Source organism: Hypoxylon fragiforme, assembly GCF_022984875.1.
Source record: "Hypoxylon fragiforme strain CBS 206.31 chromosome Unknown GGS25scaffold_10, whole genome shotgun sequence".
Taxonomy (NCBI): domain Eukaryota; kingdom Fungi; phylum Ascomycota; class Sordariomycetes; order Xylariales; family Hypoxylaceae; genus Hypoxylon; species Hypoxylon fragiforme.
In genome coordinates, this window is record NW_026054765.1 from 561,017 (window position 1) to 619,656 (window position 58,640).

General features: G+C 46.9%; 17 protein-coding genes and 1 non-coding gene across 18 annotated transcripts; 10 read left to right on the forward strand and 8 right to left on the reverse strand.

The window, feature by feature from the left end:
* Positions 1-361: 361 nt before the first annotated feature.
* On the forward strand, positions 362-3,542 carry GGS25DRAFT_526026 (uncharacterized protein; the record flags this gene model as incomplete). Its single annotated transcript, XM_049264907.1, has 2 exons — positions 362-3,157; positions 3,216-3,542. The coding sequence occupies 2 exons, from the start codon at positions 362-364 to the stop codon at positions 3,540-3,542; spliced, it is 3,123 nt and encodes a 1,040-aa protein (XP_049112066.1).
* A 1,508-nt stretch (positions 3,543-5,050) lies between these two features.
* GGS25DRAFT_509558 (uncharacterized protein) lies at positions 5,051-7,125 on the reverse strand. Its single transcript, XM_049262572.1, has 2 exons — positions 6,799-7,125; positions 5,051-6,685 (listed from the first exon to the last, which is right to left on the reverse strand). Exon 2 carries the CDS (start codon positions 6,384-6,386, stop codon positions 5,340-5,342), a length of 1,047 nt encoding a protein of 348 aa, XP_049112067.1. The 5' UTR covers positions 6,387-6,685; positions 6,799-7,125; the 3' UTR covers positions 5,051-5,339.
* A 1,888-nt stretch (positions 7,126-9,013) lies between these two features.
* GGS25DRAFT_527983 (RTA1 like protein-domain-containing protein) lies at positions 9,014-10,458 on the reverse strand (the record flags this gene model as incomplete). The annotated part of the gene is made up of 3 exons (XM_049265136.1): positions 9,014-10,073; positions 10,135-10,281; positions 10,340-10,458. 3 exons carry the CDS (start codon positions 10,456-10,458, stop codon positions 9,290-9,292), a joined length of 1,050 nt encoding a protein of 349 aa, XP_049112068.1. The 3' UTR covers positions 9,014-9,289.
* Positions 10,459-11,243: 785 nt separating this feature from the next.
* On the forward strand, positions 11,244-15,148 carry GGS25DRAFT_516066 (formamidase; the record flags this gene model as incomplete). Its single annotated transcript, XM_049263153.1, has 11 exons — positions 11,244-11,367; positions 11,436-11,542; positions 11,614-11,786; positions 11,857-12,589; positions 13,348-13,413; positions 13,474-13,492; positions 13,549-13,606; positions 13,716-14,241; positions 14,329-14,425; positions 14,535-14,777; positions 14,853-15,148. The coding sequence occupies 11 exons, from the start codon at positions 11,244-11,246 to the stop codon at positions 15,146-15,148; spliced, it is 2,442 nt and encodes an 813-aa protein (XP_049112069.1).
* An 804-nt stretch (positions 15,149-15,952) lies between these two features.
* On the forward strand, positions 15,953-19,044 carry GGS25DRAFT_509576 (inheritance of peroxisomes protein 1-domain-containing protein). The gene is made up of 3 exons (XM_049262573.1): positions 15,953-16,055; positions 16,198-16,731; positions 16,823-19,044. Exons 2-3 carry the CDS (start codon positions 16,443-16,445, stop codon positions 18,631-18,633), a joined length of 2,100 nt encoding a protein of 699 aa, XP_049112070.1. The 5' UTR covers positions 15,953-16,055; positions 16,198-16,442; the 3' UTR covers positions 18,634-19,044.
* A 45-nt stretch (positions 19,045-19,089) lies between these two features.
* Positions 19,090-21,232, reverse strand: GGS25DRAFT_509577 (OTU-domain-containing protein). Its single transcript, XM_049262574.1, has 2 exons — positions 20,344-21,232; positions 19,090-20,257 (listed from the first exon to the last, which is right to left on the reverse strand). Exons 1-2 carry the CDS (start codon positions 20,702-20,704, stop codon positions 19,599-19,601), a joined length of 1,020 nt encoding a protein of 339 aa, XP_049112071.1. The 5' UTR covers positions 20,705-21,232; the 3' UTR covers positions 19,090-19,598.
* Positions 21,233-21,956: 724 nt separating this feature from the next.
* Positions 21,957-23,531, forward strand: GGS25DRAFT_516069 (MFS general substrate transporter; the record flags this gene model as incomplete). Its single annotated transcript, XM_049263154.1, has 5 exons — positions 21,957-22,075; positions 22,137-22,547; positions 22,603-22,650; positions 22,728-23,203; positions 23,269-23,531. The coding sequence occupies 5 exons, from the start codon at positions 21,957-21,959 to the stop codon at positions 23,529-23,531; spliced, it is 1,317 nt and encodes a 438-aa protein (XP_049112072.1).
* A 535-nt stretch (positions 23,532-24,066) lies between these two features.
* GGS25DRAFT_509592 (uncharacterized protein) lies at positions 24,067-28,482 on the forward strand. Its single transcript, XM_049262575.1, has 5 exons — positions 24,067-24,698; positions 24,765-24,867; positions 24,928-25,768; positions 25,837-26,396; positions 26,855-28,482. Exons 1-5 carry the CDS (start codon positions 24,319-24,321, stop codon positions 27,926-27,928), a joined length of 2,958 nt encoding a protein of 985 aa, XP_049112073.1. The 5' UTR covers positions 24,067-24,318; the 3' UTR covers positions 27,929-28,482.
* Positions 28,483-29,096: 614 nt separating this feature from the next.
* On the reverse strand, positions 29,097-32,979 carry GGS25DRAFT_77046 (ARM repeat-containing protein). Its single transcript, XM_049266008.1, has 7 exons — positions 32,707-32,979; positions 32,397-32,616; positions 29,861-32,249; positions 29,674-29,804; positions 29,537-29,618; positions 29,407-29,484; positions 29,097-29,347 (listed from the first exon to the last, which is right to left on the reverse strand). Exons 1-7 carry the CDS (start codon positions 32,887-32,889, stop codon positions 29,137-29,139), a joined length of 3,294 nt encoding a protein of 1,097 aa, XP_049112074.1. The 5' UTR covers positions 32,890-32,979; the 3' UTR covers positions 29,097-29,136.
* Positions 32,980-34,564: 1,585 nt separating this feature from the next.
* Positions 34,565-37,316, forward strand: GGS25DRAFT_509598 (uncharacterized protein). Its single transcript, XM_049262576.1, has 4 exons — positions 34,565-34,803; positions 34,888-35,451; positions 35,519-35,985; positions 36,045-37,316. The coding sequence occupies exons 2-4, from the start codon at positions 35,086-35,088 to the stop codon at positions 36,679-36,681; spliced, it is 1,470 nt and encodes a 489-aa protein (XP_049112075.1). The 5' UTR covers positions 34,565-34,803; positions 34,888-35,085; the 3' UTR covers positions 36,682-37,316.
* Positions 37,317-37,595: 279 nt separating this feature from the next.
* On the forward strand, positions 37,596-37,698 carry GGS25DRAFT_t113. Its single transcript has one exon. It is a non-coding gene; the product is annotated as a tRNA-Ser (tRNA).
* Positions 37,699-37,763: 65 nt separating this feature from the next.
* Positions 37,764-38,399, reverse strand: GGS25DRAFT_509602 (ribosome-assembly protein 3-domain-containing protein). Its single transcript, XM_049262577.1, has one exon. It carries the CDS (start codon positions 38,260-38,262, stop codon positions 38,035-38,037), a length of 228 nt encoding a protein of 75 aa, XP_049112076.1. The 5' UTR covers positions 38,263-38,399; the 3' UTR covers positions 37,764-38,034.
* A 173-nt stretch (positions 38,400-38,572) lies between these two features.
* Positions 38,573-40,180, forward strand: GGS25DRAFT_509604 (putative actin-binding protein Fragmin). The gene has a single exon (XM_049262578.1). It carries the CDS (start codon positions 38,891-38,893, stop codon positions 40,052-40,054), a length of 1,164 nt encoding a protein of 387 aa, XP_049112077.1. The 5' UTR covers positions 38,573-38,890; the 3' UTR covers positions 40,055-40,180.
* Positions 40,181-40,416: 236 nt separating this feature from the next.
* On the forward strand, positions 40,417-42,643 carry GGS25DRAFT_77307 (aminotransferase class I and II). Its single transcript, XM_049266009.1, has 4 exons — positions 40,417-41,037; positions 41,114-41,627; positions 41,703-42,194; positions 42,272-42,643. The coding sequence occupies exons 1-4, from the start codon at positions 40,706-40,708 to the stop codon at positions 42,485-42,487; spliced, it is 1,554 nt and encodes a 517-aa protein (XP_049112078.1). The 5' UTR covers positions 40,417-40,705; the 3' UTR covers positions 42,488-42,643.
* Positions 42,644-42,885: 242 nt separating this feature from the next.
* GGS25DRAFT_509623 (glycoside hydrolase superfamily) lies at positions 42,886-45,141 on the forward strand. The gene is made up of 2 exons (XM_049262579.1): positions 42,886-43,674; positions 43,725-45,141. Exons 1-2 carry the CDS (start codon positions 43,611-43,613, stop codon positions 44,921-44,923), a joined length of 1,263 nt encoding a protein of 420 aa, XP_049112079.1. The 5' UTR covers positions 42,886-43,610; the 3' UTR covers positions 44,924-45,141.
* A 617-nt stretch (positions 45,142-45,758) lies between these two features.
* GGS25DRAFT_509626 (uncharacterized protein) lies at positions 45,759-46,919 on the reverse strand. Its single transcript, XM_049262580.1, has 2 exons — positions 46,344-46,919; positions 45,759-46,264 (listed from the first exon to the last, which is right to left on the reverse strand). The coding sequence occupies exons 1-2, from the start codon at positions 46,515-46,517 to the stop codon at positions 45,944-45,946; spliced, it is 495 nt and encodes a 164-aa protein (XP_049112080.1). The 5' UTR covers positions 46,518-46,919; the 3' UTR covers positions 45,759-45,943.
* Positions 46,920-47,325: 406 nt separating this feature from the next.
* Positions 47,326-49,521, reverse strand: GGS25DRAFT_77377 (general substrate transporter). Its single transcript, XM_049266010.1, has 4 exons — positions 48,959-49,521; positions 48,431-48,885; positions 48,116-48,366; positions 47,326-48,030 (listed from the first exon to the last, which is right to left on the reverse strand). The coding sequence occupies exons 1-4, from the start codon at positions 49,408-49,410 to the stop codon at positions 47,560-47,562; spliced, it is 1,629 nt and encodes a 542-aa protein (XP_049112081.1). The 5' UTR covers positions 49,411-49,521; the 3' UTR covers positions 47,326-47,559.
* A 1,712-nt stretch (positions 49,522-51,233) lies between these two features.
* Positions 51,234-57,763, reverse strand: GGS25DRAFT_509634 (glycosyltransferase family 48 protein). The gene is made up of 4 exons (XM_049262581.1): positions 57,650-57,763; positions 57,334-57,569; positions 52,007-57,277; positions 51,234-51,939 (listed from the first exon to the last, which is right to left on the reverse strand). Exons 2-4 carry the CDS (start codon positions 57,534-57,536, stop codon positions 51,582-51,584), a joined length of 5,832 nt encoding a protein of 1,943 aa, XP_049112082.1. The 5' UTR covers positions 57,537-57,569; positions 57,650-57,763; the 3' UTR covers positions 51,234-51,581.
* Between the last annotated feature and the right edge of the window lie 877 nt (positions 57,764-58,640).

Genomic DNA, 58,640 nt, shown 5'->3' on the forward strand with positions numbered 1-58,640 from the left:
CCTACCACGTGTTTTAACCTCTATATTTGTACATCGAGCTATCTGAGATATCCCGCCCTAACGAGATCCATTTTCATGGGTGTTGAAATCTAACCGCCTGCTCTGAATATCGTCCTATGAAACAACTTGCGGGTCGAGCTCTAATGTAACCTCGAGTCTTGCTAATTCCATTGTCCATCTACGCCTTTGCACATGATAGGTGCTGATAGCCTTATCATATCGCTCATCCCTCTCACCTACCGCGTAACCGAACCGAAGCTGCTTCCTATACACAGGCTGATAACCATAATACGGTTTGTGCTAAGTGGTCTCGCAGCCTCCAAATATCGGTGACACCACTAAGGCGACCGATGTGACTGAAATGGATAACTTCTTCGGCAATCAGCTCTCCCAGGAGGAGCTGCAACGCCGCCATGCACAGCAGCGTAACCAGCGACGGCAGGCTAACGGCTCCATAAACCAGTCAGCCCGCCAGCCCCAATACTGCCCTGTCACGGTCGCGAATCCGGACTCTTCCCTAGTGGGCGCCGACTCCCTTGATGATATCATTCGAAACAATTCCCAGGAGCTTCATAGACGACGGAGCCTACCTCAGCAATTTCCCGGTCAAATGTCACAAACAGAACCTGATCGGAGAATGTCTATGATGGAATTCGGTAATAATGATAATGATTTTCGAGACTATCAATTTGGCGGTATGCCGAACACTTCTACCGACGCCATGAATACTGGGTTTCCTTCTTTAAACACAAACATAACCCTCCCAGGCACTTCGGCTACCTTCTCTTCGCCCACTATGCTCGCTGATGATTTCTCGGCGCTCTCTCCAGACATGGTAGGGAACATGATTGCCTTCTCGAACATGAATATGGGCCAAATAGGCACTGACCATGCCATGGGTTTGTTCACGCCAGCCGCAGCAATGCCGGGCACCTATTCATCAAACCCTATGGATGGATTGTCAACCGATTTTAGCATGGATTTGTCCACTGAAAATAACACTATGGGCGGTGTTCCAAATGAGCATGGTACCGGCATGTCTGTGGATACGGGCGAGGACAGTATAATGAGCACTTCTCCGCAGTTCTCTACACAAAACCACCATAATCAACCGCAGACGAATCTCAGTGTAGATACTACCATGAATGGATTCCAGCCCAGCATCTCACCCCAATCCTCCGCGCAGGTTCCTTCCCAGGCTCTCATATCGACTACGCCTTCCTACGAGTCCCCCATGGAAACTACAACGGAAACGACCCCAGAAAGTACCGCTGCATCCCAGCCTGTTGTCCCTACTGATTCTGTCATTAATTCTCAACCCTCAAAGGAGAAAACTATCTATTCAAAAAGTGGGTTCGATATGCTAAAGGCTCTTTGGCTTGTGGCTACAAGGAAGAGTCCCCAAGTTAACCTTGGTGCTGTCGACATGTCTTGTGCCTTCGTCGTTTGTGATGTTACGATGAATGACTGTCCTATTATATACGTTTCGGATAACTTCCAGAATCTGACCGGATATAGCCAACACGAAATTGTTGGTCAGAATTGTCGGTTTCTTCAGGCGCCTGATGGTAAAGTAGAAGCGGGCACGAAGCGGGAGTTTGTCGACAACGGAGCTGTCTACAACTTGAAGCAGAAAATTGCAGAAGGCAAAGAAGTTCAACAAAGCCTTATCAACTACCGAAAGGGGGGGAAACCTTTCTTGAATCTACTAACGATGATTCCTATACCGTGGGATACATCAGAGGTTAGATATATTATTGGGTTTCAAATCGACCTTGTGGAATGTCCCGATGCCATTGCCTCTCATCAGGGCCCAGGTACGATGAAGGTCAATTATAAACATAGTGACATCGGTCAGTACATCTGGACACCGCCGGCATCGAGTCAGTGGGAACCAGAAAATGGGCAAACATTAGGCGTCGACGATGTATCAACATTGTTGCAACAATTCAACCCAAAAGGGTCAGTCTCCGACTGGCATCGGCAATCTTGGGATAAAATGCTCCTGGAAAATGCTGATGATGTTGTCCACGTATTATCACTAAAAGGATTGTTTCTATACTTATCGCCATCCTGTAAACGCATACTCGAATACGACGCTGTAGAGCTAGTTGGGAATTCCATCTCGTCTATATCTCATCCCTCTGACATTGTACCCGTTACCCGCGAGCTCAAGGATGCCACCGCGGGTGGTTCGGTAAATATAGTATTCCGCATTCGAAGGAAGCAAAGTGGATATACCTGGTTTGAAAGCCATGGCTCGCTGTTTGTTGAACAAGGGAAAGGTCGAAAGTGTATAATTCTCGTTGGACGGAAGCGCCCCGTCTTCGCACTCAGCCGGCGTGAATTGGAGTTGAATGGTGGTATAGGTGATAGCGAGTTGTGGACAAAGCTTTCCACGTCTGGAATGTTCCTATTTGTGTCTGCTAACGTTCGATCTCTTTTGGATTTGCAGCCGGAAAATCTTGTGGGGACAAGCATCCAAGAGTTAATGCGGAAAGAATCACGGGCCGAGTTTGGTCGATCTATAGAGAAAGCAAGAAGAGGGCGTATAGTCACTTGCAAGCATGAGGTACAGAATCGTCGTGGTCAGGTCCTACAGGCACATACCATCATGTATCCAGGCGATGCCTCCGAGGGACAGAAGCCAACCTTCTTGCTGGCCCAGACGAAATTAGTCAAAGCGTCCTCCCGAGCAATCGGGCCAACTGCATCCTCCTTATCTAGCAGACAAGGGCTCACAAGTCATTCGCCCAACGATCCGAAGACGATTTCCGGATTCACCGTATTACAAGACAATCAAGTGTTAGATGAGCAGCGTCCTGGAGTCGTATCCGCTGCTGCAGGTGGTGGCATGGCCCCCGGTAACCAGGACAGAGCTCTCGCCTCGGATGATAATATATTCGACGAGCTCAAGACGACAAGGTGTACTAGCTGGCAGTATGAGCTGAGACAAATGGAGAAGGTAAACCGGGTATTAGCCGAGGAACTACACGGTCTTTTGTCGAACAAGAAGAAACGCAAACGTAGAAAGGGGGTTGGAAATTTTGTTCGAGATTGTGCCAACTGCCACACCCGCAACACACCCGAGTGGAGAAGAGGTCCTAGTGGCCAAAGAGACCTGTGTAACAGCTGCGGCCTTAGGTGGGCAAAGCAGGTTAGTCCTTCTTTAATGCCAGTCTGTATTGTGCTCTTCAGCTAATCACACATGGTAGACGGGCAGGGTCTCTCCACGAAATTCCTCTCGGGGTGGCAATGGTGATGCGGCAAGCAAGAAGTCCAACTCGCCTGTACATTCATCCCCATTACAGCGAGAAGTCCCGACAGGTGAGATCCATGAGCAACCTTCCGAAACCGATACCAACACCACGGTAAATCAGTCATCCGTCCCTAGTGTGACCCCTGGCCCCGGCAGCGCCAGCACGACACCGACCGGTTCCAAAGCGTTTTCAATGCCCCCTCCGAGCCAACCACTCCTTGAGGGTGGCGTGATTGGTAGTGAAATGACCGCTATTCAAGAAGAACGAGAAGTAAGCATGTAGGATGTGCGGTTTTAGTGGCCTAAACTTGCCTTCTTCAACCTGGTTTCTTTTTCTTTGCCCGTTCGAATTGAGATTGTGCAGAGATACCTTTTCTCTTTCATATTCTATTCTACCATTTCTTTTTGCTTTTGCTTTCCTTTCTTACATTGAGGCGCCCTAGCAGCAAAACTCGATTCTCTAAAAATCTGATAGAAAGATATGAAGGCTTTCTGTCCTCAATGGGCTATTGGAAGTGGGCTGTACACATATACGCGGCGTCGTGGATCTTGCGGTCGGTTATTTCTTGCCAACATTATTTTAGTTCGATATGTTATACAGCTAGAGTGGACAGTTGCTTGAGAGGGAACGAGGATGAGGACGGACTATGGAGGAAGCGAGAACCTGACCTGGTGGTGGAGTATGGCTATGTCAACTAAGGATCAGAGACCATATCGGTGAAATGGGAGTGGAGCAGGACTAGGCTTCCGTTTCGCCCTTTCGATACGTTGGTTTGCTAGTTGGCTGAGTGTTTTGTTATGCTATGTTGAAACGACGTACACGAACATGAACGCTACTTGACGGACGAGAACTGATTTGATCGTTATATTAGGCAATATGGCTTTGAGGCATTCCTAGGTTAGAGATAGTTTAAAGAAAAACTACTCCTCTCCTTGTTGAGTGGTCTATTAATGATGTCTTGTGATGTATTGCCCCAACTCTTGAATATCGAAAATCCTTTCATCCTATTGACTGACTACCTAGCCTATTACCTGAGAATTTTCATAGGCCAATATATACGTAATTACCTAGGTTAGTATCTAACCTACTGGCAAGCAGGTACCTGTGTACTTGACTGCAGAAACAACGTGTTCTATCTATGGGCACATGCACGCATAATATATATGGCATACCGGGTAACTGTCTGAGCGCTGGGGTGTTGGCTAGATAGGCCTGCTGAGATTGAAAGCCCAGAAGTGTGACAACAGGATAGGGGGGGTTCTATGCTGTGCCGTAACAAAGCATGGCAGCATTGTAGAATCTAGTATGCAACAATTCTGCCCCTACGTAGCACAGGAACCATTACAGTGACACGTTCCTTGAAGTTGCAAAGGGAACAAAAGATAGATTTAGTGAGTTGTCGGATGGGACGTTACTATACAGTAGCGTTGGGTTTTGAAATCTTATCTAAGATTGCCCCTTGCTCGTAGGTCCATCAACTGGCGTGCTTGCCGTGTACTTAATATTCTCTGTGACAAATACACAAGTAGGTATGCTACTGTTGTAGTTGCTGTAACTAGCAGTACAAGGCAAATAAAATAAAATAAAAAGAGAAGAAACAAAAGAGGGGCGAGGGGAGTTAGTTTGTTGATATCATTAGGGTCGACCTGGTGGTTCGTAAATTATACCAATCGATATGTATCACTTATACTCTAGTGTTCTGCACACCTACGTAGGTAGATAGAGTGGTTATAGCTTATCCTTTAGCCATTCATCTCTCCTCCATCCCCCCCCCCCCCCCCCCCCCCCCCTTTTTTTTTTTCTAATAACATCTCCAATGACCTTGTCCTAACTCTACCTATAACCTTTGGGAATATCCTCCGCATAATGCCTCTGCATGGCCCTGTTAAAACAATATCCTAAACGCCTAATAATATGCATGCCTCTATATTATCACCTCTTGACTAGTGACATAGCTATCGCTCGACCGCTACACGTAATATAACTCGAAGGGACAATTCGGTCTATGGCATAGACCGTACTCTGGAGGGTTCCTAATGCTTCGAAGAGTGAAACCCATGCACATCGAATAGTGCGCTATCACCTTTCTAACCATAATTCTTCTGACCTTGTTGTCAAGGACCTGTGGAGCGGCTGGCTAAAGCCCTGGGTTGGGCTTCCCACATCGGATATTGGTGATACCAAGACATGGTAATTCGAAGCATAGTCGTTATCGTCGTCGGGCTCTATTGCTGAGGGTGGCTCTATGTTTGCGAGTAGCGTGGCTTCTGCGGTACTCATCGTCCCTGCATCATCCGAAGCCTCCAAGTCTCGTGGCCACCAACTTTCGACCGACTCTCGCTGCCCCTGATACCACCATTGGTGTTCGAACCCATTATCTACCGTCATCATAGCTGTAGATAGTGATTCGAGTTCCCGAACCCTTTCGGGATCCTCCGTGCGAGGTTGCTCTGTAGAAATTGGCACTGATGGAACGGGGCCATTCGCATAAGACCAGTCACCGCCATCCTCTCCGCTATCTGGGACGTCCACCGGTGCCCAAGAAGACCACGGTAATCCATCCTCCCCTAGCCGGAACTGAGTAGGTGGTGCTGGCAGTGCTTTCCACATTTGCGAAGGTCCCTTGTCATCCTGTGTACCATGCGGGAATATGGACAATGCCGATGCATGATGAACATCCCACGGATTGTTGTTAAAGGGTGGCGGGGCTGACCTTCCTCGGCCATGTAAAGCTTCATCCGTCGAGCCCCTTCTTGGCCGGGGTCTTAATTGGTCACTAGACTGCTCGCCGGTATGGGGGCGGTTGCACCCATTCTGTATTGGATGATGTTGGTTATTTTGGTGATGGTGTCGGCCTGGATGCTCTCTCCGATTTTGGCGTTGTTCTGGAGCTAAGAAATTCGTAGTTGGCGATGGCACCTGACGTGGAAAATTTCCAGAATCCCTCGCGTTCTTCAAATTGCGGGACATGTAAGTGACAGTATGCGTTTGCGGGGCATGTCGTTGGGACCATGATACACCGAATGCGAGTTGTACGAATATCTGGGGTTTAGAGAGGTGATTGCGGTCGTTTGGTATTGGCTTATTCCGATTTTGATCCATGATGATAGGTTCCGTCCTCCACATACCTCGGAAAGGAGAGGGAAGAGGGAGGCAAAAGGAAAGTAAGCAGGAGGGCGGGCAGGCTTTAAGGGGTTTAAGAGTTTTCCTGGTCGGGCTAATGGCGGCTGACCAAGAGGCGACGAAACAAAATGGACGGTTGCAGTTACGCTGTCGTTCTTAGACTGATAGCAGTGATAGGTAAGCCTTAGTACGATGCCAAGGTGTCTAAACGCGTAGTGCTCGAAAAGGGCAGGTTCCGTGCCGTCATCCAAAAATATAAGCTTAGCTAAGTTAGCTATGTATGTAGTGGTGTAAGTGAGTCTGTTAGTTATATTAGGGCAGTTCCTCGCTCATGGCATAAAGAAGGAAGGATAAGCCTCAGAAACTCGATCCAGAGTCTACTAAGCCGCAAAAGCAGAGACGAGTTAACTAACCTAGTTGGAAGGATGGATGTATTGTTCCAGTGTTTTGTTCCAGTGTATTGATGTTAGAGAATACGCAGGTAGAGGAATATAAGTGGCAGTTGGTTGATCCTGTTGGGAGTCGAAGCATAGGTAAGTTGTCGGAGACCAGTTAGAGAGGGAAACAAAGGGGGAGGGTTGGTAGAAAAGGATGTGTCGGAATTGATTACTATGTAAGTATGTAAACACATGTATTAACTACTGTACAAATGGAGTGTTATGTAGGTATGTATGAATCAGTATGATAGGGTCTACATGAACATTGAAGGTTTTTTTTTTTTTTTTTTTAGGTTTTTTTTTTTGGAGGCACGCACGGCAAAGATGATCCTATCTAGCCTACATAACTACATACATACCTAGGTATGGTTACATACGAAGTACCAACCTGAACCTAGTAACTACAGCAAATACGGTATTTTCAAATTGATTTTCAATTAAATACCTACACTACCTACATATGTACATGACATCCATGGTACTGTATCAGTTTGTATGTAGCTGCGCAGTATAGCTCCGCCTCGCCGGCAAGGGCAGTACTATGTCGTATGTATGTAAGGGCAGTACATTGTAAGGGGGAATACTACCTATTACATACATAGTACGGCATAGTACATCAACAATGAATATTAGAAGATCCGCTTGGATGACCCCTTGGTTTCTTGGTTTCCTGGGTCTTTTTAGTCTTGGTAGAGGGGAGGGGGGGAGGATGATAATCCCTGAGGGCTGTGTCCCATATAACTATCCCATAATACAACCGTCTCTAACGGGACTGGACTCTGGAGAAATACAGGGATATAATGTACTAACAGTACTATCCCCTTAAGTGGCATAAAGCAGCAGCAGACACACCGTTACTAAAAATAAGACCTAGTACATCGTTTTCAATCCACTATTCCCACATTTACCCACAACCCCATATATTGATCCATTTTTCATTCAAATACAACGCGGTACAAAGCTGGCCGGCGTTAGGTTATTCCGGCTTTTAGTATAACTGTAATTGAATAATTATAATCTCGATAACTACTCTTTAAGAAGGGCCCGATACGCCGGCGCAGCTCTGTCTGGGCTTTAGGGGATTGGATAAGCCGTGTTTTAGATGAGGCTATTCCCTTTTACGGCTGGTCCATACTGTACCTGCACGCAAACGCGGCTCTCAAACGACCTGTAGGGGGGCAATTTACGGATCACGAACGAATAAGATCTAAAAAACGCATCTAATTGTCAAGCTTGTCAAGGAAACCATATTTGGGGACGTTCTCGTCGATGATTAAAGCTGACCAGAAAGTATGGTAAACAAAGCTGATGCCAGAAAGTATGGTAAACATTAAGCCACGATCTCGATGTGGCACTTGTAATGTGGCTTTATGTAATTCTAAGTACTGTTGGTACAAGTGGCGTACGCAAAAATAAGTGGTAAATCAAGTACCTATAGAATTTGTTAATTTTATTGGATAATAAAATTATGGGGCGGTAGGTAAATTGGCTTGGATGTATCTGCTACTAATTTTAGTAACGGTGTGTCTGCTGCTGCTTTATGCCACTTAAGGGGATACATAACTACATGCATATGCACATAGGCTAGGTTAGGTACTACGTCGTAGAAGTACTAATGACGTTTTCTTCCTCTTCTGGTCGTTAATCCAATCAATGCTCTCGTATTCATTCCAATTAGCCTATCATTAATATGTAGTGTAACTACATACTTAGCTCTTTAATCTTTAATTCTTTCAAGTGGTAACTATCTTCAATGTTGAAATTACATACATATCTTCACAAGTCACAAACCACAAGTCACAGACTACAGCGGGTCACAATGGTTTCTAGAAATAGAATAGAAATGCTGAGGATCGTCAATCTTTACCGTGCCGGAAAAGAAAACGAAAAGGAACAACTCATCGGTGAATATATCTAGGTTAGTTGGAACATCGGATTAACTATCAGCCACAACCGCAGAACCGCAGAACCGCAGAACCGCAACACCGCAGAACCACACATAACCGTGATCCAATTATCTACCTCGCGTTTCAATTTGCATCCCAATCGTACAGATTACACGAATACGGCAGCTGATATCATATGAGCTTATCGGTTTCATAAGAGGAACCCGTCATATGCTTGAGTCGTTTTCGAACAAGGCAGTCGACGAGGCGTGAGCATACACGTAGATTTCGGGTCCCGTCATCCACGGTACCACTTCGCGTTGGCTCCTTCGACTGATCCAAAGTCCCCAGCCCCCTTTATAGTCAGCCCTTGCCAAATCAAAAACGTGTCAGTACATGATCATGATATATCTGTCGCCGTGGGATAAAGCACAATGACAGTATTCTCATTACCTCACTGCCTCACCGCCCTAAGAACCCTCATCAACGGGTTGCTGTTCTTATTCTTCGTACCATAGTAATGAAGATGATTGAAGAACGGGTCCTAGCTTCTTCAGGGCACGTGGGTGCTTGTCGAAGCATCTTACACCGATTGATTAGTCTGTCTCAGAGGCGTCGGTGGTGGCTCTGGGTTAGTGCTCGTCTTCAACTCCACTACCTCGTCCGCCTCCTCCCAAAAACGCGTTGTGTTGTCTCTGCCTTTAATCATGCCGTATATGTCAAAGGGATCAACGAGTGTGGAGAAGAAGTTTCTTTCCTGCTTGTATCCTGGGCCGTATATTTCTGTCACACCGTCCTTGGCGAGATAGACTTTGGTGGTTTGGGGGAGCCAGCGACGTGGATGGCGAACATTCAATAACACACTGTTGCACAGCATAAGAGTTGCTTCGAAAACGTAAAAGAACCACTCATAGCGGATGATAGGGCTGAGTGTTGAAGGGCTAAATCCGGGTGACGTCTGGTTCTGGCCGTCGATCTCGAAAAACTCGACCGTTCTGTAAATACACCTGACCATGATGATGGCGCTGCTGACATAAAGGGTTAAAAGCGGCTGGTTAATCTTGGCATGATGTATGCCGCTGCGCCGACACTTTGTATGGAAAGTCGTGGCAAGCGCGATGAAAAGGGTTACTACGATGAGTTGCATTATCAAGGTGGCCTTGATTAGCGAGTGACCCGTCTGCTGTAATTCCTGCGGGAGTGTTTGGTTCGCCATGTAAGATGCACCTATCCCATTCAAGGTTTCGATGATCAAGGAGATGGCAGCGAATGTGGTCAACACGCGGCCGGGATGGATGGGCGAGTGGTAAGGGACGAAGTAGAGTATGCGAGCGAGTATGTAATAGTTGGCTAGTTCATACAGCGGCCTAACAATTAGCTTGGTTAGTGGCGTTTTCAACATAGAGAAGTGGTAAGTGGACAACTAACGGAGCAGCATAAGAGAGGCAGATGCTGACAATGTAGTAGATGAGATTCGTGTAGTCGAATGCTCCTAATATCCTCAACACGAAACCGCCGGCGAACAATAGAGCGCAGATAGTGTAAAGGCCAGTGAGTCTCCAGCTCTTATGATGTCTGCATTGGAGGATTAGAACGATCGGGCATCTTATTAGGGGGTACGATTAATACGTACATTGTTTGCCAGAGATGAACAGAGCCAGTGGCAAGAAAGGCGACTGTGAAGAAGACTGGCGCCCCTTTGTTTGGGGCGAAGAACCACCAACTACCATCGACGTATTGCCCATTCTCCATGGTGAATAGACCAGACCAGACCAGATCAGATCAGTTTATGAATATATACAGAAATAGCAGTTGCCCGAATAGCATATAAAGTATTAATTATTTTTGATACATTTAATCACTCACTCACCTACATCAGCCAGCAGATACAGTACCATGGCCTCCTTTTATACCTCCAGTCACAAACCGATGTCATTGTCGTATCAACCAGATTCAAGTTCTTGCTTGGATATCTAATAGTAATACTCTTAACCTATTCTAGTCATATATCTGCCTCTGACATGAGGCTTTCACAGCCTCATAGGGATTTCGACCAATCGCATTGAATGGAGGAATACGGCGTGTGTTAGGCATTATTTCACCAGCATGGCATTGCTAAAATGTAAGCGAATGAATCCTTTTTCCAAATACGCCGTATTCTTCGTATTTTTTGGTATTTTTTGGTATTTTCCGACCTTCGAATTACATTGTATATATTATGTAATGTAAGTTAACTATGTAGTTGGGCTAATCGATAAGATAATAGTTATATCTTAGCGCTGTGACGTAATGTAAATAGGATCTCGTCATTAATACAATACATCCAGAGTAACTTCATATGTATGCCATGTGTTTATTTTTCAATGTTCATCATTGAACACCTACCTACATGCATACCTAACCATTAAATCATCATTCTCTAATCAACGAGTACAATCAACAGAAAGCATTCATTCTGCCTTCCTTTTTTTTTTATAACACTTTTCACGTGTAGATTTCACAGCTCTCCTCTCTTGTAGGAAGTTGTCATTGCAACGATGGCTGAACGAAAGAAGCCTCCAGTAGACAAGCTAGATAAGGAAGAGCTCAAGAAGGCCTTCGACATCTCCCATTTCGATCTCAATGCCATCTTACGCGGTATACAGTTAACCCTTGTTGGTGGTATGTTTTAGACAGTTACATATCCTAAGCATCTCTTTTGGTAATTGACCATATTGCCCTCCTTCTAGCTCACCGTGCCTTACAAAACCCCGCCATATTCACAAATGCCCATTATAAGCAAGCTGCCATAGCCGTTGGTGCCGGCATCGCTATTCGTGTAGCTATTGCCATTCCTGTAAGTGACTTGACTACGCTTCTATGAGATTTCTATCCAAGTCAACTATGGATTGACCTTGCTATTGCCAGATAATCGGAATCAAGCTACTTCTGGCTTTCCTGTCTCTAATCTTTGATCTCGACAAAGCCACGTGGGATGATACGTTGGTGAATGGGCTCGACTTAATAGCCAACCATGTCCTACAAATTCCTCTATTTCTCCTAACCCTCATGAGATACATGACTCCTACACTAGACAACCTGTATGTACGCTCCGGTTCTTATATTTACCTATCATTGATGTAAGTTACTTGTCTGACAGCTTACTCGAAGGTTCATGGATTCGTTGCGATGGGTTGACATGACCTACGTCCAAAAGCATAAGAATGAGGATCCCAATACGCTTCGGGATATGTACTATCCAAACCTACGCCAGTACAAGCAGACGGATGGAAGTACGCACTCGACAAGTACTGCCGAGGCAATCAGCATGTTCTTGTGGCGGTTTGCTCGCAAAGCCTTGATTTCCCTCGCGGTATTCGCCTTGTCCTATGTCCCTTATGTTGGCCGCTTCGTACTCCCAGCAGCCAGTTTCTACACGTTCAATAAGGCAGTGGGCCTAGGCCCTGCCGCCGTCATCTTCGGGACGGGGGTCTTTCTCCCTAAGCGATACCTCGTCATATTCCTACAAACCTATTTTGCATCCCGTAGTCTGATGCGAGAACTCCTGGAGCCGTACTTCGCGCGCATTCACTTTTCCAAGGCGCAGAAGCGCAGTTGGTTCCGTAGCCGTGAAGGACTGCTGTTTGGCTTCGGTATCGGCTTCTACACCCTCCTACGCGTTCCGCTACTTGGTGTTTTGATATACGGTATCGCCGAGGCGTCCACAGCATACCTCATTACTAAGATTACGGACCCCCCTCCGTCGCCGAAAGCTTCCGGCCCTGAGGTGGAAAACTTTTTAGAGAATCAGCAGGTTTGGAGAAACAAACATGAATTCCTCAGCCGCCCGCTAGCGAACTTGGACGCTGTTCACGGCCATCAGTCGACATCATATGGTGAAGAAGTAAGCCAGAGTGAAAGAAAGGACCTATAACTCAACCTTGGCTATTGCCTAGCGTAAAGATGTGAGGTGTATACTGCAAGTGTTTACTCATCTTTTAGCTACGCACCACCTACATACAGATAAGTAATCTATCCATGTGGCCTAAAAATATGTATTAGATATGGGCTATGGGCTTAAGTCTGTCTATCGTTATCATATTCTCCGGAGATTATGAATTAAGCCTTCTTTTTTTTTTTTTTTTTTTTGGAGTAGCTCAAACACTAGCATAAGAGCATAAAAAAAGACTGAATGGAACTCGCCTTATCAGCTAGATGCATACATACTTATGTAGTAGACTCCGCGGACATGGATGGATGGTTGGCATTGAGATGTGAGATAAGAACCTGGAAGCATCCCATCCCGTGCGGGGGACAAATGGATGAGACCTACATACATGGCTAGCTTCAAGGTTGTTATTCCTGCATATTCTCCTCACTATCGCGATTGTTGATAATAGACATGATAGACTGTTGTTACGTACATCTTATGGTGCGGGGTTATTATGATTTATATTAACTACATGTAATTACATTTCATTAGATACCTATGTATCATGACATGTAAGTAGGTAGGTATTTGATTCATAAACGGGCATAGAGACCACCTCACATCTAACATCCACTACTATACCACCATATTACCCATATTATTGTCAACAGAAGAGAAGCTGCGGTAGAATTTACCCTACCTAGATATAATCAAGTTCTGCCATGGGCAAGACTGCTATCCGTACCGCCGGTAAGGTTAGTTTCGACAAACCGGCTTGGGAGCAGGTAAACATTCATGTAAGTTAACCTGGCTCATTAGTCAAACATGTGCCCAAGGTTAACACATATTTCCTCCAGAATAGGTGGCATCCTGACAGTATGACCCTAAGATACAACCTACCTTTCAACGCGGGTTTACTGATCCTACACCAGTTCCATCCATCGGCTCTATCAAAGATGGAGAAACTGTGAAGATTGAATGTCTTGACTGGCAAGTCTAAGAGAGTTTTTCTTAATTAATAATAATAATAATAATAATATTATTATTATTATTCTTCTTATACATGCTACTTTATAATAGAAACTAATTGCATGCGTAGGACTGGGGGCCAGATTGGGAACAATGATAGTGCAGATGACGTCCGTAACGTCGACCTTACCAAAGTTCATTGCCTTACGGGCCCCTTTGAGGTCGAAGGGGCTCAGCCAGGAGATATCCTCCTGGTTGAAATCATGGATATTCAGCCATTCCAAGACCAACCCTGGGGGTTCACCGGTGTTTTCCACAAGGAAAACGGCGGAGGGTTCCTGGACGAGATATATCCCTCTGCCGCCAAAGCCATTTGGGACTTTGAGGGCATATACGCTACTTCGCGTCATATCCCGCATGTTAAATTCGCAGGGCTGATTCACCCCGGAATTTTGGGATGCGCGCCCTCGGCCGAGGTTCTAGCAACTTGGAACAAGCGCGAGGCCGAGCTGATTTCGGCCAACAAGCTAGATAGGGTCGTTGCCCTGCCGCCAGAGCCTAAAGGCGCGCACGCCGGCGCAGCCGATGCAGCCTTGAAGGAGAGGATTTTCCGGGAGGGCGCTAGAACGATCCCAGGCAGAGGAGAGCATGGCGGCGTGAGTTTTCCACTCCCGATACATGCCTCAACTTTTATCCACAAGTTCACTCAAAGAATTAATTGCTGACTTTTGTTATTGTTGTAGAACTGTGATATAAAGAACCTAAGCCGAGGCTCCAAGGTCTACCTTCCAGTCCATGTTCCAGGCGCCAATTTTAGCGTAGGAGACCTGCACTTCTCTCGTGAGTCTCAGATATTTCCACCCAACTCAACATACCATTATACAAGAGAATATACCTATACATGTTTATATATATATATATTTACATTCATAATGCTAACCCGGATCAGAGGGCGATGGCGAGATTTCGTTCTGTGGGGCTATCGAGATGGCTGGCATCATCACGATCAACTTCAAAGTCATGAAGAACGGGATAGCGGACTTGGGTCTTAAGTCACCAATTTACATTCCGGGGCCAGTAGAGCCACACTTCGGGCCGGGACGTTGCATTTATTTTGAAGGCTTCTCTGTAGATGAGCATGGCAAGCAGCATTACATGGATGTAGCGGTGGCGTATAGGCAGACTACTTTGCGTGAGTGTGTTTCGAGAAATCTCTGAGAAAAGTCAACATAGGCATTTGTATAACATGGTGGGCTAACTAGAATAGGCTGTATCGAATATCTCAGGCGATTCGGGTACAATGATTATCAGATCTACCTCTTGCTATCGTCGGCACCAATTCAGGGGCACGTGGCAGGTATCGTCGACATACCAAATGCATGTACGACCCTCGGATTACCAGTGGATATTTTTGATATCGACATCATGCCCTCCGGACCGGCAAAGGGGCTAGATATGGGCAGCTGCGCGTTTGAAAGCGGCGTTGCCAAGGGTGAGATTACAGCTGGGGGCAAGAATAGCGAGCATAGCTTCGGTGGTGGCTTAACATACAAGAACAAGTAGTCTGTCTGTCTGTCTGTCTGTCTGTCTGTCTGGCTAGGTATTGGGGCAGTTTAATAACGAATTGATTCTATCGCAGCCTTGTTCCAAAGAATACTTAGGAGGAAGGAGGGAGAATGGGGAGGGGACTTGCATTATGATGATCTGAGTGTATACCTGTTTAAGATGAAATTTGAATGGCAGAATAATTAATTTTGTACCCTAGGTGGTATATAACTTAAATGATTGACTGTCTGCGCAAGTTCCATGGTTATCAATTTATCAACATTGAAGTTATCAATAAATTTAGAATTGCACTTTAAAGCATGTACTGTAACTATGTATTAGTGCGTCATGTGGGGGATGGAGATCTCGGGAGCGTTGAAGTTAAATCCCACTTCGGTACCCGACACCGGTCTGTAATGCTAGAAGCCTAGAACTTAGGGGTTTCAAGTGCTACATACCGTTGTGCTTGATACTAATGCATGTACTACCTAGTACATATGTACCTAGTAGTATGTAACTAGTAAGTATGCATAGTAATTAGGCCTCGGCAGAAATGGGCACCGCGGTAACGGTCGCGTGTGGTAAGTAAATGAATGGTTTAGTATGTAGTACTACTACTAGGCAGGTTAATTTGTGGCGCCGCGCGCGTAACATTGAACTTGAGCATTATTGATAGGTCACGCGGGTACTGGTGTACATCCCATACATCCCATACATCCCCAACTCAGTACATTATTCGTCCAAGCTTCTCATCCTAACCTCTTCCCTCCACCCCCCAACGTTGCAAGCTCTGACATGCATCCCATGATCCCCCCCCCCCAACCCATCCTGTCCCATCCTGTCCCATCCTGTCCCATCCTGTCCTATCCTATCCTATCCTACGATAGTCACCTACGATGCCTGAAGTCCCAGCTTTAACTAGGTGGTTAGGTAAATAAATCATAGAAAATTCATTAACGATCATACTCTAGATCTCTTGTTAACCTCAACCTGTTTTTATCAAGTGTTTTTATCAACTATGAACAACTGAGACACCTAGAGTTTTAGCTTGGGCTCACGATATCCAGACATAAATTCGTACATACAGTCAGTAGCATATATCCATACATATATGTATATTTCTCCAAGCACACCGTCTTTTCATCATACGACCCCGCAGAATTTCGACATGATCTGGGCGCTGTATTGCCCACACTTCCTAGGAGCTTAATCCATTTCCATATCCATTCAACTACCTTGTACTGTACTACCCAGTCCACCCGGTTCGATCCACATTCAACACGATTTACTTTTGGCTGGGGATGCGTCAACCATGGCAGCCGATCCCAAGATCGTACCCGTCAGACAAGATATGCCCCATTCTCGACGAGTCGCTACAGCTCCCGTTACCTTTCCATCTTCTCAATCTTCCTCTTCCTCCTCAACCGTCCCACCTTCTAACTCGCCACAATCCGAAGGCTTGGTAGAGACTCTTTATAGTCACCCTTCTGTCAAGATCATTGCTTTTACAGCCACTCGCCGCGGATCCTCATTCTCCACCACCGAGGATCGACCAGGTACCTTACCAGCTTCGTCCCGACTTGAGAGAACCATCGCTGTTGGTACGTAATCATACTGAATCTCACTGAATCTCCGAATCTACAAATCTACGGATCCATATTTTCCCCTTAGCTAACTTGAAAACCTTGTAAGGCCAGTTAAGCCTCTATCGCGCCCCCAAGTCCGTCGCCTTCCTGAGTTGTGGCTCTGCCCTACAGCCCATATTACCTAAGAGCCAGTGTTGGTGTATCGACGAGGATAACAGCAGATTCGTTTTGCAAATACGCCGACCGCAGTTCTGGAGAATCGAACTTCCTGTGTCCGAACCCGACGATCAAGACCGCGCTTCATTACTGAGGGATGTTCTCGACAGAGTCTTACAATTTGAGAAGACAGAGTGTCCTTTTGAGAGGAGCTTCACTGTAGAACTGCCGGAGCAACAGGAAACCCCCAAGAAACCTTGGACTCCCGAAGGCAAAAACTTGCTATCATCCCCCTTTTTCTCGCTACACACATCGCAAGCAGCAGCAAGGCTATTCGGCAAAGATAGGCGGGCCAGTATTTCTGCAGACGAGATCGATGGTCACTACGATACCGACTGGCAGAACCTAGAACAGTACAGATCTAGATTTGAAGAATCTATAGTTGATGAAAGAGAAGAAGATAGTGCCCAAAGACCTAGAGTACCAGTAGACATCCCGAGCTTCCTCTTGGCAAACCACGACGATCAGAACCAGTTGGCGCGCATGGACGCAACATCTTCAAATACCCGCAGGAAGGTCAATTCCGTGTCACGACCAGCAACCGTCTCTCGGGATAGCGTCAGAGACAACAACGTTACACCTAGTCGCGCGCAGCCTACCAAGATGGTCGAAGAAAAGGAACTCGACTCTATTGATGAGCCGAATTCGTTTGAGGGATCCGGTCGTGTCGCTCCCATAAATCTTTCGAAGAAGCGAATGAGTCGGGCGTTGGCTGGCCGCGCCTATACTGCTCGGGCCTACACTGCTCCGCCCCATTTATCTACCGTAAATCCGCCCCCCTCGTCTGAATCCAAGGTGTTGCCAGACACTGCTGCGCAACTCCAACCTCCACAAGCTTCGCAGCCTGCCATATCGGAACGAAACTCGCCGGTTGTCTCTACCGAGTCGTTTCATAGTGTACAGTCGTGGAACTCGACAGTGAACCCCTTACCTCCATCCCCGCCAGCATCACGTCCAGTAACGCCGTCGATCCCGCCATTCCCATCACCACACGAAGATGTTCCTCATCAATTAACAAATGCAAGCGACACCCTAGTCAACATGAATTCCCCCGATACGAATAGAACGCTAGCTCAGAGTCCTGCGAGCGCTACAGAGCGTAGTGATGAGGCGCCTTCGCCCGTGCCGCAGTCCCCCGCTGATAGTGAAGACTATCATACCAATCCGGCCTCGGTTGATAGCTCCTCGAGGGTATCGTACCCATCCGCATTGGAAGAGCGCCCGGAGCCTCGGCAACGACCGCGACCCAGACCGAATAGTCTCTCTATCAGCCGACGTGCGCTCTCACCGCTGCCGTCCGCCGCCAATTTCTTCTCGTCGCCGCCTCCTAGACAACCCCCGCAGAGTCGCATAGCTGCTGTTCGTCGGCTACCAGGTGTGATTGTGCAAAAGACAGTAGAGATATTCCTTGGCCCACCTAGCTATCTCTTGGACCTCATGCTGAAAGTTGCTGCCAAGATTGCTGCGGGCGAGTGGCGAGGCATCGTGTTTGGCTTCGGCGAAAGAGGTGAGAAGATCCCGGTCCAGTGGGACTACTCCGACGGTGAGTTTAGCAGTTGGAGTGACGACGAAGACTACGCTATGGCGAGATGTAAGCAGAGTAGCAATAGCAGTAGCCAAGACAGCATTACGCAGACAACTAGTCGGGGTCAACGCCGTTCCATGAGAGCAGAGGATAGCCGCGGCTGGGAAGTGGATTGATAAAGGTGCCTACTGGGCAACTACTGGGTAAACTACGACTTGTACTATATAACATATCGATTTTAATGAGGGGTTGGTTGGTTGGCTGGTTGGCTGGTTGCATGGTCTACTGCATATGTAGGAGAAGGAGGACTCACGAATAAGACGGAATGACGATCAACAATACTAAGACCTCCGCGTCAGATCGGATGTGTATGGAGGACGCTGTCGTACCTTGGAAGGCATCGCCCTGCGCACAAGTGCTAATTCATGAACCTAACGATGGGGGTATTCATATTAGTTGTATTATTATAAGTGGGAAAGTTGCCATCAGGGTTGGCAACGATATGCTATTTAATAGTTCAAGTTAGGTCAGGTATATAGCTTGCATATAAAGTCTCTGCTGTTTTAAACCAAAAAAAGCAAAAAAAAAAAAAAAAAAAAAAAAGGGGGGGGGGGGGGGGGGGGGGGGGGGGGGGTTTAGCTCCAGTTCTTTGTATACCTGTGTTGCAAGTAGCTTCATACATACCTACATAGTATGCAAAGCTATTTCAAAGTTGGTCATCATTCCGTTCTATCACTTCACGACGTAGTCTAGTGCTACCATAAGGCACCGGGGACGGATTACACAGATTCACCAATATTTACACATAAATATCCTTTCACATTGTCATCTCCTACCTAGTGGTATGATAGTGGTATATTATATGGTATCAACTACTAGCCTAACCATTTAGGCAGATATGAAGGCTTTCGCAAAAGCTTGAGCTAGAAACCAACGCCCTCTAATGCATATCCTCCTGAATAATATTTCCTTCCTTTGTCTTTTTCTGCCTCTCCTTCCTCTCAAACTATATCATGCTATGTCTCTAGCTAGGTACATGGCCCACGACCCACGGTATCAGATTCATTATATGCGGTGCTCTGCAAGAGACTATGTCAACTGAAACCACTGCCACCCAGTAAGGTAGATGCATGATAATCAACTAAGTTGAGTTGTCTGTAATCTCGGTGATGTTGAGATGGCCGGTGATGGTCACATGAGAGGTGAGAGCCTTTTCACCCTGACCAACCCATCCACATTCGTTACACTGAATAATAAAGTCACTGGTGTCTGTGTAGTAATGGTGATCATCACGAAGTGTCTTGCACATCTTCCTGGCGCCTTCCAGGACGTAGTCACAACCCTCGGTGGGCCAACGAGTGATGTCGTATTCCGTGTGCTTCTCGTCAGGCAGCAGAACTTCGACGACGCGATCGTAGTGTATGCCAGACCAAACGAGCACGCAGCGCTGATTGTAACAGTTGCCCTCACCAATCGTGATTATGTTTCCTCCCTTGACATCCACAACGCTGAACTCGAGCTTGAACACGTCGGAAAAGATGGAGAGTTCGATCTCCCCGCCCCATGTGTCCGGGCGCATCATCTTGTCACAGTAGGCTGCAGGGGACTGTCCAAGTACGGCGGCGGTATACTTGTGCGGGTTGTTGCGGATACAATCGACGACAAGTCGGCGCAGCGTTTCTGGTGCATACTGCTCTGCTGGGAAGTCGAGCAAGCCGTTCTCCGTGAGAGGCACGCCGCATAGAGCGCCGCCCACGGCAGTGAAGAGACAGCTATTGTCGTCGGGCATAACTCGTAGGACTACGAATGAGCAAGGAGGAAAGCGCGCACTTTGAGTTAGCCTGAATACGGGCTACGAATGCGGTTAGATGTGATGGTTTGCATACCTAGAGTGGTATCCTTATCATCCAGTTTAACTCGGATGTCTTGGCCCTTGATGCCAGTTTCTTGATTACCGGATGAATTGGTAGTGGAGGTAGTGGTGGTCTGCTGGATAGATTTTGGGGCTTCAACAGAGCTGCTCTCGGCGGGGACAACGGTGAGGCTCTCACGCTGAAGCCCTAGCGACTTCAGAGTGACGTCGCCTTGATCAGCCACACTCAGCGCCTTCGGAGGCCAGCCGTACTTAACAGTTATAGCAGATTGACCAAGGCTTGACTTGAGAGATTCGAAGAGCTGACTAACGGTTGCATCGTCATCCAACTCGAGGGTTAGGGTTCCAGAGGAGACCCTGTAACGAAGCTGCATAGCTAGGAAAGGTGAACAGATATGGTTATGGGTTATGTATTTACTGGTTTGGTTGGTTTACGAGGGAGTAAAAAGTTGGTTTGGTATATTGGGAGACTGGAGAGACTGGGGAGACTGGGGAGACTGGAGGGCATGGAGACTTGGAGAGTGGGAAGTGGATGTCGATGTACATGCCTAACCTTAGTAGAGAGAGTACAAGAAGAGTAGGGAATGGAAATGGAAATAAATAAACCTTTAGTTCAATATTACGAGGATCGTATTTGTATCTTTTTTCTAATCAGTATGTATGTACCTACTTAAAAATCCATGACAGGTTGGTTGGCCGATTTTAACGATTTAATTATTATGGCTCGTCGAGATCCCCTCTATGTACAAGTGAAAAGAGAAAAGAGAAAAGAAAATAAAACCAAAAAAAAAAGGGAAGAAAAGTAAGGAATTAGTTTGGCAACAGCAGCTTAATAGGCAAGCCATGAGCCGTGAACATTAAATCGGAACATTGTAATACATGTATGTTGAGAGAGAGAAAAGAGAAAAGGGAATAGTTAACTAAAGTCTAGACTGTACATACTTATGTAATTAGTAGAGGAAAGAAAAGAACCCCTCATTCAACCTAGGACTAGGGTCTAAGTGCAAGCAAGCGCAATATTATACTTACATCACTACTCCGTACATACAATTTATCGGGTATCCGTATATCTATATACTTATATACCTATCTATACCGAGTACCCTAGGCAGTCTGTAGTTCAGTATATGAGTTGGGGGGCAAGGCAAGCTTTTAAGCCTTCACACGATATACGACTTACTATATGTATGTAAAATACTGTACTGTTCAGTTTTATCACGCCATTGTAGCTGTCGTTGACGCCAACCTGTAATGTAACAGAAGAAGAGGGCATGCAGTTTAGCTTTCAACCTCATTAGCAATGGGAGACAAGACCGCCATAACAAAAGGTAATTACGACATCATATAAATATAACATATTAAAATATATAAATATATATACATATATATATACCTACCTAACCTAGGTACCTAGTCATGTATGTGACATCGGAATATACAAGATGAAACCTGTAGTGTGAAATTAATCATATATAATATAATAGGGATGAGAATAGCGAGAAGATGACGGCCCATCAACCGGTACAACAACAGCTGGGCCCACCCGGAGTCAATGGCAATGCCATCTCTAGTATCGGTGATCCTTGGATTAAGCTCATGACATCTGTTGGATGGTATCCAAAAGATATGCCCCACGAGGAAAAGCGACTCATCCTGAAACTCGATCTCAGTATATTGGTTTTTGGCTGTTTGTCTTTCTTCACCAAATACCTTGACCAACAGTCCATCACCAACGCCTATGTCAGGTGAGTCAATGTATTGCACCACATCTATCCCGCTGGATTGCTAACCGCGCAAGGGTTTCAGCGGCATGAAGGAAGAGCTCGGCATGTATGGCGACCAGCTGAACTACATTACGGCAACCTTCTGGGCATCCTATTGTACCTTTATGATTCCAGCTTGCTATCTTCTAACACACTACCCAGCCAACCGAGTTCTACCAGCCCTTGAGATCGGATGGGGATTGTCTACCTTCGGCCTTGCTTGGGCTAGAAATGTTAAGACGCTTTACGCCATGCGATTCTTCACAGGCCTTTTTGAGTGCTGCTCCTTCACAGGAACCATCTACATAATCGGGTCTTGGTATAAGCCTGGGGAAATTGGCCGCCGCGTTGCACTCTTCTTTATCGCAAGCCCACTCGGTACTATGTTTGCAGGGTATCTGCAGGCCGCTGCCTATACTAACTTGAATCAAGTACATGGTCTAACAGGCTGGAGGTATGCAGAGCTAGACCGAGGATCGAAGGGGGTGGGCTGATAATTCTTTTCACAGGTGGCTCTTCATCGTCGACAGTATCATTACCCTGGTTATAGCAGTATTGTGAGTTCTACCAGAGAAGAAGGCCATGCCTTGGTGGTATGTACCTGTAAATCGACCTATTCATTGACCTATTCCAGAGGCTTCTTCGTTTTTCCCGACGTGCCGTGCAGAAAGAAACCTCGCTTCATCACAATTGAAGAGCATGCTCTCGCGCGTAAGCGGATAGAGGGACTTGTTGCGCCGCCGAGATTGCAGCTATCGCGCGACATATTTAGACGGGTATTTTCTCGGTGGCACTGGTATGTTTTTGTAACCCAATGGACGTTAATGGACCAAAACTTCCTACCCGGCAGCCAGCCTTTCTCCCTTTATCTGAAGGCAAAGAGCAATATATATTCTGTGGTTCAGATCAATACGATACCCACAATAGTTACAGCAGTGAGCATTGTCGTCGCTTTCTTTAGTGGTGGCGTTGCGGACAGAACCGGCCGGTTTTGGGTGCCGGCTATTGCCGTAACCTTCCCGGTCCTAGTGGGTATGATTCTCCTCGTGGTCTGGGAAGTTGGTGAAAGTGGACGACTGGCTGGGTTTATTCTCACCGGATTCGAGGCTGGTACGTTATGGTGCTCTTTCTAATAACCTCATAACCTCAAATTCGCCCATTAACAAATACAATAGCTTGCTCGCCTCTGACGATGGGTTGGGCATCGGTGATTATGGCGGGGGATGCTGAGGAGCGAGCGGTAGTGACGGCCAGCATGAATGCCATTGGCCAAGCAATCACGGCCGGGACGCAAGTGGTGCAATTTCCAGCAAGCGGAGCCCCCAACTTTCGCGGTGGATTCATTAGCGTGCTCGCTACGACGGTAGCACAGCTCGGTACAATTCTTGCTGTAGCAATCTTGAGCCGTCGTGATCGCAAACGTCGATACGTAGCCTAGTTGCCTGAACTAGAAATAGTGATAGATGGTTTTAATATGAGAAAAATGACACGAGTCGACTCTTGAGATGAGACTGGAAGATTTTACTATCAAGAGGTTTTCTTTGAAAATAAATAAATAAAAGGATGGAAAAAAAACCCCCCCAAGCTTCGTTGTATGTAGTATAGTATCCTAACCTAGGTATGTAATAACGCATACATGGAATACTACCCTAGGCACACACTATGCATGTATTGAAGAAATCGACAGTGAACTGCCATCTCTATCGTGCTTGCCGTTCTAATAAATCAGCATGATGGATCGTATGTAACTTCTAAGTTCCGAGGTTCCTGCCATTAGGTATCTATGTCACGGTACAGGCCGGAGCAATGGGCAAACTCCGGTTGATATTAATATTATGTAAGCACGTACATAGTCTAACTTACTACGCCGTAGTACATACTATAATAGGTACGTGCATACCTATTGAAATTTGAACGGTTGAACCTACCTAGGTTAGTACCTACATACTAGGTATGTAACTAGTTAGTAGGTAACTAGTTACTGTACAATTGTACTGTATTGTATTGTACATTGTACAATGCATGGTATTTTACGTACTAAGCTCAGCCGCCCCAGCAACTTTTTCCAATCATTGATGCATCTACTACGAGGTAGCAGCTAACGTGCCATTGTTTACTTAATTCACAAACACAACACTTTAAGACCAAACATTGAAGCTATATAATTCTCATATAAACTTTTTCCATTTGATTTTCCCCCCTCATCTGGTTTCGGCCCTCCAATCATGGCTGATAAAGCCGAGAAGTCCGCCGAGAAGTCCGCCGAGAGCGCGGTCGAGGTGCGCGAGTCCATCGAGGCCAAAGCCACAGCCGAGAATAATAGTGCCGATGACACCAGCAACAACAGCAACAACAGCGTAACGGCGCAAGAGTCTGAAAAATATAAGGGTGTGGGAGGCAATCGGGGTACTAATGATAGCGAGGGTGTCTCAGTCGGCGCACGCGCAGACTCAGGGGCCAATGCCAGTGGCGACGCCGATGCCGAGGGTGACATCGATGCAGATGGCGAACCTGAGTATGAACGAATACCGAATCGCCTCAACAATGACATGCTTAATGTCATTGAAAATACGGCAAACTACCTTTCTACCTACAAAGACGACGAGTGAGTTTGTGAATTTATTGTCTAAACATGTAGATATAGTCGTGCCTAATCCACGCGAATTTATAGTGGCTACCACATCGCCTCCCACTTTCAGCGCATCCCGAACCGACGGTTAATCCCCGAATACCACGAGGTTATTAAAGAACCTATCGCCTTCAGTACGATCCGGGTGAGTGTCCTGTCTCCCATTATTCGTTCCCTTTGCACCGCGCTCATACTTGACGAATAGACCAAAAAGCTCAAGAAACAATATACCGCCTTCACCGAGTTTGTTAGAGATGTCGCTTTGATTTCACATAATGCCATGGTATATAACCGCCCATCTTCCGAATTCTTCCAGGATGCTGTTCGCTTGCGTGAAGTCTTCAAGGAGGAATTGCAGAAGCTAGTCGACGACGGAATCATTAAACCAGAAGATGCCGTACTTCCCGACCTAGGAGAGATTCCCGAGGCAGAAGACTCCCCGCCTCCAGACCAGAACGAGGAGGAGGCAGAAGAGGAGGATGAAGATGACGACGAAGACGACGAAGACGACGATTCAGATGACGATGGCGTCCGACGACGAGGGAGACGTGGTGGCCGCCATTCGATCTCTGGTCGCAAGTCTGACTTGAGAGATGATGCACATAAAAAGCGAGGCCGACCTCCCAAGGTCTTCACCCCGCTCGAGGCTCGCATCTACGCGCTGCTGAAAGGCCTCCGAAAGTTCAAACATCCGAACGGAGATTTGCTGATCGTTCCATTCGAGCGACTCCCGGATAAGCAGACGACGCCCGATTATTTTGCTGCTATTAAAAACCCCATTGCAATGGACCTCATCAAGCGCAAGGCGAAGAGGAAAAAGTATCAGAACGTAGACCAGGCGTTGCAGGACCTTGACTTGCTGTTTGAAAATGCAAAGCAATACAACGAGGAAGATAGCCAGCTGTACCAGGATGCTTTGGAGCTACAGCGTCAAGCCCACCTGCTTGCCGAGCAGGAAAAGGCCAAGCCCGACAATGACTTCGAAGACGAAGATGGGCGACGACCTTTGCCGGAGATTCTGCATAATGGAGAAGTCTGGAGGATTGGTAAGTCCCGTCTCAAGAATCCGCTGAGGTGTAGACTAGACCAGAGGATACTGACTATGGCTGCTTAGGCGATTGGGTTCATATCACAAATCCAAACGACTTGACAAAGCCCATCGTCGCGCAGATCTACCGAACTTGGGAGGATAAATCGGGGCAGAAGTGGGTGAATGCATGCTGGTACTATCGACCAGAGCAGACAGTCCATCGGTTCGAGAAGCATTTCCTAGAGAACGAGGTAGTCAAAACGGGACAATACCGTGACCATCGGATTAGTGAGGTTGTGGATCGTTGTTTTGTCATGTTTGTGACGCGGTACAACAAAGGTAGACCACGAGGATTTCCCAAGGACAAAGAGGTATACGTTTGCGAGGCGCGGTATAATGAGGAGAAGCATAGGCTCAACAAGATCAAGACTTGGGCGAGCTGTGTGCCTGACGAAGTTCGCGAAAGGGACTATGAAATGGACCTGTTCGACATACCTCGAAAGCTGAAAAAAGTGCCTAGTCCTATCAAGCATCTTCTACGAGACGACGCGAAACCAACAGATGCTCTACCTAAACCAACCTGGGGAGCGCCTAATGCACCACCCCTTATTGGAGCTGTTCATTGTCGAAATAGAGAACCGAATGTAAGTTTATCCCCTTTTTATTTCATCATCATTAATATTATTGATCGTCTCTCTTTTCTCCCCCCTCCATCACCTCTGTCCCTCCTCCTGTCTTATCGATTGCATCTGTGAACTTTCACTTTTTGTCGGTTGGTTTGGTTTATATGTCTTTTTTTTCTTTTTCTTTTCTTCTTCTTCCTCTTCTTCGGTTTTTTTTTTTTTCCTTTTGCGAATAACAAAATATTGAAGAGAACACGAAAAGAAATTAAGAAGATTTTGCACGTGCTACATTGTTCCTTTTCTCTTACCTCCCTCCCTCTCTCCCTCCCCTTTCCAAATGTCTCACTGGAGCGCGTCACATAAGTCAAGTCGCATAATTTTACGATTACCCAAAAAGAAATAAGAAAAATAAAAATAAAAATACCCCAAAAAAAACAACAACAAAAACCAATTTCTCATTTTCTTACTTCTTTTTACAGGAATCTCCTCCACCCGAACCAACGCCGTCACCTCCACCGCTTCCCATTGTTGAACCGGTACGACGTCCTTCCATGATGCAGGCAACACGCCCTATTGATGGACAAGGCGACATCGTAATGGGAAATACTCCTCATTTCCCCACCATTCCTGCCCCACCAACCCCAACTCCTGGGCATGTAGGCGCCTATGCAACACCTCATCACTTTGCGCCGCGCCCTAGTCCCACTCCGGTTCCTGTTCCTGTTCCACAGTACGGTAGCCATGCCGCCGCCGCCCATCCCGGCTTTTCTACCCAGGCCGTCCAGGGCCCTCATCACAGCACTCATAGTCATGGTCACGCCACACCACAGATGACCCAGCCTTCGCATTTTCAGGTCCATCAACCGCATCAGCCTCCCGCTTACAACAACACATACCCGCCTCAATATAGTGCCAGCCCAATTCCTATAGCCCATCAAGCTCATCACCCTCCCCCTCATCAGATGACTACACCCATACCTGGCTACGACCCATCCCATCGTCTTGCGCCATCGCCCGTCCGACCTTCTGTTGCTGCTGCACCTAGCCCTGGCCCCCACGCCCCGGCTATTGTTTACAATCCGCCCCGTCCAGTCGAGGTCTACCGCCTGGATGATGCACTCAATGCTAAGATCCCGAAGGATGTACGGGACCAATTTCAGCACGACGAAGCCGGTCGTGTGCTGTTCTTTTCTCAGCCTCCTCTAGATCGTCCGCATCGGGATCTATCGAACGAGAGCGCTGGCCTGGGTCATAGTGTTCGCTATCTTGCCGACCGTGCACGTGAAACCGAGGACCGTCGAGCGAAGCGTAAGGCCAGAGATGAGCTACGCCAAGAGGAAGAGAAAAAGCGTCAGGAGATGGAGAAGGCAGAGGCTGACAAGCAGAGCATGGAACTGATCGACCTCGCTGGCGACCTGTTCATTGGCCTGGTCGACTCTATCAATAAAGAGAATGACAAGTTAAAGGCCGTCTACGATGGCTGGAGTGTTCGTGATAGGGAGATCGACGCTGCCATTACCGCTACTGCTGTCCAGTCGTCGTCTGCGACCTAGCAAGTCGGCCTAGAGAAGAATGCTATAAGCGAAATGTGACTTGGTACCATCTTCGATACTGTCGCAGATGCCTACCTAGTACTTACGGCGTTGGTGCGGAAACAAGGTTCTCTTTTTTCTAACCGTCTGGGAGTTTTCAAGATACCACTTTTCCCAGCTGGGTATTTGCAATGCTAATACGTAATTGGAGAATTCGCTCCAGAGGTCAGGCGGCATAATGGATCAAAGCATGATTACTGTTATGCATCTAGGCAGTGACTAGTCTCTCTTGAGGTAGCAAATAAATGCCCCCTTTATACCATCAGACTTCTTGTACGCTCTCTACCCACCTACCTCTACCCACCTACCTAACCTAGTACACAGGCATGTAATTAATAAGATAAATAAAAATCAACTCATTATTAGAAAGGTAGAGAGAGTGCCTAGCTATACACCTAGGTTACGCTATTAGTTAGGCTTCGGTTGCCAATTTTTGAAATAACCTCACTTCGTCTAAGTACACATCTTTGGGAAGGACATTTTTATACATATGTAGGTAGGTACCTACCTACCTACCTACGCAACTCATACGGGAACATGATGTAAATTCAGCTCATCATCACACAACTAACCCTGGCTATTTACCTAGTATTCTGATTGGACCTTTCTTGAGAATGTTAACACTACCTAGATCCCAATATACTACCATACGGAGCCAGGGGAGCTAGGTATGTTCATGTCAAAAAAGAAAGAAATTCAACTCCCTTAGCGTCACCATGATTTTTGGTGTTCGAAACGGTAGGGTTACTCTGTAGCAAGCAGAAGTTAAAACATAGGTATCTCTCGGCACTGATCATTTCTTTCTTCCTATATTCCTAGCTAAGCAGCTACTAAATCAAGAACGGCCTGATCTAGATGTACTATGATCTAAGAACCTTAATCTCGATCTCATTTCATCGCAATTGCGAGAAAACCACCTGCCATTATATGGCCCAAACAGTTCTATTCACTCTCCAAGTCAACCCCAAGGGAGAGCCAAGGTACGGATTTATGGTTGGCCATGTAAGTAGGCTGAATGGGGAGGGCGAGAGTGGCGTAGTGGTTGGAGCCTCGGCGTCCTTTTTGTTTGTACCTAGCCAGTCTCGATGAGTGACTTTTCACAAGCCCAACATTTACGGCTTCTCAAACTAGCCAGGTCACGGCGGCTCATGCGCATCATCACACTCCGTCTATGCAAAGTGACGCGTGATAGCCTGCTGCCCTTCCGGCGTGAAATGTTGTTGCAACAGTGGCGTGGGATCTACACCTGCTGACTGTAGAAGTATTCGGACAGCTCTGGCAACACGTGCACTAAGCTGCCCATGGAGCATCTCAGCTTCGAGAGCCTGGCCCACGTACACAAACACCTTGTCCACTTGGCTAAGTACTGCTGGATTTTGCCTGCGCCAGTGTTAGTAAAATGCTTATGCTTGCTTACTTCAAGGGGCTAAAACGCTTACTGCTCAATCAACTCCACCAGATAGCCATAGGCATATGGGGCTGCTTCCTCGTCATTGGTAACGGGTAGAGTGTTAACCCTAGCGAAGTGGTTAGTGATACTGTTCAACACACGACTGTATATATACATACCATTGGGTTGCAATGGCCTGTTCATCTTGTAGGCTTTGTTTGTTGAAATGAAGTATCTTTGCAATAGCTGCGCAGGCGTTCTCTGTCTCTTACGTTAGATCTACACATCATATCCCTTATTAAACAAGATAACCTACCAGTGGCATAAACAGCTTCCTCGCCACGAGAATCCGGTATTTGGGTGGCTTGAAATAGGTAAGGTATCGAAGTGGCTAGGAATTGAGACCACGGGGCCCCACCACGATGAGCGGCCACACCGATGCCATACCTGTCAAGAGACATCAGCAATCGCCCACAAAAGATGGGAATCATAACTTTACTTACGCCGCGGCTTGCCGGATTGCAGCAGAAGGGTCCTTGCAGCCTTCAAGAAGAGCGGTGCTAATAGCTTGCGCATATCGGACGCTGTCCGGACCGCAGTATTCCAAAACATCATCCATGATACACAACCCCCACTGGCGCTGTGTAGGATCTGCCGACGTGAGAAAACTTTGGTAAGTACCCATGAGACGCTCCCATGGTTGGAGGAAAGCAGAGCCATGGTTCTTGAAAATGGAGTGGAATGCCTTGTTCATATCGGACAACAATGTTTGGTCATCCTCAATGGCAAGCATAAGCTCTTCGGCTTCGTCCTCGGCGTCTTCGGCTGCTGCTCCTTCTTTCTCCTCCTCGCGCCGAATGACGCGGTCTCTGTAATCCTCCACAGCCGAATGGACTCCGTCGATAAACTTGCTCATATGCTGTTGGCTCAGGCAGTCCTTCCCAACCACCTCGACCGACTCGTAAAAGCATTGGTACATCTCAGCCAAGGCGTCAATGGCGGGTTCAGCAGTCAGTACCTCTAGTAGCTTTTCAACCGTGCCAGCCCATAGGCCCCTTAGTTCATTGGACTCGGGTCCATAGGCCTTTTTATACGAGCTAAGAAGTTGGGGTACAAGCTTGGCCGATATGAACCGAACGGGGTCGTGGAAGAAGAATGCCAGGCCAGGCAACGCAATCTTCTCCATCGTTTCGGCGACATAAGGGGCAAAATGTCCTTCTAGAGTCTGAGCATAAACCACCAGCAATTCAATTGCCATATGCTTGTCGTCCATCGTGCTAGTCCTGATTCCAATCATCTTACCCTTGAGCGGCACCAACTCCCATCCATCCTCCTGCTGAATTTGCTCGATTTCATCATCCGTATCTAGCAGTTGAATATCAGCCTTAGCGCTAGCCAACTCAACTAGAGGAGGCATAACATTCGGTAGGAAGCGTAAAAAGTCTGGGCCCATGACCCTGCACATACGCCCCCAGCAGTGCATGAGATACTGCGACTGAGGGTCATCGGCGTCGGTAATATTAGCTTGAATGTTGGCAAGAAGGTCGACCAAAGTCATCGCGTCCCTCCCGAGACGTTCCTTGCCTACAGCCAATGCAATTAAAGTCGCACATTCCATAGCCTTCGCGCGAAGCAGACGGTACTCCTTCTCAGTCTCTTGCTGCAGCACATTGACAAGCAAAGGCATCAGCGTATCATAATACTTAGAAAAGGCGGCTTCGGCGGCGTCGGCGATCGTAGCAATTGTAGAGAGAGCCTGCTCTTGAACGTAGCGCTTCTCATTTTGGAGTAGCTGGAAAAGGTGAGAGAGCAAGTCATCGAGATAGGGCTCAAGAATACTCTTTTCCGCCTCCTCGCAAAAATTGACTAGCGCGGCAGCGGCATGAGCTTTAACACGGCCTTCAGGGGAGTCAAGAACAGGAACAATGGTCGTCAAAATAATATCGTAATATTCCTTTTGCATCGTTGGCGCAAAATCAGTACTCATTTGGCCGAGGGCTTGACATCCGGCCCAGCGAACTCTCGGGTGGGGGTCTTTCAATGCTGGGACCACTAGCTCAAGGACTTGGCTTAATTCCTTGATCATAAGATCGCGACAACCTTCGGAAATGGCAGAGATGGCCATAAGAGCGGCATGACGATCCTTCCATGCCATTGAAGTCATCATCCTCGGGAGCCAGTGAAACGTGGGCGCCAGGATAGTCTCGCCACCGAGTTTGTTGGCTAACCGGTCCATACATTGTTCTCCAGCAACGTGGTTGAGGTCGCTCTCCTCTTGATCGAGATCGTCAGAGGTCAACCATTCGGCAGCGTCATCGTCGTCCTCGCCGAGATCCGTCATCAAGCTTAGACATTGGGTGATCATATCGTTCGTGTAGGACGGATCCTTTCGACATATGGATGGAGCATAGTCAGCAAAAGTAGCCATCAGCTCGAGCGCGTTTTGGCGACAGAGGTCATTTAATTCCTTATCTTGAATCACACCGATGCTGAACATAACGAGGTTATGGAATAAGGGCCGGAACATCTTAGGGGAGGTCTCGGCTAGCTCGATAAGGGCAACAAGGGCCTTGCTGAGATCCTCAGAGTCGTGCGAGTCTTTGATTGGAGGTAGAATGTTGAGGACATCGGGGAGTAGGGAGAAGTATTTGGGTTGGACTTTCTTAGGGATGCTGCGGAAGAAGGAAGCGAAGGCCTCCATAGCAGCTAATCGAACGGCGACAGAATCGTCCTTGAAGCCTCTGTTGAAGGCCTCCAATACCGCGCTCTCATGTTGCTTCTCTATGATACCCGGTGTTGTCGCAAAAACACGATAGGCCGTCTCGCGCTGGCCCGCATCTGCCGCCATACTGAGGTTGAAGAGAACAGCCAAGATCTCTGGCCATTGCTCACCTGAAATTCTGTCAGTATCCATTCTCTTGAGTGTATCCATCCTCACACGATCTCTCGCTATCATTTATGATCCCCTGCGGAATGCAAAGCCAGACGGGTGGTAGGATAGATGAAGCGAAGATAATAAAGGGTAACGGAAAAACTAACTAGTTTCTGAGTATTGCCTCGCGACATCGGCAACGGCATCGCTGATTTTATTCCTGACCAGGCGGTCTCTCTCGTTGGCTAAGGCCTCAAGGAGTTTGTGGCGGATAACAGATGCCTGGTCGGTAGGTAAAGATATGAAAATCTCGATGCTGTCACCTTTGTCGGACTTGCGAGTCTTGGAAGCTATTCGACGAAATATAACTGCGGCAAAAGAACGGAGCTATAGAAACAAAGGTTGAAAATGGTCAGTCTTTTCGTTTTCGGGCACACAGTAAGTAAATGTGAGACAGGATAGAGTGAGATTGCATACTGATGTTTCGTTCGAAGCCGCTATCTGCTCAGCTAGGCCCATCAACAGGATCTCGGGACGAGTATTGGTCCAGTTGCTTTGTAGGTGCCCCTCCGCCTGGGACCGTATGGAATTGTCTGGGGACTGGAGAGCTTGCAGAAGCTGCGTGAGCTCTGCGTGGGTTTCTGCCGGAAGTACCGACATGGTGGATTTGTAATTGTTAGGTTTGGTAACTGAGGTGTCTGAGAAAAAAAGGGAAGAGGCCTGAGAAGGGGGAGGTATAATAATAAGATAGGTAAACAAAGACAAAATTTATTAGAAAGAACAAGTTCGCGGCGAAGGTCAAAACCAGGATCAGGGTCAGATTGGTTTGTGACGAGCGAATATGATAGTGGGAGAGTGTAGGTATGGTATATGCTGCGTGTTGTTGTATGTTGAAAGTGTATGTCTTCTGTGTCTGTGTGTGGTGTGTGTGTTAATGTGTATGTGTATATGCCCCGCCGGGTTGAACGCGCTGGCAGCTTTACAGATTTTGCGATATCGAGGGGAAATTGTCGAGTGCGAATGCTTAGTATTTGGTTTCTTAAAGGCAACTGTAAGAATAGATCCAAGCCAGCATGAATTAAAAGAGGTAATGTGCGATATGCGGTCTAGTTTGTTAATATCGGTATTGTAAGTAATATCATGTTTTGGCTGGCATGAATTGGTAACGAGGGGTCGCGAAAGAGGGGAGGTCTTTGCTGTTGATCTTTTTTTTTTTTTTTTTTTTTTTTTTTTTGCTTCGTTCTTCACCATTCACCGTGGTTGAACTAATACAAAATTGTTTAAAAAAAATTTATTAAAAAACCATGCTTCTCTTCGCACGGCCAAAGTAGAAAAAACAAAAGAAAAAGAAAAAGAAAACTAATCAACACTAGCCCAAGATGGAAGGTACACCTTCTTCAGTCTGCTTCATGGTTGGTTTATTAAGGTTTAAGCCAGGCGCATAGTAGCACACAGTGCCACACACATCACCTATCCGCCACGGCACCTATAAATATTCACTAACTTCAATGTTTAGGTGCCTACAGACTGGATCCAATATACCCCACCTAGGTACCTAGGTAGGTAATCAATCATCAATCATTCAAGTTACTAGGTTAGGTCTAACTATGTAGGTACGAGCCTTAGCATGACTACCTAGGGTAGGATGCTTCTTGTTCCTAACTTGTCTGCCAATGCAAAAGGTCTTGTTGAGTTGATTGGCCATAGATTCCTATAACCTCGAACGTACACTGCTTGTCTATGCTGCCACGTATTGCCCCTTATCAGTCGATACAACAGCCTTGAAGTCGAGAACATCTGCCCGGCCATCATGTTCCAAGAGATAACTTGACGCAGCAATGAGAGGAACAAACTAGGTTAAACTAGGTTGGCCGGCTGTTATGTAGGTCAGAGATGGGGGAATGGCATTTTGAAGTTGTTGGTTCAAGTTGAGATGGATTGATATCATGCATACCGTTGACATCAATGATATTACATAGTACATATATCCATAGTATGCAGGTACGTGAAAATGATCTTACTATGTAGGATAAATACATAATACCATCTACAGTAGTTATGGCGAGGTACCTAGTATGGTTAATTACATACCCTAGCCTAGGTAACTACTGTAAGTAACTAATCTATCAGCCCACTATTTCCCATGTCCCACAAAACCCCGCCAGACCTAGCAAATGACAGATGGGTGACGGTGTATACTTACATGCCTACTAATACTAGTCTACTAGTGTAGGTATAAGGTGAAGGAGGGGTTGACTGTCTACATACATCATGTAAGCAGCCAAGGTCATTGAAGGTCAAGGGGAGTCCGGTTGTACTGTCCATAACGAGGAATGTTGTATATACATAGTATGTAATCTCATCCTACGCATCATACATATCATACATAATTGAATTATTGACATTACATGTATTGATAAGATATATCATTACATGCTATGTATTCTACTATGTAAGATATTACCTAGATACCTAGGTATGTCAATACTACACTGCAACAAATACCAAACACCTGCAACAGAAAAAGCAACACCATGATCTTTGTTGTCTGTACATGAGTAAGTAGGTACTAAGGTAGGCAAGGCTAGTTAAGTCTCTTCCCTCAGCTAGCTAAGCTAGCTATTTGCATACATACCTACTTACCTACCTACATATAAGTAACTTGTATCCTTGGAGCTTCAATGCTCAATGTTCAATGTTCGAAGCTACTTCAAGTTACCATTCGCCATTCACTCAGTTTTACAATTACCAGTGATCGTATAGCCACTTACTGTATTACCGCCACCACCTCCACCTCCACCTCCACCACTACTACGGCAAAGAAAAGATCTTATCGCTCTCTTCTCTCTCGTCATTATGGATCCTAATGCAATATATGCCAGGGGAGGCAGAGATTCCAAAGAAACAAGCATCTCACCGCCGCCCCCGCAACGAACTGGTTCTTCTTCGAGTATACACAAGTCGGGCCATATCATCACCCATAGCCACCGCTCAAGCTTCGCAGAGAACTTGAGAGGCTTGCCACCCTCCCCACGAAATCATCGACACCCCTCCTTCACCCAGTCCGCCATCCAGGAACTACTCAATCACCCGCCCGCCCCTAGACAGCACAGTCCTCGTTTCGCTGGCCGAGATTGGCGCGATGTTGCAATCGGTGAACTTGTGTCCAAAGATGAGGTATTCTGGGTTGATATGGATACTAGTGTGGAGGACGCCACAATGGTAACACCCTGCTTCTAGCCCCAGCGTAGAATCTATCCGAATTACCCATTCCTAACCATGTCACTAGGCCCTCCTCAAGAATACCTCGACCAATGTTGTCATCATCCGAGAGAACGCAACTAGCTCCGTTCCCGTATCGACCTTCGACTACAATGACTTGAATGCATACATTCTGATTGTGGTAGGGTTGGCGCATCCAAGCGAGGATCTGGTCGAGTTATATGATTCGATAGCGAAGAGAGCTCAAGACCGTGTCAACATACCACTCCGTGATATCCAACCCATATGTCGCAAGGAGTCGCTCGTCACTTTGCAGGGTGATGATGATTTGGCTAAGGCGATCGAGATCTTTGGTAGCGGCGTACATCGAATGCTTGTTACAAACCACAATACCGATGTCGTCGGCATCTTCAGTCAGTGGAAGCTTATAGAATTCTTCTGGAACGAAGGTATCAACTTCCGCGTCATCGACGATCTTTATCCGAGGGTTTTGCGCGACCTAGGCGTTGGGTCGCAACAGATACTTGCTATCAAGTATGTTCAATATTGGTATTTCTACCTTTACTTTGACTAATCTGCTAATAACCTCATAGCGCCGACAGTCCCTTAACCGAGGCTCTCAACCTTATGAATCAGGAGGGCTTATCGAGTGTCGCTGTAGTTGATAACGGTCTGAACGTCGTCGGTAACATCTCTTCCGCAGATGTCAGGCTTCTCACCAGCTCCACGAGCCTTCCTCTCCTCCAAAATTCATGTATGCACTTTATATCTGTCATCCTGACCGAGAAAGGCGTTGAGAAGGGCAAGGACTCATTCCCGGTATTTTATGTCAACCCGTATTCCACTCTCGCCCACACCGTGGCCAAGCTAGTCGCTACTCACTCGCACAGAATGTGGGTAGTGGAGTCAGCATCCCCATCCCCATCGGCGCCAGGTACTCCGTCGTTGGGCCCCACTATTTTTGTTCCTACTCCGTCTTCATCGCAAACATCTCTTACTGGCAGTCATTTTCCCTCGGTCCCCCCGGCATCTACTTTACCAGGATCTCACTTATCCGGGCGCCTGATTGGCGTTATTACCTTGACAGATATCCTCAATCTATTCGCAAGGTCCACTGGTCTCAACCCTACAGACCCGAGCGAGCAGCGCGCAAGAAGACGAAGAAGCTCTAGCAGTTCGGTTCGCCCGTCTATCGAGTCTACTCGTGCTAGCCTAGATATTCGACGTTAGGGCTGTAGAATTACAATATATAAAATCAACTCTTGACCCCCTTGAGACTAAACAAGGATCCTACTTCGATAATGATAGCCGCAAACGGTACTGTCACGTTGTTCTTCCTTTCAAGCAACACTCTTCTTTCTACGTGAGGTCTCTTACGTTGTGTTCGTGCTGGCAGTAGAGAGGGAGGGAGGTTTTCTTAGGTATGTAGTTTCAAAACATAGGTCGTATTTTACGTTCATGACGTTTATGACGCAGGTTGTAAGGAGTCAATGGCGTTGGTCTTAGCTCTCTACGCAATAAATATCAGGCGGAGTTTTGCAGGGTACTTATATTCAATCAATTCTCTGCTCATGCTTGATTCTACCCATCTGTTGGCTTCAGATGCACTTGACGATAATAAATGACTTGACTACGATACCCTCATGATCTTTGGTGCAACTGTTCCGACACTTGAATTACTGTACAATATCTATATGATAGACAGAATATAGACAGAACATATATTTATATAAATATTATTTTCTCAAATATTAGTAACTACTATGTAGATGGCTCTGAAGAGAACATTGAACATGATATGTATCCCTATTGCCTTCAATGTTAGTAGACTCAGGCTGCTAGAGTCTTAAATGTGGATAATATGTATATATCAAAGTGGACTCGTCAATTAAACGATTATCAAAGCCAAAGCGGCACTAAAGTATGTACACACTCAGTCACACTGCACCTGCGGCCTGCCACCTGCCACCTACATAGTACATACATGTAGTGCATACCTAGTGTACAGGCTACAATACATGTAGTACTACATATGTACTAGGTACTGTGTATGTAGTATGTACTAACTTGGAGCTAAGCCACCTAAAACGTACATACATGATTGCTACAATATATAAACTCCTTTAAAAGTCTATTTTTATCAAGGCACGATGCCGGAGTGGTCTAACGGGTGAGACTTGAATTGCCACCAGCGAATCTTGTCATCTCATGTCTTAGGACGCGCAGGTTCGAATCCTGCTCGTGTCGAAATCTTTTGCTTTTTGGTATGCTTACCAAAAAAAACCCACAATTTCAACTAACCTAACTTATTCTTCAATATTGCTTACTTTTTTTTTTATCTTTGAGAGCATTCCAGATTATCTATCATTTTTTTTTCATTTTTTTTTTCTACTTGATTATAAGTGAACAAAGTAAGTTGTAGCCGTAGGGTGAGTGAATCAAGTATATGGTAGGTATTATGTAGAGAATCATTGTTGACCTTGAACCTCTGTGGCTGAAACGATCTCTTCTATCATGCACCTATGAATGAGATGAGGGAGAGAGTATGTACATGCACGCAAACCCCCAGGTAATATCCATTATTCATCTGTCCTTCGAAACCCCCGACTTTTGCGCCTCGATCACCCTCTTCTGATCGGCTGTAGAAAACAGAGATGTACCCTGCTGCAGAGATTGGACAAGCATGGCTATTGCATCGCCTTTGAAGTCATCGGCATTTCGAATCTTGTCCAAGTCCTCTGCGAACTCCTTGGTGCTTTGTTGGAGGTAGTAAGAGGTAAACTCTTGAGTCGTGGCGTCCTTGTTCGACATTGTGGTTTATTGCGTCCTCGTGTTTTTTCTCCCTTTTACTGCCAAGTTTGAAAATCAGTGAAGAGGTTGTGGTTGTCTTAGTACATTTGTAGGGAAAAAGAGCAACCTTAGGTAGTTATTGATGTAGAGTCGTAAATTTTTAATCCAATGATTGAAAAATCTCCATAACTATTACTAATTAACTAGTTACCTAGGTTAGGTACGTACTACTAGTAACGTTAGTACGTACATATCTAATTACATAATACATAACTACTAGGTATAGTTAGTTATCGCTATATGATATTATTGAAGAGAGCCAACAACACACGACGCATTGAACGCAATCACAATTGGACCATTTACTCATCAATCAAGCCCCAGAATGTTTTAAAAGAATAGGTATCCGAATATTCCCGTACATGTATTCGTGGACCTTCTCCATATATGCAACCAAATTAACGTAATTCATAAACATCTCCCTACCTACATGTAGCTCTGGTTGTTAACGTCAATGGAAACTACTTATCACAATATATCCAATACTGTACATATGTAGTAGGCCTCTGTCTACCCAAATACCCCATCAATCCCAATAAGAATTTTGTCAACCCACGCCGATATTGCATACCATCTTCATATTCTTAAAATGGCACCATACGAAGGACTGGTACATATGAAAGAATACGATTGGAGAGACAGCAACGTGGAATATATAGGAACGGAACTTGACCACAAGGTCAAATACAATTCGGCCGCTACCGAACCAGCTTGGCAGGAAGTGGGACAAACACCCGGGCTCTATATCTGGCGAATAGAAAACTTCGAGGTGGTGCCCTGGCCAAAAGAGCAATACGGCGACTTCCATGAAGGAGATAGCTATATTGTTTTGTACTCGTACAAGGTCGGGAGCAAGGATGGAGAAGAAAAACTCAGCCACGATGTTTACTTTTGGCTTGGGAACAAGACGTCGCAGGATGAAGCGGGTACTGCCGCTTACAAGACGGTCGAGCTAGACGAATATCTACACGGCGTAGCTACACAGCATCGAGAACTCCAGAAAGAGCCGTCGGAGGATTTCATCGCTTTGTTCTCTCGTATCCGAGTTCTCTCCGGTGGCGTCAAATCAGGCTTCACACATGTAGAGACGGAAGAACCGAAGGAGACTCTCACACTACTCAGAATTTTCAAGCACCCATCTGCCAAACGGGCTGATTCTGTCATGGTCTACGAGGTTGAGCCTACCTGGCAGAGCCTAGACGATAATGACGTATTTGTGCTGGAGCGCAACAATAAGATCTGGGTTTGGCAGGGTAGGGGTTGTAGCCCGATGGAAAAGGCCAAGGCTGCGCAAGTTGTACACGACATGACGGTTGCAAAACACATCGAGGTTGAAGTGCTATCGCAAACGGAGTCAAAATCACAGACAATAGTGGCTATGCTTGGTGGTGGGGACGTCGAGGTATCATTTCAAGCCCCCCGACCAATCGCCTCCAAGAGCCATGAGGCGGAACAGCGCCCTCGCAGGCTATTCCGCCTATCCGATGCCTCAGGTCAACTGCGGTTTGACCTGGTGAAGGAAGGCACCGCAATGAGCAGTTCCGATCTAGATAGCCACGACATCTTCCTACTCGACTCCGGCACTACGGTCTGGGTGTGGCAAGGTATGGGAGCTAGCAGAGCAGAGAAAGTAATGTGGATCAAAGTGGCCGAATCGTATATCCGACAGCTCGGAAAGGGATATTACAATCCGATTTCCAAGGTTGTTGAAGGAAACGAAAGCCTGGCGTTTGTCAGGGCTCTCGAGGCGTGAATGGTTTCTTACTACATATCATTGATGTATAGGTATGTATGTATGTAGTATATCTTAAATTCCTAGGTATGCAAGTAGTTATCCTACTAGTTACATGTATGTATTAATGCATCACTGATTCACTGATTCACTGATTCACTGTAAGCTATGTATATATGTAGGCTCTAGCCGCTCTACATTAGCCTTTAGGTAGTTAACTAACCTAGTAGCTACATAAGATCCACATAGTTACTACCTACCGGGCCTACCCATGTAGGTAGAAATCAGTAGGATTAGTTAATAAATTAAGTGGAATAGGGCACCTGGGCAGTCTTTAAATTGACTAGTGTGGTATCATACTGTACTATGGTACTGCTGTAGCGGCTACATAGTAGCCTGTAGGATCTTTAACCATGTTCAACTTGTTCAAGTACAAATGTTCAAATGTAAGCAAACGGAATTAAATTAATTATTAGGAGACCCTCTTCCATTTTGGGATCGTTGCCGACCTTCCCCTAAAAACGAACCAAATAATCTCTTCCCTACCTACAACGTACATACGAATTCTGTGAATATATACACCCGTGCTTCTAGTTAGATGTACATTCCATATCGAATTCTTTTCAATGTTCTTTATTGAATAAACATCCAAAGGAATTGAATTGATTCAAAATGGATCTCCACGAGGCCCAATTATATTTACAGGCCTCACTTCACGAGATCTCTCACGCCTTTCAAAAAGTCCCCGGAAGTGCCGTCTTGATACGGTACATCCAGTCTAGCTATCAGAATGATCCAGTTCGATCCGCCATAGAACTCATTCTGGTTCTATTCTTTATTCGATATCTTCTCTCACCTTCTTACCCTACCCACGATCCTAATTACGTCAAGCTTCGCGAAGATGAGATCGATGAACTCGTCAAGGACTGGGAGCCCGAGCCTCTTGTTGCTGCCCAGACCCCCCTCGAGGAAGCCGAAGCAGAGAGGCAGCCCGTTATTGTTGGGTAAGTACCATCTCTAGATCTATGCTTACTCCAATGGGAAAAGGGCAATTCCTAATTGCTAATATCACCCGGGTAGTCCGACTGGTCCGAAAGTAAAGCTATCTAGCGGCAAGACTGTTGTAAATCTCGCCTCGTATAACTTCTATAACCTCACTGCAAGCGACTCGATCAAAGATAAGGCGATTCAGACTTTGCGCACCTATGGAGTCGGCCCCTGTGGCCCGCCCCAGTTCTACGGCACCCAAGACGTCCATATGAATACCGAGCAGGATATCGCGACTTTTCTTGGTACTCAGAGCAGCATCGTCTATGCCCATGCCTTCTCAACTATTTCTAGCGTTATCCCGACTTTTTGCAAACGTGGAGATGTGATCGTGGCCGATAAGATGGTCAATTACCCGATCCGCAAAGGCCTCGAGGCCTCCCGAAGCAATATCCGCTGGTACGAGCACAACGACATGGAAGATCTGGAGCGAGTGATGAAGAAGGTAGTCGAGGAGCAAGCGAAGAAGAAGATCTTGACCAGGCGATTCATTGTGACTGAGGGCATCTTTGAAATGGTTGGCGACTGCTCCAATCTCCCTAAACTCGTAAGTGACTCTTACTTTTCCACAAAAGAGCATAATGCCGAGTGAATCATTTGGCTAAACGAATCAATTCTATAGGTTGAATTGAAGGAAAAATACAAGTTCCGCATTGCCCTTGACGAGACCTGGTCATTTGGTGTACTTGGTCGCAACGGGCGCGGATTAACTGAGGCACAAAATGTCGACTCGGAGGCTGTGGACATGATCATTGGATCGCTCGCGGGACCACTCTGTGCTGCCGGCGGATTCTGTGCCGGTTCAAAAGACGTCATACGCCACCAACGCATCAATGCCGCTTCCTACACCTTCTCAGCCGCTCTCCCTGCCATGGCTGCCGTCACGGCCAGCGAAACATTGAATGTTTTGCAATGCAACCCTGACATCCTACTTCAGTGCCGAGAGAACATCCGAGCTATGAGAGCACAGCTTGATCCGCGAAGCGATTGGGTCCAATGCACCAGTGACCTAGAAAACCCCGTCATGCTGCTAGTATTCAAGCCCGAGGTTGTCCGATCTAAGCAACTAAGCAATGAAGACCAGGAACGATTGTTCCTCGATATTACGGACGAGGTGAGTAAAGAGAATGGCCGATTCATTGGGGGTCTGGGGGTCTTGTGAATAATATGTCCACTAACAGAAAGGCATAGGCACTGGCGAATGGGGTACTCATCACGCGGTCCAAAAGTCGTTTGATGATGGGCAGCATCGGCACCAAAGATATTAACATTAGGCCGGCGCTCAAGGTTTGCATCACGTCGGGCTTGTCGAAGAAGGAAATTGAAAAGGCAGGAGTAACAATTCGACATGCCATCACCAAGATCATGACGCGGAAACCGAACCGTCAATCAACGCTAGCTGCCTAGGAGACATTCAGCTTCTCATGATCTCGTTCACTGTTCTACGTTCCTTTACGACATGACATGACATGACATGACACGGATGGAGAATAACTATGGGATGGGTGGACGTTGCAAGCTGTATAGGGCGGGCTATTCTTAGGTACAGAGGATAGAAAAGGGGGGGAGGGGGGAGGGGGGATAGGGGTTACGCCACCAAGATTTGAAGTCAGATGATTATAGACCCGAATACTAATTACTAATTCTCTTTATTTATTTTATTCAAGTACTACATACTACATAGTACCTAGGGTATCCAGGGTATGTAGGAAGGAGGGATTCTGAGACTTGATGTGTACATGTATACTACATAGTGGTATGTACTTATGTAGGTTAGGGCGTTCTTACCAACATTGAACTTGAAGCTTGCCCAGTTCCTCGTACGCACTCTTCAATGTTCTTTCTCTGTATTTCTTTTTCTTTTTCTTTTTCTTTTTATCCATCCTTTCATTCTTCCTCTTTCCTACCAGTACCCAATCTCAGATCATAATAACTAACATTAACTATTTCTATTGTCCTCTTCTATGGCACCCTCCCTTGATTTTAATCCTTTTATATTTCCAGCGTCATATTTCCTCCCTGAGACCACCATCATTCCTTCACCACATTGTTCTTTGAGACCCTCCAGGAACCCTCCAGGAACGCACATTCCGACCTATCTATTGTTTTGATTTCTTCCCTTCCTGACACCGGGGTAGCTTCCGCCACACCAGATGCCATGCTGTTGACACCGTTTCTTGGGTTGGGCCTCGATGCTCAAGTCCTTGAACCTCATCATACTTCCTTGATATCTCATACCCTCACCTACAAACACTTGTTCTCCTTCACTCCTTTGTGTCCTTTTGTTCTTCTTGTAGTTCCTGTAACTAATAGATACCCATTGGCGACTCTCGTCTTTCTATTGTCCCATTCATGTCCATCTTTCCCTTTTGTTTTTACTCTTGCCGCTAACTCTCCTATTTACCAACTCGTTCGCTCTCTTGGTTCATTGGTTCGCTGACAACCCAGCCCATCTGTTATTTGTCTCCCACGAATCCTACGATTTTTTGCTTTCGGATAATACCCATCTTCACATTCACGTACTGATATCATGAGGCTTACAACGGCTTCCATTGCTTTCCTTTCCCTTTTTCACCTGTCAGCTGGACAGCCGAGTGAGTTGTAGATCCAGCCACAGTGGTAATATGAGTTAATACGATATCAGGGCATCGCCATGTCCATCGGCATAGGCCACACAGGACTATCATCACGAAGAGGGACAAGATCACCATCACTGATTCTACGCGCAGCACAACAACGGAAATCCCCGAAGTTGTAGTCTACGTAGACCAGGATAACAACACAATCCGTACCGCTACGGAACAAGTTGTTTATGTTCCCGTGTCGGTGGATACGTCTAAGAAACCAGCAACCCCTGTGTCAACTGAAGCTACGATATCGGGGTTATTAACAACTCCTACGCCGCCCCCGATTGTTCCATCGGTGCCAGCAACCGACCAGCAAACTTCTTTCTCTAAACCAGCTTCCTCCGTAAACACATACCCGGCGAGCTCAAACTTGCCGGATCCTCCTACGACACCTACTCCTATTTCTAACCACAGTGCTCTTCATGGTGTCACCTACTCTCCTTATAAGGGCAACGGAGGCTGCAAGACTGCGGACGAAGTGGACGCAGATTTTGCCCTTATAGCTAAGGATTATGGAGTCATTCGCTTGTATGGCGTGGATTGCGATCAAGTAGCCAAAGCGTATGCCGCGGCCAAGAATTACGGCAACAAACTCTTCCTGGGCATCTTCGATATCAACTCGATAGATCAAGCCGTCTCTACCATGGCTACAGGTCTGGACCATGATTGGAGTATGGTCGACACCGTCTCGGTAGGCAACGAATTGGTCAACAATGGTGGAGCCACGGTGAGCCAGTCGCTGGGTGCCTTGACGGAAGCACGCTTCAGACTGAGAGATGCTGGGTATCAAGGCCCAGTAGTAGTCGTCGATACGTTCGTCGCTGTGCTTGCCCATCCCGAGCTTTGCGATCAGTCGGATTATTGTGCTGTTAATGTCCACCCTTTTTTCGACCCGAATACAGGCGCTGATCAAGCAGGCCAGTTCGTCACTTCTACTGTCACCAAGATTCGCAGCAAAATGTCAGATTCGAGCAAGCGTATCGTGGTGACAGAGACAGGATGGCCCTGGCAGGGACAATCGAACGGCGCCGCGGTCCCCGGAATGGACCAGCAATCCACCGCACTTTCTTCCATCAAAAGCGCGTATGTAGAAAATGCCGGGGATGTGATCCTTTTCACGGCTTTTAACGACTTGTGGAAGAAACCCGTTGCGGGTACATTTATGGCAGAGCAGTTTTGGGGTATGGGAGGGCGTTACTCGCCCAGTGATCAGTAGAATGGCGAGTGTGGATGCCATGTGTCTACCTAGGTAGAGATGAAACAAGTTACGAGTTAACGAGGCTAGGAATATGGATGGCAACAATTGGTTGAAGAGATGGCGGCTAGGTCTAAATGGCTAGAGAAAAGAAGGGAGATGGGAGATGGGAGATGGGAGGATGTGTACGATTTTGACCGGTATCCTCTTCACTGTAAATCAATTTGATCGCTGTATTTTTCCTTGTATTTCTCTAGCTACGATGATGCGTGCTTTGTGTCGTGTATATATATACATATATAAATATACCTCCCTCGAAACTCGATATTCGGAGGGTGAATACATACGTATGGCAAGGCCTGTTAAGTATTTAGTTATACTACTTGAACTCTTCCACCCCCCCAAAAAACATGTATTGTACAATATCGATAGATAAAGTGTCCAGCAGGGAGTAATCACAATACGTAGTCCATTTCACTGCAGCACGAGAAGCACGGAAACCAAGGCGGCCAACCAGGTTCCCGCGCCCCCTTTCTCTGCTTGATTCCTCGTCGTTCCGGCGCCGCCTGTGGATGTGGCACTAGTTCCTGAGGCGGCACTATTATTATCCCCATCGCTGGTCTCGGCTGTGGCGGTAGTAGTTTCTGTTGCTGTTCCTGTTGCCGTTGCCGTTGTGCCGATTATACCTCCACCAGCGGTTGAGGCGGCGGCGGCGGCGGCGGTGGTGGTGGTGGTGGTGCTGCTGTTATTCCCGGACGGGTAGTACGTCACGGTGCGGCCGTCGCTGGCGGTGGAGGTGGCGGGGGGCGCGGCGAGGGTGAGGACGCCCCACCCGACGTCGCTGCCGATGACGGCGAGCGCCGGGACGGAGGTGTTGACGGGCCCGTGCAGGGGCCCCAGCGAGAAGGCGGGGCCAAGAGAGGTCGTGCCGCTGCAGGTCGCGGCCGTCGTGCTGGTGAGGGTGCAGCCGAGGGATATGGTGCTGTTTTGGGGTTAATAAGTGGGGTGCGTGAGAGGTTAGATTTTTAATTTGTGTAAGTACTATTGTTCCCAGGGTAGGTAGGTAGGTAGGTAGGTAGGTAATTGTTTGTCTGTTTGATTGTTTGCTTGGCTTTCTTGGGGGGGCCTTTTTTTTCTTTTTTTTCTTTGGAGACGAGGAGTTATGTGTGGATTGGAAAAAGGGGGGGGGTGGTTGAGAACGTACAGAGAAGAGTCCTCATGGTCATAGTGTAAGGTTGAGGGTCCCTCGGTAAATGTGAAAGGGAGACGGTCGTCGCCGACGGAGCAACTTGCGAATCGGTCACCAGGGGTCGATGTTTGCTCAGGGGCACAGAAGATTGTGTATACAGTTTCCTCGTTATCCTTTTTGATTGAGAAGAGTTAACAATAATAGGGGGCTAGGTAGGTGAATAGGAGGAGGGAGGTGGAATGATGGACCCACACTGGTCACGATACTGCCCCGTAGTTGAGACCATTGTGCTGATCTGATAGCTGGCAAGTATACCGAAACGGTACTGGATGTATCTTGAGCTGCAATGGATTGCGTAAAACTCAACAGGATTAAAGTCAACACCAACGGCGTGAACCACCCGTGAAAATCGGCCACTTTTGCCATAGTAGATTTCAGATGCTTCCTTATTTTGGACTCGTGTTGCTCAAGGGAACGAGTCAAGTATAGTTATAGATAAGTCTACAGATACATGATATATTTACAGGGCTATCAGGTAGGTGCTAGTTAAAGATGATCCATAAGACTGATATAGTAGTAGTACATCTAATAGACATCAGTATCTACTGATGTGGCTCAGATAAGGCTCAGATAATCGAGACGCAATCTATTGCTCTGGTTGCCAAAGGGAAGATAAAGAGTATTCGGTAGGCGTCCAATCACCGATGTGACGTTGTCACTGGCGTGCGTGGCCCCAGCGAATTGGAGTTATTGGATCGCTATGCAGGTGAGGTTGTATGGACCAGACAAAGATGGATAGGATATACCACATACTAGCGTATACCCTCTAGGGTTGTTATCTAACGTCAAGAGACTATGTTTTATGTGCCTACTGGGGCTGACGAAGTCATCACACTATCACACTATCATATCATCATATCATCACATCATCACATCAGGCAGTATTTTTGATGCAAGACAATTGATATTCATGGTCTCTATCGAATGCATAATGACATGAGGTACTCGCCCGTCTATGTTCTTTATCTCTCTATGCAACATGCAGAGATCTAGCCGCATTCTATCCAAGCGTGTTTAGGTCTTTTAGACCCAAGGGTATATCTCGACAAACCCGTGAAGAAACGACGAAAGAATAGATACTTAAAAAAAGACATTATAAAATCAATAACCTGATTGTCAACTCCTTAGATGGAAAATGAAAAAGAATACCACATTAGGATATTCCCTTCTGCTGTAAATTACAGCCACATACACCGTGTCTTGGTCAACGGACCAACCTGACCACTTCGCTCATTGTCGTCATCGAAACATTGGCAGCGCAAACGTAAACTTCAACGTCAACACTTTCGTACCATGTCAGTCATCATTAGCTCGGATATGAGCCTTGCTGAGTGATACAACATAAGCAACCATTGCTCCCTGTTGCGCCACCTGCTTCTCATGCCTAGACATGCATCATTGCATCATTTTAATCTGAAGGGGGTGTAGAAAGGGTACCCTCAGCTTTCTCGTGAATGCTGACAGTCGCCTCCTCATCCGATAGGTTTAAACCGTACTCGCGAGCCTTCTGCTGCACCTCCGTCTCGTTAAGGCGGGGCAGTTCTTTGGCTGCCTTTACGTAGCTGATCTTCTCGGCGTAGCCCTTAACGAAGATGACGTCAATCTCTTCCAAGGTACGTCCCGCCGTCTCAGGGTAGAAGAAGTAGATGATGGGGAAGAACATGGCGTTGAGGATACCGAAGAACAGGTACGTGCCCCAGCCGTTCTGTCCAGTATTGCTCAATAACACTGGTGTTATCATAACAATGAAGAAATTCCATAGCCAGTTAGACACAGTTGAAGTGGCGTTGGCCTTGGCTCGCGTCTTGAGAGGGTTGATCTCGGCAGGGTAGAGCCACGGCAACGGTAGCCAAGTAGCACCGAAGAAGGCAATGTAGGTCTAATAGGATATTCCGGTTAGTATCCACCAGTACCAACAGCCATAGCCATAGCGAGAATAAGATTATAGATGTAGGAGAACTTACGAAAAGGCCGACAGCGGCTCCTTTAGCCGCCTCCTCAGTGCCAGGAATCAAAGCGGCGAAAGTAAGCACCATAGATAAGCATTGTCCAACGGTACCAATGAGATACAACTTGCGGCGACCAACACGTTCGACGGCAAACCACGAAGTAGTCGCAAAGATGGAGTAAACGATCATGTTAACACCTCCAAGAAGCAGCGCCAAGTTGTGAGAAGTACCGATCGAAGTTTGGAACAGAATTGGGAAGTAGTAAACTTCAAGAGCGTTAGCAATTATAGGCGCCTAGAAGACAAAGGTAGGGGTTTGAATACTACTTACTAACAGCGTTGCAACCTGATAGCTGTTGCATCATTTGAGATGAGGCGCCGAGTATGAGACGACGGAAGTTTTGAGTCGGACCGTTAGTGAATAGTGCCGACATAGGAGTTACACCACCGGCGTGACCAGAAACACGAATAGCGTCCACGATGACAGCGACCTGGGTTTGAATCTCCGGGTGGTCGCGGGGCTGATGGTTGAGAGCTGCTAGAACGGTAGCTGCCTCTTCATTACGGTCCTTGGTTAAAAGCCATCGTGGGGATTCAGGGAGTTGTGTCATGAGAATGATGACAACCAAGGCAAAAACGCATTGGAAGGCAATGGGGAATCGCCAAACGAATTCATGGGGTCCATAGGTGCAGCCGTAGTCGATCCAATACGCAATCAAGGTTCCGATGGCGACGTTTCCGCCTTCAATGCAGATCAGCTTTCCACGGTTGTGCGAGTGACTACATCTATTGGTATGTGTTAGCAAGTATTCATCGACAGTTACCTGTACGTTGAAAAACACGAAAGAAAAGTACTCACTCTGCTTGATAAGTCGGCACTGTTGATGTATTGATGCCGTTTCCTACGCCCGTTATACACCGTCCGATGATAAACTGTGCCGTGGCACCTCCCCCTGAGCCATTAGGTATGGCCGTAATCTGAATAATAACACCGATAATCATGATAGCAGCACCGAGGAAGATAGACCGGCGGCGACCGAGGTGGTCACCGAAACTGAGGATAAAGCAGGCGCCTAAGAAGCAGCCGACGGCATAGATTGACACGACAAAACCTTCATACGTGCTGTCACCCTCGACTTCGGGAAAGTCCGAGGTGAAGGCCGGGGCGGAGATGATGCCAGACATGACACCCTGATCGTAGCCGAAAAGTAAGAAGTCTGTCGTCGCTACAGCCGTAATCATTCTTTGTAAGGTCTTGCCAGACGTGCCCCAATAGGTGGGCACGCCGTCGGCGTTGTCTTTGTGTCCCATTGTCGGTAGGGCCGGGCTTAGGCTTATCTCGTTCACTCGATCAGAAGAGTATATTACTGAATGTCAAGGCCTGAGTGCTGTTGGGTGTAAGGGGGATTAAAGTAAGAAGTAATGAGATAGGGAAATAGAACGAGTTCCAGGCCATTGGGGAAAAGAGATGAGGTCCACCAACCCCGTGTTATATATGTTTATGCTGGGCTACAAACTATGCTCACATGTCGTCTAAGGGCCCGTACGCATTTCCAGATACCCAGAAAAAAAAAGGGTCGAGCACCTCCGCAACCTGCTGGAACCGAGTCTTGGTGGGTGCCACCGAACAAGGGCCGAGTGAATGTCATCATAACAGTTGAGACGTCCCAAGAAGCTCCCAAGAACTCCCAAGAGAGAATTCCACAATAAAACATAAGATTGGGTGTCCACACGCTGGCGGTTTGCCGGTTCACGATAGCGCTGAATTACGTACGGAGAAGTGCGGCAGGCAGCTGGGAGGTGAGATGTGACAGATGTAATAGCAGAGGCAAAAATTGTTCCCTTTTTTATTATGGGGACAGTTCTGAAGATCGTCATCCAAGTTTCGTCATTGTTACCCACCGCCCCATGATTCCACAATGGCAAAGGATGGGTTATGGGGTGATGGGGGTAGTTGATGGGGGTGGAATCGATGGACGGGTGGATGGGTGGATGGGCTAAGTAAGGCCCCTACCTCATCCAAATGGTCAATGGTAAAATGGATCTCATGGACACCCGGCTACGGTCGTCGTAGCGCAGCGTTACCCGCCTGCCACTGGCGCCCGAAGGGCTGAAGTCGTGAAATTCGGCCACGGCGTCGGACGCCCAAAACAGCCGCATTATAAGCCGCCGGAGCCAGGCATATCATGCCAGGGCCGGCATCCTATCAGGTTCAGTTTTATAAAAACCCTGCAAGAGCCGGTCCTCCCGCTAAGCCCGTGGTTCGCTTCCTTTGCTGCCTGCTATGCCCCTTTCGGTATCTAAGCGGTGAGATCAGTGACGATCTTGGGATGTGAGCCAAGCAACTAAGTCCACCCTAAGACCGTTACGTTGCTATACTAGAAAAAAGGAATGAGGAACGCTTACTTTGATTATCATTGCATATTCCCAAATAGAGGAAGTACCATATATATTTTGATTCTCATTTCCTCTTTGGTTCCCCGGTACAAAAAGGCAATTCCTGAAATCTATTAGAAAAATTAATAGAAAAAAAAGAATAGGAAGAAAAAAACCCCCCAACCTACTAAACGGGCTGGGAGTCTGGGACGGCAAAAACGGCTAGAAAAACTAGACCAACCAAACCCAAACTTATGCAAAGCATTCATGGATGGGGAAAAATATAAAAAAAGATTTGTACATCTATCTAGTTACCTCATACATACCTAATTAGACTAATCTACCTAGGATAATGTATGTAGTATCTACCGAAGGAAAATTTGAGACTTTTTAAGTGCATGTACTACATAACTATGAAGTTAACTCACAACGTCATTTTCATATATTCAACACTTACATACCTAACCAGGACCTACACTAGTACCTACATCGGGTATATTTAACGAATGAGGAGAACTAAAAATTTTACGGTAAGGTTACTATGTAAAAAGTTGTTCACATTCTTATCTGTATGCACATCGGCCATCGACCGTGCATACCATGATGCTACCCTACCTTATGTATGATTACGTAGATACCTACCTACCTAAGATAGGATGCCTTACATTGCCTAGGGTATGCTTGACGATGAAGCATCTTATGCAACTTAGTCGGTTTACACATTCGCTTAGCACATGCTCTCATCTTAGACAAACATTGAACACCTAATACTACCATGTATGCACATAGTGACTTGTACGTTGCGCATCAAAACATTTCAAATAACAAATGCAATAGGAATCCTTATCATTATTGAACACCATCTCGATCCATTTCAGAGACTGAAAAAGAGAAAAAGAAAAACCTGCAACTATTTATGCCCGTGACTCTAAGAGGAATAAAAATACCATGTGCCATGACGCTCTTCATCTTCAATACACAGCACCTTGCCTCGAACGACTTCAACCACCACTCCGGTTGCCCCTCCTAATTCCAAATTAGTAGAGTCACCAGCCGCTTCATTTTCTCCCTCTGATTTCTATCATACAGATGTCTCTTAGTAGTAACTAGACAAATCTGAATTTCTTAGAGTCGGAAGAATCCGTCTCCTTTGCGTTTGCGCCTGTTGTCATAGACGCCAGTCCTGGCCCTGAGTAGCCTGGTTTACCCGTACCAGTTTCCGTACGGTTCTGGGTGTTGTCGTTGTCTTGATTGGCGGGCTGGAACAATGGGAAAGGGAGGCCGAGGGATGACTCGATGTTTTTGCTCATATTCGCAGGGAGGAACTTGCCAGCTACGGATGGTCCCACCATCAGGCCAACAAAAAGGATAAGCAGAAAGAAGTACAGAACAGCGTAGCGAACAACCCGTCTTCTTCGGAGCTTGGACTGCTTCATCGAATAGATGGGTGGGCGAATTTGACGACTAGGGTAAAATGTTAGCACTGAAGCACAAGCATGTAAGATTAGATTCAAGTAGACTTAAAACGTACCTTGGCCGCAGCCAGAAGAGCATCATAGAGTGGAGCTTGTCAACTTGTGGGATAATGATAATAGGCACCATCATGAACAAGAGGAAATGGCCGAGGATGAAATCGGCAGCGAACATGCTGAGCTCGGTAATCTTGCAGAGAAATTCACGTGCCGGCTGGGAAACGGAGTGCCAACCCATAGAATACCACTTGCCTGTCCAGAACGCGATGTTGGACTGATCCGTCTTAAACTCACGAGTAAGTGCGAAACAAATGATAAGCTTCAAGAAGAATCGTTGAAGCGCCACGACAGTGATCATTCCTAGAAGAGTTCTCGTGAAGTCGAATCCCTCGAGGAAGAACAGAACCTCGAAGAATACAAGCAATATGATGACAGCAACAGCATGGGCAATCGCCGCCAAGACGCTACCAAATCTCTTGCAGCACATGCTAAGCAGTGGTCCCATACAACATGCCATACCGAATAAGGCAGCGAGAAGACCGGCATTGACAGCAATGGGTGCAAAGGCAATTATAGCAATGCGGATTAATGATGCAGTGGGCTTAGCTTGCGGGTCGTTGGCCGAAACACCAGTCTGAGCATTGATGAACAGATATGGAATGAGTGTGACGGCTACTAGAAGAAGAGGCGCGACTATTTCTCCAAAGAGCACATTGGTGATAGCCGCACGAGGAACGTCGGCGGAAAGCTTGCCAGATGGGTCTCCAAGGACCTTGCGCTTGTAACCGGTCATTCTCGTACGAGAAAGTCGGCAGAAAGAGATCCAAGACGACGAATGGCTAAGAGAATTGCCACGTGACAGCCAGCGAAGATAATCGCGATAGTCGATGAAGAAGTCGTGCCACGCAAACTGGTGAGGGTTGTACAAGAATGGAGAGATGACCAGGGCCAGAAGTGAAATCCAGAAGTATACCAGGGCCGCTTGCCACACAGTCAGCGTCGCGAACAGCAACATTATTAGCAGACGCGCGCCGAAGTAGATAGAAGGGCCAGCGAAACGGGAGTACAGGACGCCAAAGGGGATACGAGCGGTGGCGAAACCACGACCAGTTCCAATGTATCGGGCACCACCAAAAGACAGATCCTGAGTCACCGAGTTGGCATAGATTTGACAGACGAAGACTTCGAAAAATGGCGAGAGAGAGCACAACTGCTTGGCCAATCTGGTTGCTGCACGCAAGAACCCGCGTTCGGTTATCTCTTGCACCACCAAGGGCACAAAGTTCAAGAAGAACACAACGAAGATAGAAATGACGCAGCGGTAGATCCAATCCATAAGGGCATCCGTGTTCTGACATCCGGTGGGATACAACGGGTCCGTAATAGGGACATCTCGGTTGTACTCACAAGGCTGTGTTTCGTGTCGAAGAACGCCAATGTTGATCAAGACAATCATAAACATCTCGACAGAGAGCATGATGAAGATGTTGTTCAAATGGAAACCGGGATGGGCATAGTAGAATGACAAGAAGCGATCAATAGGAAGTTGTGTGCCAAGATAGTAGTATTCTCGAGAGAGCATTTGTTCACCCATACCGGTGCCGATCTTGGTGGTGAAGTTGAGAATAGATCCGAAACCAAGATCACGACCCTTACCACATTGGTAGTATTCGCAGTGCTTGATACGCCCGCCACGGAGAAGGGCATTCATACCAGCGTAAATATCTTCGTTCAGATGCAGACCCTTTTGAGCCTTGGAGACACCACCGCGAGTATTCATGAAGATGCCGTTGAGGAAATCAGGATGACCATAATGGAGCTTGCCACCAACCTGGGACAAAGTTCTTGCGAAGAGGGTACCGAATGTTTGTTCCTTTCCAGCGGCAATATCACCAAGAATACCGATATTCTCCGAGAAAATGTACTCACGAGCACCCAAGATAGCAACAGGAGCCGGGCTTTCATTCTTCACACCAGGGGTGTAAGGCGAGACATTTTCGGGCTTCATTTCCTCGAATTCAGCTAAGACGGATCGGATCTTGAGACATTCCTCCAAATAGTTGTCCTGGTTGGCATCGATGAGTTGGATGTACTCGCCACGGTAGAAGATGATAGAGTGGTTTTGGTTGTCGGACTTGCCGTCACCCAAGACTGGATTGCCAGAGAGCTGGATACGGAATTTGGGTCGTCGCATACCGTTCTCCATGATCTCGGAGTGGCCGTCAATCAGAGCAGAATAGATGCGCGGCTCCTCGCCTTCAACCAACGGGGGCTCTTCGTCAAGATAGGCAATTTGCAGATCAGGGTACGCTCGGAGAAGGAATTCAGCATTCTCCATTTCCTCCTTCTTGAATTTGGCATAACGTTGCATGGAGACGCAGAGCTTGAACTTGCGTCTAGCCATTCTTTCGAGCTCGCGTTCCAATTTGTCAGAAGAGCCACCGAACATCTGGACGACTTCAGGATTCTCAACGCGGTAGAGTAGCTTGATGGCACGGCTATAGTTCATGAAACCAGAGATGGTACGGTAGAGAGTTTGTGATCGAAGCGACGCCCAAATACGAGTTCGGAGGGTATATTCGGGGGCAGAAGACTTGAATCCAATGCAGTAGAAGGGTAGATCATCGATCTTGCTCTTGGCGGTATCCTTTTCGCCCTTCTCCTCATCTCCGTTGAATTGTGATGTCTCGTCAGCAAGAATTTTGGTGTCCTTGACAAAGCAATCCCATTCGTGAGGGTGTAATTGTTTAAGATATTCGAGCTGTGTCACGCGAGAGTAAGGTTCATCCTCACGAATAATTTCTCGTAAAGTCAATAGGATCTTTTCACCATAGTGAGGAATCAGAACGGTAAACGTAGGCATGTTATCGACCGGAAGAGGCTCAGGAATCGGTGTTGACAGAGACTGAGCGAAGAAGGAGATACGTCGCTCGGCTTCGCTGTGAGTAGGAAAGAATTCTGTCTTGAAGGAGTGATCTTCCTGGGAGACGAAGAAGGTCGGCGCTCGAAGAGTACGTTTGCCTTCCTGTTCAGATGGAACCTGGTGGTATAGCAGCTTTTGAACATGATCGATGGCGAGCAAGTGCTCTCGGTACATGGAGATAACAATGGCATTCCAAATCTGGGAAATCAAGACCTTCGGTTTATACTTGATCTCCATGTCCGTCGTCGCGAGGATCTTAGAATAGATACGTTTAGGAAGTCGCGAGAAGATATTTCTCCAGGGTGTCCAGATGGATGATCCAAGATAGAACGACCTCGCAATAGAGATGACCGTGTTTAACAGGACATACCACATGAAACTGTCGAGGAAGAAAAGGATCAAGTCAGTGAGGATCATGAGGATCATGACGACAATTGGCTGGTATCTGCAAAGAATAGATCCGAGAATATAGTCTCCCAAGCAAGACGACGTATCCATGATTGACAAGAATCGAATGGGATCGCGAAGAGATAAAGTAAGATAAGTATACGACTCTCCGAACTTGGCACCGAAGACGACTACCCACAAGAAATATGACAAGACTCTGTCATTACCCTTGAGATGCGGCCAGCTGGCGGTAAAAGTTTGGCTGGCAACATAGCGGCGCGAATTTTTCGTGAGGTAGCTGCCAAAGAGGCCACCAAGAGGCATTATAGAGAAGAATAGGAAGGTAACCAGCGCGATGAAGAACTGGACGATACCTAAAATTCTAGCGGGTTCAGCCTCTCTTGCTTTGTCGTCACAAATCACGAAGACGTAGACGCTAGGAGCGAGATTAATGGCGAACACAACGATCAGGAAGAGGAGCTTCTTGGTGAGATGCTGAGCACCAGCCCATCGTCGCGGAACGTAAGCCCATTCTGCACAAGTAGCAATAATCTGAATCAATGAAGCGAGAACACCTCCAGCACCAACTACTGACCATTGCGCTGATGCCGGCGGCTGCTGATTGACTTGTTGCTCGTATGATTTGCCGACCAGGAGAGAGGGAACGTTTTTGGCGGTGTAAAACCAGAACATGGTCAAATGAATAATCCAAATACGATTGAAGTTAACAATCATGTGGAACCAAGACCGCGTTTCCCGGTAAGTCTTGAAGAAGCACTTCTTCCAATTAACGTCCTTGAGCTTCAGATAGCGCTCTTGGGGAGGCACATCAACTAATTTACTCTTGTCCTCCATAACGATGCGTTCGATACCTTCCGGATACCAAAAGAGCTGGTTGCAATCATCGTACCCGATGATTTGATGGTGATCACGCTCTCGTCGAACATACACTCCATTAGAGATCTCATATCCTTGGTCTCTACAGTACTGGTAGAGGGGCGTGATGACATTCTTCAAGAATGTTCCTTCTTCAACCGGCTCGACCAGATTTTGGCAGGCGGGTGAATTCAAATAGTCATCTGCACATTTGAAGATGAAGCAAAGGCACTCGGGCATAAATCGCACTTGATTCGCTTCACCCCAGCAAAGCAGATATAAAGCGATTTGGCGGACTCGGTCGTGTTGAGACATGCGGTTCATCCGAGTCTTCCAGCGGAACTCGGCGGCCTCTAAACTGTCATCGCCTTCGAGATCCTCCAGAACTTGGTCTTCGGGTTGGTCGCCCTTCTTTCCCTTGGACTTCTTCCTAGACTTGCGAGCCTTCTTGCCCATGTTCGCGAAGCCTACAGCATCGTCAAGATCAAGGTGAGCAGCAAAGTACCACTTCCGGTAATTGGCATTGTCACCGCCAATGTAATCAGCGTGGAGTGAAAGCAAAGCTTGGTTCGGAGTCATCCGAGAGGCTCTGGAATCTAACAACACCATCAGATGGTCGTACATATTGCGCATGCTGTCACGCTGGAATCCGAATTTGTTGGCAAGATCCAAAAATATGTCCTCGACTTCCTCCTTCGACAAGGGAATTTGCGCATCCGAAGTCCATGCTGGATACGGCTCTCGAGACCTTTGAGCGCCGGGAACGTTGCCATAATCCATCCCATAATTAGGAGTAGAGGCGCCGGACGAACGGTTACCACCATAGGAAACTTGAGAAGACGGGGGTCTGTATCCCCTGCCGCCTACATTGCTGTCATAACCGCTATATCTTTCGTCGCCACGACCGTAATAGTCCATATCGGCGGCGCGAGCCATGTCGGATCTCATAGTAAAATCGCTGAACGTCTCGGAATCTTCTTCGGAATCGCCTCGACGAGCGGCGCCACCTTGGCCATATTGGTCGTAGTAGCCATTACCATCGTCGTAGTAATCACCTCCTCCTGCTCCTTGGTATTGATCATGGCCATCATAATAGCCGCCCTCGGCAGCGTAAGGGTTATTGGGGTCGGCATTGTAGTAGCCACTTTAGATATTATCAGTAACCGCAGAAACATAACAGAGGGCCGGAAGGTAACTCACGATTCATCATAGTAGCCATCGTTTCCGTGATGCTGTTGTCCAGGAGCATCATAGTTGTTGCCGCTGTTGGCGGCGTTATTGTTGTCGTAGTATTGACCATTCTGCTCGTCCTGGTAGTATGAGTCGTGGTTTTGCCCGTAGGCATCATTGTAATCATGATGGCCACCACCACCGCCGCCGCCGCCTGCTGGATACCCCGACATTTTGGCAATTCGGGATTGATCGCAAGATAAGTTCTATGGATCGCACACACTATTAGCAAACTTTGCAAAAGGATTGAGTTTGGGGAAAACTCGAATTGCAGGTTAAGACTTACAGATCAAAAAGTCATTAGATATTCAATCTAGGTAAACGAGTGGGAGTAATTTGTCGTGATTAGTATTATTAACTTGAGTATGGGTGTCGATGTGGCCGGCCACAAGCAGAAATTGTCCTGGTGACAGGGTGGTTACTACAATGGAAGTAGTAAGTGGCTAAGGTGGAATTTGTTTGTTGACCTCCAGTTGAAAGAGGATGCGTTGGATTTCGTGGTACAGGATGGCGCAGGCAGGTGTCAAACTTGGGAAAGTGCAAAGCGAATGTTGACTTCTCAAGTTCCTGGCGACGCGGTCAGCCGACACTAATTGGTTGTACAATTAGTGCACTAGTTAGCGCAACGAGCCCCTGGCAGGTAGGTTACCCAAAGCCTGTACTGAGCACGCGTTGATTGGCGAATCTGGGAAGGTCGGCCTTCCAAAATCTCTCCTTTTCTTTACGAGGTCGGCGAGTCCCAAATTTTCAAAGATAATTGATGAATGATTGACTTTTGAATTGGATTAATTCGTTCGATGAGCGATCAAGCAATTCAAGTACTTTTTGTTGACTTTAAGGTTTCTGTTTTTGTTCGCGGACCGTTAAACGAGCGTGCGTTGACAATTCAACGGGGTAGCGGGAGCGAAACACAAAAAGGGCAGCCAAATGGCACCTGAAAGTAACGAAAGGATACAGCTCTCTCGGTCTGTCTTGCGTAGATTCTTCTCGAAATATTTCCCGTTTCTTTTCTTTTTTTCCTGCAAACCCTTACACGCTTTCCCCTGACGGTTTTTCTACACACCAGAGATGAAGCGGCGAGATGACAAAAAAGGGGGAATGTTTGGGAAAAGAAGGAGAGCAAGAGAAATTTAGAAATGTCGATGGATGAAAGCGAATGTAAAACAAGTTTTGTCAAGGGCAAGAGAGGGGGGGAAGGGATTGGGGATATGGAACTTGGGATCGAAAATCAAGAAAATAACCAGAAAGGAGAAAAGAGCCAGGGGGATCGGGCGAAG

Bases quoted from the DNA above. Each gene is read 5' to 3' on its own strand.
- GGS25DRAFT_509558 (XM_049262572.1), bottom strand. From the start codon at position 6,386: ATGTGGAGGACGGAACCTATCATCATGGATCAAAATCGGAATAAGCCA.
- GGS25DRAFT_509576 (XM_049262573.1), top strand. From the start codon at position 16,443: ATGGCAGCCGATCCCAAGATCGTACCCGTCAGACAAGATATGCCCCAT. The intron at 16,732-16,822 runs GTACGTAATCAT...AAACCTTGTAAG, and splicing joins TGAGAGAACCATCGCTGTTG to GCCAGTTAAGCCTCTATCGC.
- GGS25DRAFT_509577 (XM_049262574.1), bottom strand. From the start codon at position 20,704: ATGCAGCTTCGTTACAGGGTCTCCTCTGGAACCCTAACCCTCGAGTTG. The intron at 20,258-20,343 runs GTATGCAAACCA...GCTCATTCGTAG, and splicing joins TGATAAGGATACCACTCTAG to TCCTACGAGTTATGCCCGAC.
- GGS25DRAFT_509592 (XM_049262575.1), top strand. From the start codon at position 24,319: ATGGCTGATAAAGCCGAGAAGTCCGCCGAGAAGTCCGCCGAGAGCGCG. The intron at 24,699-24,764 runs GTGAGTTTGTGA...GCGAATTTATAG, and splicing joins TCTACCTACAAAGACGACGA to TGGCTACCACATCGCCTCCC. The intron at 24,868-24,927 runs GTGAGTGTCCTG...CTTGACGAATAG, and splicing joins TCGCCTTCAGTACGATCCGG to ACCAAAAAGCTCAAGAAACA.
- GGS25DRAFT_77046 (XM_049266008.1), bottom strand. From the start codon at position 32,889: ATGTCGGTACTTCCGGCAGAAACCCACGCAGAGCTCACGCAGCTTCTG. The intron at 32,617-32,706 runs GTATGCAATCTC...TTGTTTCTATAG, and splicing joins CGGCTTCGAACGAAACATCA to CTCCGTTCTTTTGCCGCAGT. The intron at 29,485-29,536 runs GTATGTATATAT...CCACTTCGCTAG, and splicing joins CAGGCCATTGCAACCCAATG to GGTTAACACTCTACCCGTTA.
- GGS25DRAFT_509598 (XM_049262576.1), top strand. From the start codon at position 35,086: ATGGATCCTAATGCAATATATGCCAGGGGAGGCAGAGATTCCAAAGAA. The intron at 35,452-35,518 runs GTAACACCCTGC...CCATGTCACTAG, and splicing joins GTGTGGAGGACGCCACAATG to GCCCTCCTCAAGAATACCTC. The intron at 35,986-36,044 runs GTATGTTCAATA...ATAACCTCATAG, and splicing joins CAACAGATACTTGCTATCAA to CGCCGACAGTCCCTTAACCG.
- GGS25DRAFT_509602 (XM_049262577.1), bottom strand. From the start codon at position 38,262: ATGTCGAACAAGGACGCCACGACTCAAGAGTTTACCTCTTACTACCTC.
- GGS25DRAFT_509604 (XM_049262578.1), top strand. From the start codon at position 38,891: ATGGCACCATACGAAGGACTGGTACATATGAAAGAATACGATTGGAGA.
- GGS25DRAFT_77307 (XM_049266009.1), top strand. From the start codon at position 40,706: ATGGATCTCCACGAGGCCCAATTATATTTACAGGCCTCACTTCACGAG. The intron at 41,038-41,113 runs GTAAGTACCATC...TCACCCGGGTAG, and splicing joins AGGCAGCCCGTTATTGTTGG to TCCGACTGGTCCGAAAGTAA. The intron at 41,628-41,702 runs GTAAGTGACTCT...TCAATTCTATAG, and splicing joins GCTCCAATCTCCCTAAACTC to GTTGAATTGAAGGAAAAATA.
- GGS25DRAFT_509623 (XM_049262579.1), top strand. From the start codon at position 43,611: ATGAGGCTTACAACGGCTTCCATTGCTTTCCTTTCCCTTTTTCACCTG. The intron at 43,675-43,724 runs GTGAGTTGTAGA...ATACGATATCAG, and splicing joins CCTGTCAGCTGGACAGCCGA to GGCATCGCCATGTCCATCGG.
- GGS25DRAFT_509626 (XM_049262580.1), bottom strand. From the start codon at position 46,517: ATGGCAAAAGTGGCCGATTTTCACGGGTGGTTCACGCCGTTGGTGTTG. The intron at 46,265-46,343 runs GTGGGTCCATCA...TCAATCAAAAAG, and splicing joins GGGGCAGTATCGTGACCAGT to GATAACGAGGAAACTGTATA.
- GGS25DRAFT_77377 (XM_049266010.1), bottom strand. From the start codon at position 49,410: ATGGGACACAAAGACAACGCCGACGGCGTGCCCACCTATTGGGGCACG. The intron at 48,886-48,958 runs GTGAGTACTTTT...ACATACCAATAG, and splicing joins GTGCCGACTTATCAAGCAGA to ATGTAGTCACTCGCACAACC. The intron at 48,367-48,430 runs GTAAGTAGTATT...ACGCTCTTGAAG, and splicing joins ATCAGGTTGCAACGCTGTTA to TTTACTACTTCCCAATTCTG.
- GGS25DRAFT_509634 (XM_049262581.1), bottom strand. From the start codon at position 57,536: ATGTCGGGGTATCCAGCAGGCGGCGGCGGCGGTGGTGGTGGCCATCAT. The intron at 57,278-57,333 runs GTGAGTTACCTT...TAATATCTAAAG, and splicing joins GATGGCTACTATGATGAATC to TGGCTACTACAATGCCGACC. The intron at 51,940-52,006 runs GTACGTTTTAAG...ATTTTACCCTAG, and splicing joins CTCTTCTGGCTGCGGCCAAG to TCGTCAAATTCGCCCACCCA.